The following is a 72,089-nucleotide window of genomic DNA, read 5'->3' as shown; positions in this document are numbered from 1 at the left end:
GTCAGCTTCTCGCCAGAGCTTTACGAATGGGATGATACGACTCATATTGGGGAGGCAGGCCACCGTTCCTGGCAAGGACGGAGGAGGGGTGTATATAGACTTAGACTATAAATCATACTTCATCCCTTCGTTCAATAACCACGCCTCCATATGCAATACTTTCAATAGCTGCAGCACTACACAGAGAACATATAGCCAAGTGGAAATCAATCTGGGATTTCTTCGGGCCAGGATTTAGCTTGTTGCCAAATGTACTCTTCTCATCACGGAATCTAGGAATTTCTGCTCCAGGTGGGGACAAGAATCTCAAAAGAATCATATAATCCTGCCAGAGTAGTGAGCTATCTTTGCATGCCAAAGAGCAGATTTCAAAACCTCAGTGAGGAACAGATCACAGGAGAGGCCAACCGCAGGAGGTATACTAATCAATTACAGATATCCATAGTCTACATCTAAATCATTTGTTCAACTCTACTAACCCCTAATAAATATATCTAAAATTCGGATTCTCCACATCAGTCAAATCGTCAAACGCATGCACCAACATCTCGTCCTTAGCCTCCCTAATGCCCGCTTCTACTAAACGATCCCTCCTCACGTTTCTCCTCTTGAGCTCCCATCTCAAAAACATAATTACCAAGACCAACAGCACGTAGCAACCCATATGCACTGCAAAGGCAATAAAATAGCGCGGTGCATTCCATGACAGAAAAACCTGTGGCCCGATAGCGTTTCCAGTCGCCCATGCAACAAAGTTCATGGCAACGACAACAGTTTTCTTCGTCTGCCCGGCGATATTGCGCGAGATCATGGACATGGCAAGGGTTTGTGCGGCCCAGAAGGAGAGTACAATGTAGTAGGATATCAGGAGGCCGACTTGAGTGCCCTTGTTTTTGTTTTCGACGGTCATAAGGACGATAGTGCCAATGAAGGAGCTACACGAGAAATAGTCAGAACATCTTATTTAGGGAATGGTATAAATGATGGGCTGCGGAATAGAGGTCGGCAGTTTTTGGGGGTGGGCTTACGGAATCACATATAGTCCCATGACTATCAGGTTCTGACCCGTCTTCTTCACCAACCAGGTTGAGCTAAGGAGGATGATAATGATCACGACTCCAAGGACCATCGCGAGTAACTGCGTCTGCAGTACAGTAAAGTGGAAGCCTGAGATGATGATGTTTGCGAATGCCCCGAGGCCGGAGGTCGGGAGTGTGGTACAGATTGCAATACCACAATAGCACCAGGATTGGGGGTCAAGAAGAGCTTCTTTGATTTGCTCAGGGCGGAACGTTTTGTTCTGGATACCGGTTTGGTTGGTTCGAACGCGTTCAATCATCAGAGTTTTGTCTTTTTTTGTGAAGCATTTGGCTCGCATAGGGCTGTCTAAGTTACCGGTCAGTTTATGTGACCATGAAGAATTGCAGTTGTAAAACAGTACATACCAGGAAGCCACCATAAGACGAAGCAGCCCCAGAGAACAGAGAAGCATCCGTAGGTTAGGAAGATGGCTTGCCAGCTTTTCAATGGTCCATGATGAATAAGAGAAAAGCAGTATGCCAGAAGACCACCAACGATCTGCTGTCCACCATTCATCATATACCAATACGTAACGATCTGGGCCTGCTCCTCCCGCTTATACCACATTGAGCTCAGTACGAGAAAAGAGGGCTGACACACGGCCTCAAAGATACCGAGAAGCGTACGAACAGCCACAAAGCTGGCGAAGCTGCGGCAGACAGCATGTAGAGCGAGAGTTATGCTCCAGAGGACGATGTTTAGGCCGAGGTATTTAGCGATCGGAACGCGTTGGATAAGCCAATTTGTTGGGTATTCTACAATGAGGACGGCAATGTAGATACAAGTCGTAAGCCAGGAGTACTGTCATCTAGTTAGCAAGCATGAAATCCACTCCAACAGTTTAACAAGAGGACTGGTCGAATGGCTGGGGATCAGATCTCGTACCTGCTGGCCAACAAGATGGGCATCCGTTTTGATTCCCATAATGGAAGCAAAGGACAATGTGCCTTTATCCAGCGCTTGGAGGAAATAGGTAAATATCATGATAGGAAGGACTCTCTTATCGATCAATCTCTTCAGCCTCTTGTTCTCCGCCTCGCTGATATCGATTCTTGCGGCATTGACGTACTTTGCAAGCTCTTTGTCCACACGGTCGTAGTTCATGTAATCCTTCTCCAACCCCTCTGCAGACATGACCCTCTCTATTTGAGAGATGTCCGTCGCGTCCTTGCCCTTGCTATCCTCGACATCAACAACTTGTGGTGCCTCAGATGGTTCAACCACATCGTGTCTATGCTCTTCAGCTTTGGTGGTTGCCATCACGGGAACGTTCACTTGGAGATCAAATAAAAACAACGAAGAACGATACAGCGAAGGGAAAAGTAGAGACAAACTCCCAGAGAGGAGTTATATAAATGAACGGCCATAGTCTTTAAAATGTATTCGAGAGGATATCTACCGGGGTCCATGAATAAACTAGGTTTATTTCTCCAGCCAGTCTTTGCGGAGCACCCCCACAAGAGTTGTGAGTCCAAAGCTCGGAGAGTATAGCCGAAAGCTCCGGGAGTGTTGAAATACGCCACGTTGCAAAATTGTACGCTAGATGAACTTTAGCCCCGTGCGCGCACACCTAATGAGCTTTTAATATAAAATTCTTTAAAATTATCGCGATTAATATATTAAAGCTACACTTTATTTATATAATATTGCAACTATACCCTATCCTTGGTATATTTAAGATTGTGCAAATCTAAGTATTAGAAATGGCTAATAATACGCAACCATCTTAAAGTACGTAGAGATATATCCAGGGTAGATCAACAATATATCTAGGATATAATCTAGGTACCCTTACCTACCTACTTATCGCGGGTAGTTCTTTTATACTACTGCTAATAGAAGAAACTTAGTCCTTAATTAAAGACTTAGAATAATTATAGGAGGACTTTTTTTATAAAGGGTAATAGGTGTAGGAGGAATATATATATATAAATATTAAAGATGGTAATTAGGTGTCGGGATACTTTAACACGGTGCAATAGACGTAATATACGTGCAGTGCAGTGTGTAGCTAGATTCTTAAGGTTCTATTCTATAGTGTAGTGTTTAACAATATGTACGCGTCTCGCGTAGTTTACGTGCTCTATGTACGTGACATGTAAAATAAATGACTACCAGCCGTGCTATCTCCTTTATCTATTCCTATATTCCAACACTAGCAACTCTTTAAATGCCAGAAAACCAATAGAACCTCTTTCGCAATAGTAAAGATATCAAGCTAAGGAGAGGAAGAAGAAGAATTATTAGGTAGCAGGTATCGCGAGTGCCGCCAAGGCGCTAGTGTTAAGCGAGCTAATAGCGATTTTCTATCCCGGGGATGGAAAATCCTAATTGGCTAGTTAGACTTAGGGTCCGTAGAATATAGCAAGTGGCGTGCCCCAGTACTGTTATAACGCTAAGCCAAATCTAAGTTCGTTTGTTTAACCCACTCCACAGTCTACAGTTCTAAGTAATTGGTATTAATTAACTTCTTAAGAGCCGTAGATGCCTTACTCTTAGTTATTAAGTTAGCAGGATTGCTATCGCTATTAATCCACTTAACTTCCGTAATTTCTTTACGCTTATATAACTAACGAAAACATATAACGTCTATTATAAAACGTTTCTTTTATATAGTGCCTAGCTTAATAAGACATTTATAAAGTAATTTTAAGTCGGTATAAAGTATAAGTGGGAGTTTAATCTATAGGAGTTGTTTAACGGTTAACTTAATTACAGCGCTAATATTAAATCTATAGGCCATTATATAGAGTTCTAAGGCTAGTACGCTTCTAGTAACTCTTTTACACTTAATTAATAACTAGTAGATAATATTAGCCTTATATAATATGTTCTCTAATATTAGTATATATTCTATTTATAATAAGAGGTCCTTATTATTAGCGAATAAGGCGTTAGTAAAAGCGAATAGGCGTAATATATTAATGTCTAGTTTAATAAATATAAGGCCTCTTATTAGGTTATTAATTTACAATTATAGTTATTTATTAAGTGCTGTAATACCTTCCTTTTTAGGGTTAATTACCTAGGCGGTAAAGAAGAGATTAAAGGAAGCTTCTGGTTAATATATAAAGGCAATATATATACCTCTTACATGTTACGCAATATATTATTCCTTTATAGTTAGTGCATTACAGACTATACCTCTTAAGCTTATAGTTATAGTTACTTTGCTAGGGTAGACCGTATTTAGGTTCTTATACTAGCGTTCTTAGGTTATTATAATATTACCTTCCTAAAAGAGTTAAATAATATATCCGTTAAACTTAAGTAGCTATTTAACTATAAGTTGCTTGCGCTCTTTTACAAAAAAGTAAACCTTTTTTAGCTGCTATTGCTCCGCGTCTATAAAGGTAGTATTAGCTAGGAAGAGAGTATTATTAGTTTAAAGGCTAATAATACTAAAGTAGTTAGGAGTGTTACTCTATAAGAGGTAAAGGTTATATATTAATAAGTTTATATTTAATTCCTTAATATAATAATTATAGTAGGTTATAAATTAGTAATTACCTACTTCTAGGACACTGTATAAAGGCTTAATTACCTTTAGGATTAAGTTCTTCCTAATACCTAATTAGCTTCCTAGTTCGTAAGGTGGTCGGATATAAAAGTCTTAATTTAGCTTTATAAGAGACTGGACATACGCCTAGGAGATATCTCATAGGTATAACTATATACCATTACCTTATAGTATCGCTACGATGTATAAAATAAGGCGTTAGCTAACTCGTTAAATAGTAGGTAACTAGGTTAGTATAATGCCTTTTTTAAGATCGTTATACGCTTAGACAACGAGTCTTAATTTCTTAAAGGCTTTATTAGTACCGGGGTTCTTAATCTTATCTATAAATCGTAAGTTAAAGATTCTAGTTCCTGCGGGTACGTCCTAAGGGTTAATTATCTTAAATACGCCCTTTTTAATTAGTTTTATAATTTCCTTTTAACGGGATGTTTTAAATTGCTTATAGTTGCTGTCCTCTTATAAGAATATAGTAATATCAGCAGTATTAGTGTAAGGGGGATGCTTACGGGGTCTTCCTCTTCCTTAGTAGGGTGGTTATGCTTCTTTAGTTTTAGTAAGGGACGGTTTCTATAGTAGGTTAAATGTTATTAATTTGGATATTATTAACTTAGGTGCTATTAGCTTAAATATCTTCGGCCTAAATATATTTAGGGTCTATTAAGTATAGCTTAATAATAGTGCTACGGAACTTTATAGGGCCGCTAAGTAGGTTAACTGTTACGGACGCTTTAAGTACGATGTTACGACTACTAGGAGAGGAGTCGGAAGAAGCTAGTTGGTTAATCCAGGTACGGTCTAGAATGGAGCCGGTAGAACCATGTAACGAGGGATAGTAGCTAAGGTTATATAACATGCTACGTATTAAACGGAAGGAACAAGAGGAACTTACGTATCTTATGTATAAGACATATATTACGTACAAGAAGAATTTTATAGGAGTTTGGTCGTGTATTTAAGGACCCTTAGTCCCTACCTAGACAGTTCCTTCCTTGTAGTAATTCTTAGAATATAATTAGAGTTAATTTATTAGGCAACCACTCCACTAGTTATTATTACGTTATTAACTTTAATTTGTATTACCTATATACCTAGCCTATTAACAAGCCTATTGTAGTACTTACTACAAGGTTCCGTTATATAATTACTACCTAGTTATAGCATTAAATATAGAAAGTTAAATAATATGCTACTAAAAGTAGCTACCACAACGCCATTAACGGCGGCAACTACTTTAAGGTTAGGAGGCGACACTAGTATAGTAGATACTAACTTATAGCAACCTGTGATAGTTAGACAATTATAAGAAATAGTTAACCAATTAACGGAAAATAATGCGGTACTTAAAAATAGGATTAACGGAATAGGCGTAGTAAAGGTTAAGTTACTATTAATTAAAAGATTCTTAGGGGAGAGATTAAAGCTTAAAGGATTCCTTATATAGATACACTTTAAGGTCGCGCAAGAGGGAGTAAAGCTGGTAATACCTATGGATCAAATAGCGTACGTAGGATTATTTTTAATAGGAAGAGCACTTAAATGGTTTAAGCCTTACCTTATAGAGATATAAGTAAACAAAATAATAACTACAAACTAAGAGGTACGGTTTATATTCTTAAGCTAAAATGGATTTATAGAGTAACTTACGTAAATATTTAGAGACCTAGAGGCGACGACTATAGCGGAAAGAAAACTCTAAGATATTATATAACAAACCTTAGTAATTAAGTATATAACGCAGTTTTAAACGCTAGTAATATAAGTTAAGTAGAATAATAAGGCGCTTATAGCATAGTATAAACAGGGACTTAAGGCTAAAGTCTAGGACGTAATTATTCTAATAGAAGATGCGGATACCCTAAGGGAACTAATAGATTAAGCGATAAAGATTAATAATAGGATCTACTAAAGGGAGCAGACTAAGAGAGGTTAGGANAGAGTTNTATAGTTATATAAGNNNTAGAGTACGNANNNACTAAAGNTAAGTTAGAAACTATAGTATGGCGTAGAGCTAATAGACCTAAGCGGTATTAAAGAAACCTATAAGAGATAGAGTAAGAAACTATAAAAACCTAGAGGTTAAGGATCTAGTAATTATAGGACTAAGGAGTAGAGGCTAAACTAGGGATCTTAGCAGTAGAAGACGTTTAGGTGGACTTTATAGCAAAGTTAATGGTTTAAAGATAGAGCTTATATAAATTGTAGGAAATAAGGTTACTTTATAAGGGATTATAAAGATAGTTAAGGATACTATATAATAAAGGGAACTAGACTAATAGTAGAAGGTATATACGTATAGAGGGATAATAGTATACTACGAGGGACAAAAAAATGTTTAATTAGAAGTTTTACGTTTTATTATAATAACGTATACTAAATTTATAAAGACGCTAAGTATAGCGTAAGCTATTAGCTATAGGAGCTAAAATTTATAAAGTATAAAGGAACTAACGAACTAGTTTGTAGATTGGATATTAAGGACGATAAATTTAATATAGGTGAAATATTCTATAATAATAAGGCGATAAAGGCAGCTTACTAAAAGTATGTAGACCTTAGAGATATTATATAAGAGGTAAAGGATGATTTTTGTTACGAACGCTTTAAGTACAATGTTACGACTACTTAGAGAAGAGTTAGAAGAAGCTAGTTAGTTAATATAAGCACGGTCTAGGATAGAACCTATAGAACCATATAACGAGGAATAGTAAGCAGAGTTACGTAATATAATCTGTATAATCTATATAATCTACGAGATCTATAATAGAGCGAATAGAGCAGACAGAGCAGACAGAGTAATAACTTTCTTAAGAGTACGGTTGTGTATTTAAGGACCCTCAGTCTCTACCTAGATAGTTCTTTCCTTGTAGTAATTCTTAGAATATAATTAGAGTTAATCTATTAGGCAACCACTCTACCAGTTATTATTATATTGTTAACTACTATCTTTGCATTTCCTATACACCTAGCCTATTAACAGAACCTATTGTAGTTACTATTACCAGGTTCCGTTATATAATTACTACCCGGTTACGATATTAAATATAGAAAGTTAAATAATATACCACCAAAAGTAGCCACTACAACGCCATTAACGGCGGTAACTACTTTAAGGTTAGGCGGTGACACTAGTATAGCGGATACTGACTCGCAACAACCTATAACGGTAGAACAATTATAAGAAATAGTTAACTAGTTAATAGAAAATAATATAGTACTTAAAAATAAGATTAACGGGATAGGCGTAGTAAAGGTTAAGTTACTATCGATCGAAAGATTCTTAGGAGAGAGATTAAAGCTTAAAGGATTTCTTACGCAAATGCACTTTAAGGTAGTATAGGAGGGAGTAAAGCTAGTAATACCTATGGATTGAATAGCGTATACAGGACTGTTCTTAATAGGAAGGGTACTTAAATAGTTTAAGCCTTACCTTATAGAAATATAGGTAAATGGAATAACAACTACAAACTAAGAGGTATGGTTTATATTCTTAAGCTAAGATGGATTTATAGAACAACTTATATAAACGTTTAGAGACCTAGAGGCAACGACTATAGCGGAAAGAAAACTCTAAGACATTATATAGCGAACCTTAGCAATTAAGTATATAATATAGTTCTAAACACTAGCAATATAAGTCAAGTGGAATAATAGGGCGCTTATAGCATAATATAAGCAAGGACTTAAGGCTAAAGTCTAGGACGTAATTATTCTAATAGAAGATGCGGATACCCTAAGGGAACTAATAGATTAAGTAATAAAGATCAATAATAGGATCTACTAAAGGGAATAGACTAAGAGAGGTTAGGATAGAGTTCTATAGTTATATAAGGCGTAGAGTACGTAATAACTAAAGCTAAGTTAGAAACTATAGTATAGCGCAGAGCTAATAGACCTAAGTAGTATAAAAGAAGCCGATAAGAGATGGAGTAAGAAACTATAAAAACCTAAAGGTTAAGGATTTAGCGATTATAGGACTAAGGAGTAGAGGCTAAACCAGGGATCTTAGTAGCAGAAGACGTTTGAGCGGACTCTATAGTAAAATTAATAGTTTAGAGACAGAGCTTATATAAATTGCGGAAAATAAGGTTACTTTATAAGGGATTATAAAGATAGTTAGAGTTACTATATAATAAAGGGAACTAGGCTAACGGTAGAAGATATATATATATAGAGGAATAATAGTATACTATAAGAAACAAAGGAATATCTAATTAGAAGTTTTACGTTTTATTATAATAACGCATACTAAATTTATAAAGACGCTAAGTATAGCGCAAGCTATTGGCTATAGGAGCTAAGTTTATTAAAATGTTAAGGAACTAACAAACTAGCTCGTAGATTGGACATTAAGGGTAATAAATTTAATAAAGGCGAAGCATTTCGTGATAATAAGGCAATAAAGGCGGTTTACTAGGAACACGCGGCTATTAGAGATGTTATACTAGAGGTAGAGGATAATTCCACTATAGAATAGGGAATATTAGTAGGGATCGAAACCCCACTAAATACGATATCTATCGCTTTACGAGACGTAAGAGAAGTAGGATAGCAAACTACTTCGGCACTTAATAAAGGCGGAAAGCTAAAGGCTTAAGATTCTTATAATAAGATAAGAGATAACTAAGACTCTTAAGACGAGATAAGGTAAGCTTAAGGACCTATAACGGATAATAACCAATAGAGCAGAGTAATAGCTTAGTTTAGTAATATATAAATAAGCTTAGGACGAAGTTTTCTAAAGGCATAAAACTCTTAAGATAAGATAAGTAAGATTTAAGACTCTTAAGATAAAATGAGAACACTAAGCAAGCCTAGTTAGACTAAGGCTGGAGCTAAGCTTAAGTTAGAAGTAAGCTCGGGATTAAAGAATCTAAGGGACTAAAAATTCGGAGTATGAATTAGAACACCTATAAGTAAGAAGTAAGGAGCTTTTTTATAGATTAGAGAATCTATAGCGCAAATAGTAATTAGACTAGGAGATAGATATATAGACCTAAAAGACTTACTAGGAGAACGTAGTATTCGGCCTAAAGATTAAAAAGTTAATATTAAGACTAAGAAGTAAAAAGACTTTAAGGATTAGTCTATAAAACGTAAACTAAAAGAAACTATAGAAGAGTTTAGGTAAAGAATTATCGTATAGCAAGAATAGAAACTAGATAAGAGATTTAGCGTATTAGGACGTATAAAGGATAGAGTACTAGTATAAAGAATTACTAATAAGCTAAGAATAGGCATACTAAGAGCTAAGTGGCTTACCGAACTAGAAGACGAAAAGGATTTAGAAATCCCTACTAGGTTCGAAGAACGACATATAAAGGGCTATTACGACGCAGTAATAAGAAGATACTTCCTTATAGATAAGCTGTATATACTTTAATAGCTATACTAAAAGTGGTATAGACAGCGATATAATGATAAGTAGGAAGATTTCTATATATAGTTGGACAAAAAAGTTATCTAAAACCACCTAATTACGGAAAAGGTAATGAATTATATTAGGGGAGCCTTAATTATAATATTAAAGGATCTAGAGGAATAATTAGAGGACTAAAGAAGCGAGAGACGTATCTTAGTACCTATAAATAAAGCCGTAACGTTTAGATTAGTACGATAGAGGTTTAAACTTAAGGACAAAGACGAGCTAAGAGTTAACCTAAAGCACCTAGTATACTATACGCTATTATGGATTGCATATATAGATAATATATACAAAATATATAAGAATCTAAAGGAAAAGAATCGGAAATACTCTATAAGGATATACTGGATAATAGATAAATAATAGTATAGGAATGCCAAGTATATATACGGCTGGCATTCAGCAGAAGTCTAAGAGGAAGGAAGTTTAATACTTTAACTAGGAAGGTTCTTTACGGAAGAATGCTTAGATGGACGATAATAGTAGGAATATTTAGAGAACACCTATCTATAGTATATTGAAGACAAAAAGCGAACTAGGTATTGGCTAAAGAGTAAGCTAAGCGCGATAGGATTAAGCAGCTAATAGTTAGGAAAAGTAGAGGCCTATAGGACTAAAGGGAGCTAGTAGTAGAGCCTTAGACCCTTAAAGGAATTTAAGGATAATACCTAAATTTACGAGTTAAATAGTAAGATTAATAGTTTAAAGTATTAATAGATAGTGGAGTAATAAGGAACTATATCTTGCTAGTAGCAGTTAAAAGAATAGGGTTACTATATAGATAGAAGGAACGTTTTTACCTATTAGTAATAATTTTAGGAGATCTGATAGCCTATAGAGGAGGCATTATTAACCTTAAAATAGGACCTATTTAGATAACCATTAAAAGGAAATAAATTAAGATGTCTTTTAATATCCTACCACTAGAAAGGGATAAGGCAGTATTAGGGATACCTTAGTTATAGAAATACAATCTAAGGATTAATTAGATTACTAGTTAGGTTAATACTAGAGATACTTAACGCCGCAAAATATAATAATAAGCTAAGTTGGTATAGTACTGGGTTAGAGTAATATACGAAGAGACTAAGTAAGGCTTAAGTTATGTACTAAAGAGATACTATAAGTATAGTAAGAAACTATAGTTACCGGAAAGTAAAAAGCTATTAGAATATATAGTATAGGATTATAAAATAGAATTAAAACCAGGAATAAGCTTAAGGTTCTTTCCAATCTATAAGCTTACCGAAGAAGAAGGTAGAGTATTAAAAGAGTTTATCTAAGAAAACCTACAAAAGGGATATATTAGACTATCGCAGTTATTAGTAGGTTATCCAGTACTATTTATACTAAAGAAAAATAGTAAACTAAGGCTATGTATTAACTATAGATAGTTAAACAGCATTACTTAAAAGGATAGGTATTCTTTACCCTTAATTAGCGAAATTTAAGATAGGATTAGTAATGCGCAAATCTTTACGAAGATAGATCTAAGATGGGTATACCATTAGATTAGGATTAAGGAAGGCAATAAATAAAAGGCAGCCTTTAGGTTAAAGGAAGAACTATATAAACTATTAGTTATATAATTTAGGCTTATAAACGCACCAGCAACGTTCTAGAAGTATATTAATAATATATTAAGAGAACACTTGGATGAATTTGTTATGGTATACCTTAATAATATTATTATCTACTTAATAACTAAGGAAGAATACGGGGAATACGTTAAATAGGTTTTAAAAAGACTATAAGAAGAATAGATACTAGTAGCAATTAAAAAATGCGAATTCTTTACTAGAAAACCCGATTTTATTAAATTTATTATTAAACTAGGCTAACTTAGTCTAGATCTAAAAAAGATTAAGGCTATAGTAAATTGGTAAGAACCGGAGAATGTTACGCAATTAAGATTGTTTTTAAGGTTTTGTAATTACTGCAGAAGGTTTATAGTATAATAGTTAAAAGATATTAAACCATTTACGCGATTAACAAAAAAAGAAGAACTATAGATATAGGGAAAGGAATAATAGGAGCTATTTAAGAAGGTTAAAGAATTGTTCACCTAGGAGCCAGTTCTTAAGATTTATTAACTAGGACTAAAAACGGTTATAGAAATAGATGTATTAGACTATGTATTAGGGGCGTACTTTATATAAAGGTATTAAGATGGATAGCACCTAGTAGTATATTATAGTTGGAAAATAATACTACTAGAACTAAACTATAACATCTATAATAAGGAGTTGTTAGGTATAGTTACAGTACTAAAGAAATAGAGAGCATTCTTATAAGGTATAGAGAAACTATTTATAGTTAAAACGGATTATAAAAACCTAATAGGATTCCTAATAACAAAGGAACTTAATTAAAGATAGGTTAAATGGGTAGAGATGCTTACAGAATACTATTTTAAGATTTAGTATACTAAGGGTATAGAAAATGTATAAGTAGATGCTTTAAGTAGAAAGACTAAACTATAAAATAATAAAAAGCTATTAGGGGCTTTATTGCGAAAGGATATAGATAGATTAATTAGGTATAATTATCTAAAGATTACAGTAATATAAGAAGAAAAGACCTATGAATTACTAGAAAGTGATTAGATATAAAAGATTCTAGATGTATAAATAGAGGATCTAGACTCGGAATAGTACGAAAATTAAGAAGCGATATACGTACTAAGATCTATTATAAAGGAGTTTGTTAAGTTATTTTATAAAGGACTAACTTAAGAATACAACGGAGCTATAGGCTTAGTGTTAAGACTTTAAGAGGAGTATATTATTAATAGAATTTAGAGACAGCTAGGTAAGTTATAAAAGAATATTTAGATTGCTAAAGGAATAAACTAATAAGGTATAAGCTATATAGAGAGCTATAACCTATTAAAATACTAAAGAGACTATAGGAGGTTATATTATAGGACTTTATTATTAAGTTACTAAAGTTAAGAGATCCTATTACCGGATAAGATTATAACGTAATCTTAGTAATAGTAGATAAGCTTATAAAGTGGGGATACTTTATAGTATATTTAGAAGAAATATTAGCGGAAGATATTACTAAAATCTATATTAAAGAAGTATTTATAAGACATAGAGTACTAAGTAAAATTATATCGGATAGAGATCTAAGATTCGTAGTAGTATTCTAGGAAGTATTCTTAGTAGAATAAGGAGTTTAAGTAGTAACTTCTACCGTATATTATTTATAGATAGACGGTTAAACGGAAAGATTAAATTAGACACTAGAATAGTATCTAAGGTATTATATTAATTATATATAGAATAATTGGGTATCGCTATTACTAGTTATATAGTTTATATCAGTGTGTCCAACAGTTAGCTTAGCTGCGAGCTTGAGAAAAATAGCTGACTGACTGCGTCAATTGGATCGCTCGCTGTCCGCTCGCTGTTGGATAACGTAAGCTGACTGTCAAGCTGTCAGCTAGCTGTCCCAATTAGGAAATTTGTATAGACTTTATGGTGTTTCATTTCGGATTTTTAGCAGCACCTCTCTATATATAAATATCAACATTGCCTGATAAAAATTCAGCCCTAATTCACTTAATATAGTATCCAAATATAGCCAAATTCGTCCCGTACTCGCAGAGGCTTAAAAGGTAGGTAGAACGGTTAGTGGTAAGGACTTCGGAGGCTCTATTTCTATGTTAGATTTGGTTAAATACGAAGCTTTATTAAGTCTACCTTACCAAGCTGGCTTTTCTGCCTCTGTAGTTGGCTTATAGCCAGTAAGATTAACATTTAAGCTCGTTAACCAGGGTGTAGTTAAAGCTCCATTGGAGTTAATGCAGTCGATTAAACTGCTTAATAAAAGGCCTTTAATTAACCACCACTTCTGATATTAATCTACTTTAATCGTATCGGTTGAGAGTCTATTACGCTTATTAGTAACAATCTTTTTAGCTTAACTAAAGGCTTGTTCGCATATAGAGCTTATTACCAGTATAGAGAACATATTAAGAGTAATCTTAGTAAGCGTTAGATAAAGGATTTAACCAATTTTAAGCCACCAGTTAAGAGGATTAGGAATAACGTCGTTCTGCTTATTGCCGTCATTAGAACGGATCTTAATAAACTTAAGGCCTACGTTATAGTAGCGGTCAAGCTTACTAGCAAGCTTAATACGCTTTTAATTGCGCTTTAAAGAAGTAAGGCTCTCATCTACGACTAAGGACTGTGCATATTTATTAGCTAAATCGTCGTTAGATTTATAAGGAATTTTTCTACGTTGTAGCTTAACTAGTTCCTTATCTTCCTTATCTACTTGCTTATTGATATAGTCATTAAATAGAGTCTCCATGCACCGCTTGGCGTGCTTCCATTACTAGGGCTACCGTTTCCACTTATCGTGAAAGTAGGCGCGTTTAAGAGACGGATGAAGGATTACTGCGGTAAAATAGTAAGGGCTCTCGGCCTTTATTTTATTAAAATATTTGTTAATCTTTTCAATAGCTATATTAACGCCTAATTTAAGGAAGGAGTTGCATTCGTTCTTAAGGCTTAGCTAAGTTCGCTAGAGGATTTAATAGAGGAGCTCTATATTAGTGATTAACTCCCATAGAGCGCTATACGAGCCTTTAATACTAGGACTGTTGGCGTCGCCTTCTATACGCTTGGTAGCTAATATAAAAGGCTTTAGGATCTTAATAAGCTGCTCTGCCTGCTATTAATCTTCGTTAGTAAGCGCATCCTAAGATAGATTATAGCTATTGTTAGCGGGCTTCCTCTAAGCTAGTAGATATTTGTTAATCGCTTTGCGAAGAAGTAATGCATAGTAGAGTATAAAGTAGGTTGAATTCCACCAAACGCCTCCGTCCTTAATAAGCAGAAGCTCTGCTTAATTAAAAAGATCGTCCTTAATATAGGCCTTAGTCTAGTTCTTAGCAAAGTCCTTACGGCGTCTTGTTAATCGCATAATATATTTAACGATATTATAAAGCTTGCCTACAAAGCCTCTCTGCCGCATAAGATTAAATTTAATATAGTTACTCGCGCCAATTATCGAGCGTTTGAGCTTGCTTACGCCTTTGCCGTATATTAAAGCCTTAACGATAAGGTTGATGATATAGCCAACGTACCAAAGCCGCTCCTTTTTAGCCACTAAGAGGCTTTATAAGAGGTAGTCGTAGAGCTCATTATTATTACTAGCGTTATTGGTTATTAAGGAGCCAAGCTTATAATTAAATTGATACTTTTAAATCACTGATACTAGGGCCATTACTATATTCTTAGTAGAGTGTAATCCTCGTAGTTACGGAAGGCCTAAAAGCACCAATTAAAGCCTTCTACCTTTGTTAATAAAATGAGCCACTATACCAAGCAGTGACATTCCGTTTGTAAATGTCCAGATATCGTAGGTAAGATTAATTTTACTAAGTGCGGTAAGGAGGAGGTCTTTAATATTAACGCGTCGCTATTTAAATGCGGTTTTAATCTAATCGCTTAGTGATATAGGCGCCTTTATAAGATAGTCTTGGATCTAAGGACGGTTAAATATTAGTAGAGCGCGCGTAGAAGGACTTATAGCTTAACGAAAGGTAATATTTTATAGAATTATCTAATTAACATAGGCTTAAACGTAGCTAGCTGCCCAGAACGGCTAGCGTTTATAACTACTAGTGGAAGCAGAAGCAGAAGCTTCTGCGGCTAGTAGTTATATTCTACCACTGTAACTTTTAGGGTTAATAGTAAGGTCGTGCTTTAATTTTAAATGGCCGTTAATATAATCGTTGCCGTTAATTATAAGTAGAGCACCTGGTCTTTAAGCTAGATGGCAAAGCTTACACAGCCAGAGCCTCTTTTTGCCTAAAGGACCGTCCTAAAAAAGGTCTGCCTTATGCTTCCATATTGGTAATATAGGAGCTTTACTTAATAGCAACCGCTTATTGGTAACTCGGTATCCATATTTGCCAGTAAACTTACCGTATATTATTAGGTAGAGATTACCCCAGTTAATAAGAAAGATATAGCCGTAGTTCTGGTTAGCTGGAGGAGGCTCTCGCGATACAGAATCATCTTAATCGCCCGATTCGGTATCATCGTTAATTAGAAGAGGGGAGGAAGCAGTTAATCCACAAACCCTACGCGGTGCTGGAGTTAAGTAACGCGTTAATTATGGATTTAATAAAGAAGTAGAGGAAGAAGTAGAGGAAGAAGCAGAGGAAGAAGTAGAGGAAGAAGCTCTACTGCCTGGTTAACGCGTGAAATGTAATGTACGTTGCATTTTATATAGGTGGTATAGGAGAACGGGCTCACGGCGCGTAATGGAGATATTGGGGAAAATGCTTTATTTACTATAGCTAAGCGAGAGATTCCCATGGGTTTCTCATTGCTTGGCGTATAATCTCAGTCGAAGATTTAAATATCCTCAACTTCTACCAAAAGCTTTAACTTACCACTAAATCTTACCACTAAGGCAGCGAGCTGTTAGCTAGCTGCAGTCTTATAGCTAACTAACTGTTACGACTCTATAAGCTCGCTGACTGCTTACGTTATCAGCCTCTTGGCAGCGACGCTGGCAGCGACGCTGACTCTTAGACACACTGGTGCTATTATGGAAGAATGGGTTTATAGTTTATATAGCGTCTTTACTTAAATAAGACATTCTATAGCTAATTTTGCTAGCTTTAGTATGGTATTAGTTATAATTTATTAAAAGTTTAAGACGGAGCTTAGTTATAAAGGGACGTAGGTTATTTTAATTTTTATTAAATATTAGAGGGTTAAGGAGCTTTTTAGATTTCGTAGTAGGCACTAGGTTTGTTATAGGTACGGGTTAAGCTACCGTTACTAGTTTAGGGTTTATATTTAATGGGTTAAATTCGCATATAGTTATTTTAATTTCGTTTATAGGTGTTACTATTAGGGTCTCTAATGCGAGTACTTTAGCGTTATAGAGTTCTTTATATATTGCTTTAATTAATTACTAATACTAAGCTTCTAGTATAGTTTATTACTGGGCTAAGGCATCTATAAAGGACTGTTATATTATAGTTATTTGTTCCCTAACTAGGGCTATAATAGTTATTATGGCGGATTCGAGTTTATTTACTATTTTAAGGGTATTAGTATTAATATAACGTAATATAAGGGCGCGGAGAGACTTTAGGGAAGATTTAAAGAAATAATATAAATTCTATCTAAATCTAAGGGTATATAGCTCTTGCTAAGAATAAAACGTTACATAAAGAAGAGAAGGGAATAATAAGAGAATTATATAATTATATAGTTAGGGGCTTAGTGGTCGATGCGTGCGTATATGCGCACGCGGTCTTCGACAAACTTTAGTAATTTAATTGATCTAGCAGAATTCATTAAAGCGTTAGAATTCGTCTGTCAAGTGTTTCACCGAGATATTCCTATTATAACTGGGCTAGTCCCGTTACACGAAACTTATTAATAATAATAAATTCAATTTACCGCCCGTCCTGGTCCCCCTAGTGGGTCCACGCAGGTTAATACCTTCTATAGGAAAAACTCTAACTTAGAGAAAACCCCACCTTAGGCCGCGCTGGAGAGATAGCAGCGTTCCGACATCGGAGCGCCGGCGGCTCGCCTTCTACCTGCCTTTAAGTCTGCATATTAAGCCAACTGGCCGCGCTTCGCGGATAATCTTACTCTACCCCCTTCTTTCCTTATCCTTTTACCCTTATTCTTTTACTAGTCCTCTAGGCTTTAAAAGGGCTAGTATTTACTTATATCCTTTATATCCATTACCTTTACTACCTAAAACTGGGGTAACGTACCTAACTATACTAGCCATTTTGCTGCCACTTAGGCGCTTTTTTTATTATTTAAAACATCCTAAAGGCGTTTAGAGGCGCATTTTGCTATAAAGTCCGCCCTTTAGTAGTATGGACACTAAAATAGTATATAGTGGACTATTTACCTTATCTAGCTACATTCGCACTATAGGAAAACCGCTAGTACACTAACGGATACAAGCTATATATTAAGCCCTATTACCTCTATATAAAAAAGAAATAGTACTATAGCCTTTACTTTTATTAGGCCTTTATATAATAGGATTATAGGTTTCCCCTATAGGGTCTTCCATGTGGTTTTTATGCAGTCTTTAGCCTTTACCTGCTACTATTATCGCCATTCTAAATCTGCCCATTTCGCGATAAAGGTAGTTACCTGCCTTTAGTGCTGGTAACCTCCTATGCAGTAGCGGCGCTCCGCCTATACTCTGCCGGCGTTCCGCTGGCCGCATTTATAGGGGTTTATTACAGCTTCCCGCTCTATATAGTCCTTTTAGTGCGTAAGGAAGCCTTATATCTCATTTTTACGGTCCTTTACGCGTTCCCTAAGCGCTTTTAGTAGTACTAGTAGCCGTTTTGTTTTTTACTAGTACTTTACTAATATATTTTAGATACTATTAAGTGCCTCTACTAATTCCTTTTCTACCCTATTAGAGGCCGTCTTGGCAGCTCTTTAAAGGGCTGTTATTTTAATATAGAGTTAGATTGGGGGAATAGCCGCTTCCTTCTCTATTACAGCTATTAGTGTTCGCTAGTATGCCCCTATAACCCTATAGAGACACTAGTTCTAGACTTTCTATAGTAGTTTAAGCAAGCTTTTCGCTAGCGTTCCGCTGTCGTCCTGTACTCCCTATACTTGGGCGCTATATAGCATTGCTAGTCGGACGGTGGCTATATATAGGAGGCGTAAGCGGCGCATTAATAGGCCCTATATAGACGCGGTGATCCTTAACATCGCTTTAAAGGCTGCTAAGCCCTTACTTACGGCCTTTTTAACCTATTCTTTCTATTAGAGCTTAGGGTCTACCTAGATCCCTAGGACTCGCATGCTAGTTTTCTAGGGGGCTGTCTCGCAGCTAGCGATACGCACGGTAGACGTAAGGTCTGCGGTAGTATAGCACCGTCGCCTTATAAAGTGTATAAGCTAGTACTTCTTAGGGGCGAACGCCGCCCCGTGTTAATTTGCCTATATAGCGCAGTAGTTATAGGCGGCCTCTAATTGTCGACAGTTCTCTGCCGCGGAGTCCCCCTAGGTAATGAGGTTTGTGTCGTCTATAAAGCTAAACCCTAGCGTACCGCTATTAGGGCGCTAGAATTCCTCTAACAGCTCTAATATAAAAAAGAGGAATAAGATTAGTAATAAGGGTGACCCCTAGGGGATGCCTATCTGTGTCTAAATCTAGTTACTCTTGTATTTTATAAACTTAATATAGGTTTTACGTGCTGTTAGAAAGCTTTATACGAAGTCCATAAGCCACTTTAAAAAGCCTTTTCTTTTTAGAATGTAGAGGAGCCTTTTATAGGAGACGTTATTAAATAACCCTACTAAGTCTAGGCTTAGCATTAACACTATATACCCGCGGCGCGTTCGCCACGCCGTCTATACGCAAGAGCTAAGCAGTCCTACCGCTAATAGTGTAGATTATTTACGCCTTGCTCCTATCTAGTTCTAAGGGAGTAGCCTATACTCCTCTATAGCCTTAGATATAATATTAGCTACATACTTTTCTAGGACTTTTACTAGCGTGTTTTTAAGGGTAATTAGTCTATAGCTGCCTAGAAGAGAGTAGTCTTGTTTTCCTTCTTTACGTAACACTATAGTTATGGATTTTTTAAGGCTTTCTAGTATTATTCCGCTAGTAAAGTAATAACTAGCTACTTCTGCTAAATCTTTTATAATAACTAGGGCAGCCACTTTAAGGCAGGTAGTTATATAGTAGAGTTTAACATACCTGCTTATCTAGGCCTCTGCCCTAGTTTTCTAGTATTTATCCTAGTTACCTAGGCCTAAAGGCCTAGGGGGCTTTCCATAAGTAGTTAGCTGCCACTACCAATTAACGGGGGGTTTTACTATTCTTTTGGGTATCTTATAATAGGGTTATCCCAAGAACTAGACCGCCCCCTAGCGGTCTATATAAGAATCTCCTCTTAGAGTTAGTATGCTTTTATATAGCTTAGGAGCCTTCCATAGCCTCTAGTTTTACGCCTTTCTTTATTATTTCCGCTGGTATAGGTATAAGCTGCCGCTTCTAGGGGTCGTAACTCCCTTCTTACGTGCCTATTAGCGTAATCCTATAAGGGCGTTGTGGCTATATCCTGTAATATAGAAGCCTTAGGTACCTTCTACAGTTAAAGCCTAAACTAAAAGCCTCCCCTACCTAAGTAACTCCTATTTACTCCTTAAGTATACCTTACCGGCATACCGCCCTAGGGGCGAACGGTTCTATCTATTAGTATATTAATACGCGCATTCGTTCTCTTAAGCTACGTAGTAGTCTCTCTAGCTAGGATATAATCCTATCTACTTACTAGGTGCACTAAGGGTTAGGGCTTAGCTAAGGGGTAAGGTCCTTAGAGCTAGCAGTAGCTACTACGCACTACGCCCTATAGGAGGCTAGTAGTAATATAGGGGCGTAATACCTTATACTGCTGCTAGTTCCTGTTTCGCGTTGCCTATAAGAGTCTCCTTATAATAGGCCGACCGTATCTTATAGAAGAGGGGCCGTAGAAATACTAGGTCCTATACTAGATAACCTACTCTCCCTTCTCCTACTAACTAAGCTTATGTCCCCCCCTTTTATAAGCTGGCCTATATCTCTAACTATTAAGTCCTTATTTAACTGGCCTATATTTCCCCTATAGCCTCCCCTATATATATATATTAGGTTATAAGCACCACGCCTATTAAGACCCTCCTATAAGTCGCCTTATGCATATACGCATTAGGTTGCGTACATTACGCCTATTAAGACCCTCTAGTGAGTCGCCTGTGAGTTAACTGTAAGTTAAACGCCATGGGGCCGTTAAAGCTGGCCTGTGTTTCCGCTGCCTAGAGCTTTACCCGTGTTTCCACCTCGTTAAGCCGTTTGGTCGCCGTCGCGTCGCTGTCGCGTCGCCATTGCGTCGCTGTCGCTGTACTAGGTCGCGCGCACTATGCCTATTAAGACCCTCTTCTGAGTCACCTGAGTGTACTAGATACCAGATAGGCCCTTATAGAAGGGCCTTAACGAGTTCTCTAGGCAGGGCCTTAATAAGTTCTTCGCGGTGGCCTTAGGGCCTTAATAAGTTTCGTATAAAGTATTTATAACGCGTTAACCTTAACAAGTTCTTATAAAAGGAGGATCCCTACGCCCTTGTCGCGCATACTTCGCGATCTTAGAGCTAGTGTAAGCCTAAGGGTGTCCTATTATACGCCTAGGACGCGTTTATATTAACTAGCTAGATAAGGCCAGTTTTGGGCCTAGCTGTAAGCCAGGTAGTTATATATTGGGCGGTTTTTATATCCTAGTTTCCCTTGCTAGGCCTCCCTAAATGGTAGAATAAGAGCTTTAAGCGGAGGCAGTAAGGCTTCTGGTGTTATTAAAGGCGATGCTTTATATATGTTGCGGGCCCATCACCATAGAGTTGAACAACAGCGCTGCACGCGCTGTGATGGCTCTCTACCATCGCCTCTGCACTTGGCCATTAATAGGAATAGGATTCCAGATGATGTTTCCACCCGCGGCGACGTAGACGCGTGCAGTAGGGCTTCGCGGGCTCGTAATGTAATTAGCTACGTAACTTAGTTACCCCTTATTTTATAGCTTAATCGGTTCTAGCGCCTCCCGTACTATCTTAACTAACCTATTTATATTTCTTCTTAGTAGTCGTACTACTGCTAATATAAGGTCCGTAATATACGTAAGTTAAAGGACTATAGGCGGCTACTATAAGGAACACTAGAAGTAGGCTAATAAAGAGAAGTTAGCTCGGCCTTTAGAAAACCTAAAGTCCTAGTAGTATACCTCTCTTAATTATAACTCGGGCCTAATATAGAGGGAGAGAAGAAACGCATTATAGTATATATTACGATAAATATACCCTAAGGCGAAGTCCGCCTATATACTTTATATAATAATAGATACTAAATTAACCTTATTAATTAAGATATTGTCTATAGGTTTAGCCTACCTATACGCTATACGCTATGTTTACGTAAACCTATTATACGTTTTCTTAATAGCAACTAGATAATAATCTAGGATACTTATAATCTAACGGTTACCACTAGCGACTCCTAGGATACCCCTTATACTATTAGCCCGTAGACCTTTTAAGGTGGCTTATTTAATAGTTATAATATAGTTTTTAGATAGGATTAGCTTATAGAAGCAGATCTATTAATTAGCTTCCGTTTTAGATAGTTTATCTAGGGTACTTTAGACCCTAAACGCCTTTAAATAGTTATCCTTAACGCTCTCCTAGTAGATATTAAGGCTAGCGAAATTGTCTATTTGCTATAGCTAGAAAACTCCTTTTTTATACCGGTTATAAATATAATAGAGGACCTATTATTACTAGTAGTGAGTACCTATATAGACCCTCTAGATATAGAGATACCGGTTATAAATATAGTAGAGGATCTGCCGTTACTAGTAGCGAGTACCTATAAAGACCCTCCGGTACTAGCGTAGATTACCTATATATAAGGGGGAGGTAATTAAAACCCTAAAACTATTAAGTATACTATAGTAGAGCTATATATACTCTTAATACAAGTATACCTATAAAATATATATCGGCCGCACCCTTTTCTCCACTAGCTTTTAGAAGTACACTACTATATAATAGTCGCTTTAACCTCTATAACCCCTAGCTTACTAGATATATATAAGGAGGAAATTAATATCTTCTCTAATAAGCTAGCAAGCATACTACCGTAGAACTCTAAGTAGAACTATATAATTGACTTAGAAGAAGGCAAGACACCACTATAAATACCCCTCTATAACCTCTTATAAAAAGAGTTATAGATCTTATAAGAGTACCTAGACAGTGCTCTTAAAAAGGGCTAAATTAGGCCCAGTAAGTCGCCTACTAGAGCGCCTATCCTCTTTATACTAAAAGCAGATAGTATAATATAACTATACGTTAACTATAGACGCCTAAATAAGATTATAATTAAGAATTGGTACCCCCTACCGCTAGTCGGCAAACTCTTTAATAGGCTTAATTATATAAAGATATTTATAATGCGTACTATAGAATTTATATTAAAAAGGGAGATAAATAGAAGACCGTATTTAAGACACGCTATAGTTACTTTAAGTACCTAGTAATGCCCTTTAGTCTTACTAATACCCCTATAATGTTTTAGAGCTATATTTATAAAGCTTTAAGAACTATAGTGGATACTATATTTATAATTTACCTAAATAATATTCTTATTTACTTAAATAACAAGGATAAATACGTTAAGTATATTAAACAGGTACTGCGACAGCTTTACGCTTAGGGCCTATACGCCAAACTATTAAAATATTTTTTTATACTAAGAATATTAAGTTTCTGGGCTTTATTATTACCTTTAGGGGTATTGTAATAGACCCTAACCGCGTAAAAGCTATTAAGGAATGGCCTAAGCCTAAGTCCTATAGGGATATTTAGGTCTTCCTTAGCTTCGCTAACTTCTATAGGCGATTTATTTAAAACTATTTAGATACCGCATACCCCCTACACGCATATTGTGTATAGGTATATTACAACCCAATATTAGATAGGGAGAAGAAGTAAAAGCGTAAGTTAAAAGGGCCTATTAAATGGTATTAACCTTAGTCCTGGCCTAATAATGCTTAGTAGGCGTTCTATAAGCTACGCGCTATATTTATATATCACGTGTCTATACATTGCTTGGCTGAAAACCCTGCAACTTAGGTATTTAACCAGATGTTTAGCACGGTTAATAACATCATCGCTTGCAACTGCACTTAATAGGTTATTCTTTTTATTATAGATTACTTGCGATTAGTGTTTATAGTAGCGATAATTATTAAGGCCTATAACCGACTTTCTAGCTAATAGCACCCGTTTAAAAACTCCTCGCTTAACCGCCCTATCATCTACCTCCTTATCTATAACCATCCCATCTACCGAATATACTATAGTTTTATCTTTAGAAGAAGAAAGAGCTAGGAAATAAGATAAAAGGGCCTAATAACTCTATAACCTAGAGATCCGAAAGAGAGAGTAGGAGGAATAGGTATAGATCTAAAAGACGGAATAGGAAGAGGAGTTTTACTAGGTAAGGCTAGCCGCTCTAAAGCAGCCTGCTCTACTAGAGTATACCTCTACTACTAAGGCAAATAAACTAGGTGAGTCCTATAACCTACTAGAAGGCTTAGGCACGCTTAAGCTCGACCTCCCTAGCCTAGCTAGAAGAGACCTCTATAATATATAGAAAGGATCCTTCCGCCTAAAGAACCTAGCCCATCTATAGGTACACTCTAGCCGCCTAGACCTTTTTAATGTAGCTACTATTAAAAATAAAAAGCTTGTTTTAAAGAGACCTATTACTAGCCGTAAGGTCTACGAGAATAAAGAGGTCTGGTTTACTGGATTTACGAACTATATAGTAATTATAAGCACTCTCTATATATGCCTAACCAACCTCTATATAAGAATGTTGCTCTAAATAAATAAGATCCGCGACTACTCTATAACCTATAACTGGACCTCTATTTTAAACCTCGCGCTTAACTACTATAGGTATATTATAAATTGTAATTAGCTTAAGCCTAGTAACTGGGATATACCTACCTAGTTTAAGGCCCTATACTGCCGGGCAGCTAATATAAAGGCATAGAGCTAGGGACTTGAAGTCCGTAGTATAGCATTAAAAAGATCGCGAAAGAATACCTCCCCTTTCCTCCCCTCTAGTAAGCCCTGTTATAGCTAGAATAACTAGTAGGCTTATAGAGAAGATCTATGTTATTACCGCTATGTATGCTCTAAATGCGATAAAAACTACCTATTAAAGTCGTGCCCTAGGTAGCTTACCGCCGTGAGTAGTTAAACCTAGGATTTAATAGTAGATAAAGACATCTTCCTAGATTTAACTATCTAGATGGACCTGCTATAGACGCTAAGGCTCTAAGGCAGGCCTAATTTAGTACCTTTTTTTAAAACTTACTTATAAACGACTTTCCTAGCTAACTTACTATTACCTTTAAGACCTCTTGCTTAGAGCACGCTCCTTTATAGGTACCCTAGAAATCTCCTAGCAATTTTATAAGGCATCCTTACCTATAGGGCGGAGATAGGTCCCTTATTATCTATACTACCTAATATCTACAAAAACTACCTCTCTTTACACGATAACGAAGACCTTATCTCTAAAAAGATCGTTACTAACCTAGCCCTAGGCCGTATACAGGCCACTAACTCTGTAGTTACCTCACCCCTAGGCCTAGTGCCTAAGGTAGATAGCGGCTTCCGCCGTATTTACAACCTCTCTTTACCTAAGGGCTTCTTAGTTAATAACTCTATTAACCTAGCCTAGGTAGTACTACACTATATCTAGATAGAGACTATACTAGTATACGTAATTATAGCTAGTAGAGGCTGCTACCTAGTTAAACGAGATATTAAAAATGCCTTCCGGATAGTGCCCGTTTTAGTATAGTTGCGTTACCTACTTGGCTTTATCTAAAAGGGAGTTATATATATTAAATACTGTCTACCATTTGGCTTATAAATAGCCCTATTCCTTTTTAACTTATTCACTAAAGGTTTTTACTAGATCCTAGTATAACAGATTAACTCCGCTATTAAGCACTACCTTAATAATTTTATATTTGTGGTTAAGTGTCCAACTATACTGCTGTTACTAAGGGAGGTATACCTCTTAGTTACTAACTAGCTAGGGGTACCCCGAAATAATATAAAGAATATTAAAGGTATAGAGGCAGAAGTATTAGGTTATACTATTAATACTATAGCGATGAAGATAAAACTCTTACTAGCTAAGTAATAGAAAGCTATTAATTAGGTAACTAAAGCCCTCTAAAAGGGCTAGCTATTATTACAGTAAGCCTAATAACTGGCGGGCCGCCTAGTATAGTATGCAAGAGTTATCCGCTTTAGGCGCTTATACTCTTACTTCTTATAGGACTTTATAATAAAATGGCCTACTAGGTTATTAAAAAATATGCCTTAGCGCCTCCCCCTAGAGCTAAAAGAAGACCTTAACCTCTAGCTTAAGGTTCTTATATTAAGTAACAGTATACTATTTTTTAATAATAAAGAGAGGCCGTAGTTTCACTTATTTACTAACGCCTTATTACTTAAAGGCTATAGAGGCTTTTACTTTAGTAGAGAGAACGGCTACTAGCCTAATTACGCGGCTTCCCTACCCTAGGCCTAGGCCTTTAGCTATTATCCCCTACTAGACTAGGTAGATAACTATATTAACCTAAAAGAGATATATGCTATTGCGAAGGTATTTAAAAAGTAGTCATTAGTTTGGCGGTATAGGTCTCTCTATATTTATACAAATAATATAATTACTTATAGCGGTATCTAAAATAATATTATAAAAGGTTCTGGAAACTAATTACTCTAAGAGATACTTATATCCTTAATAACAAATAATATTACTATAATAACTATATAGGTCTCCAGCGCTAATAATGGGCTTACTAATACTCTCTCGCGATTTAACCGCGAGAAATTATTATTACTGTGCCCTAAGTAATAAATAAATAACGGCTTTTTACCGGATAAATAATAGCTTCTTACCAAATAAAGGATGGCTTCTTGCCGGATAAATAAAGGCTTCTTACTAGAAAAATAATATCTCTTCTCTAGGTGGCTACTAACTCTTATAGTTAACCTAGAGTTATTTAATTAACCCCCCCCAACCTTTTAGAGTGAGATTAATAGGTTTTATTACTTTTTACTACTTATATAGCATAGCTTGGCAGCTAATATAAGGAAAGGCTACTCCTCTACTATTAAGAGCTAGGAGGCCTTCTTAGCCCTAAACGGTTTATTACTGTATTTAGCTAAGAGGATAAACTTAGGGGAGTAGATTGCCTAACAAGCGTTTAGTATAGCCGCCCCTTTAATAGGCAGGATTAAGCCAGAAATCCTCTCTAACTATATCTCTGTAATCCGATCTTATTATATAAACCTAGGTTACTTAATCGCCGCCTTTAAAGACTATACTATTAAAAGGGCCTTAATGGGGGCTATGTTACTATTTCTATTTACTAAGAAGACTAAACTACTAATTATAAAGGATATCTTAGATAAGATTGTTACCTCTAGACCCTATAAGGCGGATATAAATATAGACGCGGCATTTATAATAGCGTTTGCGGGTTTCCTATATATAGGAGAGATTATATACCTAAATAAGAAAGCTAAGGACTTTAGCACTATAAGGGCCCTCCGTAATGATATTAGGATCGCCCCTAACGGCTATTTAATAGTCTTTTACCTAAAACGGAGCAAGACAGATAAAACCTATAGTGGCGTTAATATCCAGATCGCCGCTATGCTAGGAGATTATCTATACCCTATAGCCGCAATAATACGGTTATTTAACCGTAACCCCCGGCCTCTATTAGATCTATTATTTAGCGTTAATAATAAAGTATTTTCGGCGCTAGTAGTGCGTAAAATTCTATTAACCCGCCTGGCTACTAGTAGCATTCTACCTAATAGCTACTCTAACTACTCCTTCTGTAGGGGTGTAGCGCAGTATATATATAATTATGGCTTTACAGAGTTATAAACGGCGTAGTTAGGTTAATGGACATTAAATGCAGTAAAACTTTACTATAATACCTCGGAAACCAAATAACTTTAATTAAACTTAAACTTTTAGCGGAGCATGCCTATACTAGCTAGGGAAGCCTAATATAGGGACTCTATACTTTCTGTTACGGGACTACCCTATAATACCTTATATATGCTACCTACCGCATTCTACCGCAATCTGCCGTATTCTGCTATATTCTGCCTACTACCGCAAGATTATCCTATATTCGCAACACCCGCAATATTAGTAATATCCATAACCTCTACTAAGTTCTATTAAGTCTGCCAAATTCTACTAAATTCTGCCAAGTTTACCGAATTCCGCAAAATTCTGCTAAATCTGCCGAATTCTGCTAAATTCTGCTAAGTTTGCTAAATTCTACTAGGACCGTGGTAACTTGTTAACTAAGCGACTAAGTTAATAATATATACCCATTCTCCTTGCTTCTTTACCTTTTTTCCTTATATAATATTTTAATTTTATTACACAGTTTATACTACGGAAATTGCTCCCGTTTTAACTTAATTCTTTATAGGTAGTAGGCGCTTTGCTAGTGGGCACTGGGTAGGATTTAGGCCAAATCTCCGAAGTTTAGGCCTAAAAAGCCTTATAAACGCTAGGATATTGCCTAGATCCCGCCCTATAGGCCTACACCCCCTATAATTAATATATTTGAAATAGACTATAACCTATTTATGCCATGCGAGAGATAGATGTCATGTGTCTATACATTGCTTGGCCGAAAACCCTATAACTTAGGTATTTAACTAGATATTTAACACAGTTAATAACATTATTGCTTATAACTGCACTTAATAGGTTATTCTTTTTACCTACCTACCCCCCTTATAATGTATATTAGATTAGTTACTTATAGTCCTGTTTAGGTCTAGCGGTGGGCTATCCCATTAGGGGTACCGGGTAGGATTTAGGCTAGATCTCCGAAGTTTAGGCCTAAAAAGCCTTATAAACGCTAGGATATCGCCTAGATCCCGCCCTATAGGCCTATACCCCCTATAATTGATATATTTAAAATGGACTATAACCTATTCATGTTGTGCGAGAGATAGATAGGCTCTACTACTTCGCCACTTTACCCTAATCTACTCTTAATAGTAATTACTAACGCTTCTAACTATACCTATAGCGGTATACTTCTATAGCCTAAGGCAGGGAAATTAACTCTACTAGCATTTAATTGCTTATTATAGTTAAAAGCTTACTAGCCTAAAAGTATAGTATAATACGCATAATAAAGAACTACTTACTATAGTGTAATACTTTAAGACGTGGCGCTATTACCTTAAATACGCCGCGTATATAACGCGCGTGCTCTACGATTATAATAATCTTAGGTACTTTATAACTATTAAAAGCTTATTTACTTACTAGGCCTAGTATACTAAGGAACTAGCTAAGTTTAATTTTAAGATTAAATATAAGCTAGGTAAGGTAAATTCTACTAATATACTATCCTAGCGCCTAGATTATACTAAAGACTTTAAAGATAGTAGTAAGAGGATAATCCTTAATGCTATACTGCCTATATTATAGTAAAAGTTATAGGTTATAGGCCTTATAGGCGGCCCTAGTGCTACTATCTAAACTAGTAAGTAGTATACGTGCAGTATATAAGCGACCCTTATAAACTTGGCGCCGGCGGATTAGAGCGTCCTACTATTCTCTTTAAAACTACTTTAACTAACCTAATAGCGCTTAACCCTAGGGAAGACCCCTTAGCCTAGGCTATAGTCCCCTATAACAACCTAGTAAGTTACCTACGCATTATATATTACTTCGCTAGCACTAACTTTACGCAGAGTCTCGTGCCACGGCAAGAGGTAGTAGTAGCTACTTTAGCCAAAATGGCGTTTACAAAATAACCCCCCAAGTCACTAGTTAATTTTATTTGTAGAGTATAAAAAAGAGACGCCTTTATACGCTCTATATATAATTAGTTAACTTAGGAATAAGTTCCTCCTAGTAATAAGGACTATACCCTTAATAATTAAGGACTCTTAAGGTAAAATAATAAGGTCTAGGTGCCGAATTATATACTACTATAATAGGAGATCCTTAAGCAAAATTATGACGGTTTTATAGGCGGCCACTATGGTTTTAACTATACTTTTAAGGTAATTGCGCGAAAGTATACTTAGAACGGCCTTACCTAGGACCTCTGTAAATACCTAGATAATTATAATACTTACTAACGCTCTAAATTGCGCCGCTATAAACCCTATAGTAAGCTATAGCCTCTCTAGGTCCCTACCTAAGCCTAGCGGCATTATTTACTTAACTTTATTATAGATCTCTTAGAGTTTAAGACTCCTAATAGCGTAGAGTATAACTCTGTCCTTATCCTTATAGACTATTTTATAAAGCTAGTGCGCTACTATCTAGTATATAAGATAATTAATACTACATAACTTGCAGAACTCTTATTTAGAGTCTTTATATAAATAGGGCCTCTAGATAATATTGTCTCTAATAGGGGTAGTATATTTATAAATAAGTACTAGAAAACTATATACTACTATCTCCGCGTTTAATACAAACTTAGTACTATATTTTATTTATAGATAGATAGTTAGACGGAGCGTTAGAACTAGGAGCTTAAGGTATACCTATATATATTTATAAACTAGGAACAGTCTAATTAGGCCTCCCTACTTTAAAAAACAGCCTTTACTTATAACTTTAAGGTTTATACTATAATAAAGCGTTCCCCTATTAAGCTCGCCTATAGCTAGCTATTAAATGTCTTAAATGGAGTCCTAGATGGCGTTTAAGACGCCTAGTAAGGTAGGGAGGGGTTTAAGTTAATAAATATTAAACTTATAGAGATGTATTTATAATGCCTACGCCTTATATATAAGATAGCGGCGGCGTTAATAATATACGCCTAATAGCTTTAGGTAAAATACTATAATCGTCACTACCTGGCTAAGCATTTCGCCGTTAGTAAATGAGTCCTGCTCTCCTTTAAGAATATCCACACAAAACGTCCCTATAAAAAGCTTAACTACAAGTTTATAGGACCGTTTTAGATCCTAAAGCGCGTAGGGCAGTAAGCATATAAGCTAGAGCTCCTACTTACTATAGTATAGCTTCACCTAGTCTTCTATATCTCCTTACTAGAGCCTTATAGGTTACGCCCTAGGTTTTAACCCCTAGTAGTAAAAGAGCTTAAGAAAGGTAGCTAGGAAGTAGAAGTAATTACTGCCTACTAGAATTATACTAGACAACTATAGTACCTTATTAAATAGCTAGGATGGCTAAATAAGTATAATAAATAGAAATACGAGACAGAACTTAAGAATTGTTAATAACTACTAGATAAGTACCGTAAGTAGGATACCCTAGCCTTATAGCTAAAGCGTAGGCAAAAAGTAAGCGCCGCTATTAAAATATAACCTATATTAAAGCGGAGTAGAGGATATCCTAAGGGATTAAAGAATAAGTAATAATTGCTATAAGAATTGCGGCGTATATATAGGGTAAAGTTTTAATTTATTAATATCCTATATAAGCCACACTTTAACGTAACTTAGTAATGCTAGTGACTTATAGGCGAGGCTACAGCGTATACCGGCAATAAAGCTTAATTTAAAAAGCACCCTTTCTAGACCTAGTCCGTTACTCTATACTAGCTAAGTAGATTACTTATATATTAAAGAATAGGCCTATTTATAACTGGGGTCTATTTAACTAAGGTTTATAACCTGCTAGTAACCTACTAGTGGTAACTTATACTAATAACTCACACTATTCTATATATATGCTATATAGATAACGCGTAAGGCTAAAGTATAGGTTAGTAGCGGATTTAACGGGTATATAGCCTTGCTATCCTAAACCTAGCTATATATAAGTAACCTATAACCTACCCGCGAAGTATATACGGCGCTACGCCGGTATAGGGTAAGGCTAAAGTAGGGTTAGCGGCGGGTTTAATAGGTATATAGCCTTACTGTCTATAAATCTGGCTGTATATAAATAACCTATAACTAGCCTATAAGGTACTAGCGATTTACCTATATAAGTAAGCTTTTGGAATATTTCTAGACTACTAAATTTAGGTAATAGTATTAAGCTCCACTAGCTCTACCTATTAAATAGACTAATTAGGATTTTCTATACCGGGTATAAAAAATCGCTACTAGCTTAGTTAAATATAGGGGAGTCTTAGTAAGGTAAATCTAACTAATTAGACAACTTTAACCGTTAGTTAAAGTTCCTTAACATCTTCGCGCCACGTATATATACTACCCGTCTCTCTATACGCAAAATTAAAACACTCTTTCCCCTTTAAATTTTTTCCTTACTAAGGTTTTTTATAGGGTTTTATTAAGGCTTAAGTATATAAAGGATTGGAAACGACCCTTTTTAAAAGGGAGAGCATTATTAGGTAAAACCTAAGTAGATAGTTATATAGCTATAAGGTATAGGCAACCCTAGGGCAACCTAAGGGTGACTTGCCCGTAAGGTACGTGCGCTGCACGTATCTAGGGAAAACCCTTCCTACCTCGCACACAGACTCCTCCTTTTCCCTTAAGGATTCGTCTCTGTCTATACAATTATTGGACTCCCTATCTATATCCTTACCTTATACGTATATACTAAATCTTAAGAGATAAGTCTTTTTAATTAACTAATAGATACCCTAACCATATTTAATAGCCTAAGGGTAAATATAGGAGTAATATATTAATAATATAGGGGATTATAAGAAAGGATTATAGACTATATCTTAGTAGTTAAAGACAATGGTAAACTAAGGCTCTGTATATTAAATCCTATACTAAAAAGGTTCTATAGAACTATACTAGAATACTAAATTACCTATAATACTTATAATTAATTATAGACTGGTATAAAGGCTTAGAAGTAAAGTTATATAAAAATCCTTAGGTTAACCTAGGTAGTTACTTGTATGCTTTTAATAGGCTTCTAATAGGTCTCTTAGTAATCCTTATATCTTTTCTCCAGTTATATTTTTCCTTATTAAAGTTGTTTAGGAGTTTAAAGTAGGGGTTAGATAGATAGATAATATATAGTAGTATACCAATATCTCTCTAATATCTCTCTAAACCCCTTCTAGGATAAGCCCTTATAATCTCCCTACTATAAGGTAATAGCAATTGGGGGCTAATTATAAGAAGGGGAGGGGGGCAATATAAGGGATATTATTGCGGATACCTTAGGCTGCCCTTAGGACAACCCCTGGACGCCCCTTAGATAGTCGCTGGTTACGTGCTAAAGGCATATACCCGTAATATATAGTCTCTACAATTTTAGAGGCCTTACCTCCTTAAGGATTTATCTCTCTTACTAATTTATCCTATTCTATAATCGTGTCCTTATAACCCCCTATTTACGAAGTCCCCTTATAATATATTAACCTAGAAGTACTAAAAATTATCTATAGCAACCCTTTCTCTATAGAAGCGGAGTTTTTTTATAGCCGGCCTTCTCTTTGCTAGTGCTGGCAACTAGTTCGTTATATATAACTTCTTAATCTTCGATCTATATATATCATAGGATAGCATATAAAGGAAGGCTCTCGTTATTATTATTAAAGGTAGTTAGCTTAAACTTGTCCTTGCTCACAAAGTCTAGGAGGCACATTTTAATATATATATATACTTAACAGTAATATAAAGTTTATTAAACTAAAAATGTTTCTTAGAAGTGGTGGAAGTTATAGACCTTATTACGCGCAACGCAAAGAAAGACAAAAGCTATCTATTGGAGAAATCATAACTGCTGCCTATGGAGGTAGTATATTATAGGCAATGCATTTTTAGGCAGCGTGCGGCATATAACTGGTACCCTAAGTTAGGGTCCTGCTATGCTATACTGCTTTTAGCTATATCTTACGAACCGTAAATATAACCATAATTTGTTAATTAAGCTCAATATAATAAAATTAATGTAGCCACGTAAACATAGTAGTAAGTAGATTAAAACTCACGGGAAAATATCTATTAGTATTAATCTATATCTAGTAGACTTTATATATAAAATTATTAAGTAATTAGCTATAAAGAATAAAGTAGAGTTAAGAAGGTTAAACTATACCTAAAGTATAAAGTAGTATTACACAGTAAGTAGAGGGAATATAGGGTTTATATAAGATGAAGATAAAGCGGATAGCTTGTACTCTTTATGCCGAGAAGATTTTTACTCCTAGACCAGATTTGATATTATTGCGTGGAAAATTGGTCGTGATGTCTCGCGATACAGGGTGTCTCGCGACGCAGGGATAAAACTAGTCCCATGTTTATACCTTAGTATCCTTTTACTACACTACAAGACCTTTAAGTCTCTGCATATATTCATAAGGGCTGTCAAAATATTCAATATTTATCACTCTTTATAAATGAATATATCGCTAAGAAGCAATGAATAAAAATATCATCGAGACCACGGCGGTACCTTACTTTTAAGCATGTGCGGATCGAGACTTTTATATCAGGTTGCAGCTTCTTCTGCATTGTTTCTAAATCTTGATCATTGCTAATAGTCTAAAGCAATTCCTTCAGGATTTACTAGAACTTGCTACAAGCTAACTGTTATTGAAGATCATTAGCGGCCTGCTAGTCGCCTAAATAATCTGCACGTCTAACCGAGCCAGTAATGGTAATAACTATATAATTATAATCAGCCCCATAATTCCGATCATTATATAATCAATGAAATTGATTCTAAGTTGGTTATATAGTTATATTAATTACCTTTTTTTTGCACCGACCTACACGTGGTAACTCATATGTGACAACATACTTGCTCTAAGCCTCTACCCAATACTCTACCTCTCGCTCTACTTATTTCCGTTATTTCCGTTATTTCCGTGGCTGATTATATATTTATATCAATGTAACATAATCAGCAGGTGCGGTTATGTTCCTGATGGTACAACATAATCATAACTAACCGGTTATTGCCATCACTGGGCCAAGCATTTCTAAATCCTTTCGCAAATCACACATGTGGCGAGAGGATCTAAGCTTACCTCATACCGATAGGCGAAGGATCAGATCCTTTCAGTCAGCGTGCATGAGCTTACTCGATCTTCTTTCGTTCCTCCGAGTTCTGCAATTTCAAATTTCTGTCTTTCGCCGCGAAGGTGGGTAATCCAGAGCAAAAGCTGATGTGCCAAGGAGGCTGGGCGAACAGCGGTCATCGCCAACCAGAGTCACGCACAGCCTTGCGATCAATATTTGTTGAAACGCGGGAATCGCCGGCCGATCAAATCGCCTAGCCTCAGATTCTGGCGGAGCCTGCTAGCCGCTGGTCGAGTACGATAATATCTTTGCTCAGCCCTGAATGTGGCAGGCGATGATTATGCGGGGAAACCGAGGTGGCTGTCGTTTTCGCCGGCGAGGCGAAGCGAAGCGAAGCGGCAGATAGTGGAAGCTTGGAGATAAACTAAGAATAGCTTTTTGCGTGGGGATCGAAAAGCTTAGAGGCTGTCGGCGAATGGCGGTGCTGCCGATGCCTCCATCAAATTGTTGTTTCAGTTTCGTCTGATATCAAAACGGATGATCAGACAAGGAGGATTCTTGCTTGCAGCTGTTGCGGTTGGGCTGGATGGCAGTTGAATGGTGCCCAGAGTCGGATAGAGTATGCGAATCCGTACTGACAGCAACGTCCAGACCAAATTGCGGTACACGCGACAGGGCAAGGTGTTGGTGGCGGTTACGATGAGCAGTACAAGTTTCACTACCGCGGCATCGCGGAGGGGTTTCATGACAAGTTGGTGGCGCTGCGGCAGCGTGACGACTGACGGCTTGGCACGGCGCTTCTTTCAAGCTTTGCGAGCGAAATGCAGGTGATCTGAGATCGATACGAGGCCGATAATCAGATGTTCCGAATCTGGGAGGGCATCTGGCTGCTCCTCGAAAAAGCAGGGCAGCGAGGACATTACCGCATCATGCGAATGTGCGGCTGAGGATCGCCTTTCGTTGCCTGGAGAGCCATCTCCGATTTCAGCTAGAGAGCATGAATGACTCTTCGGCCTCATGGCGGGTGATTTCGCTCATATGATGGGCGTGACTTATCTAAACTCATCCAAATAAAATAAATTGGAGAAAACATGGCTCCAGCACTCCTTATCATCGACCTACAAAACGATTTTGTTTCTCCATCTGGAGTCCTGAAAGATAAACACATCCCAATCGCTGAGCTTCTCTCCCACCTCGGCTCTGCCTGTGCTGTCTTCAAAGCTCACCGATGGCCCATCGTTGCCATTCGCTCCGAGTATCTCGACGCCCAGATCAACTCGGACTCGCAGAACCCAGTTCGCTACCTGTCACGTCCACCGGGTGATAAATACCGCGACGTGCCTACGAATGACAAGCATCTATCCGGCACCCACACCGGAAAACGCAAGTTCTGCGCTCCGGGCTCTGAGGGCGCAGCGTTTCCTGCAGCTGTCCAAGAGCTGGTGACGGAGTACAGCGATACGACCATCACAAAAAAATGGTTCTCCGCTTTCACAGATACCGAGCTGCATGCATGGCTGCAAGATAATAAAGTAAAAAATGGCCCTCTGTACTTCGCGGGCGTCACAGCGAATAACTGCGTCCTGGCTTCGCTTACAGACGCCTTTTTCTACGGATATCAAGTACGCGTAATCCGCGAGTGCGTGGCAGCCACAAATCCCAAACTGTCTCAAGACGCCTTCAAGAAAATCGAGCGCTATTACGGTAATGTGCTCAGCATACAGACGTTCCTCTCCAGTGCCGACGCTTCTGCGAGCACGGCAGAGCCGGCTGATCCTCGCCGCACCCTCTACTGGGTCAACGGCTCGATCCCAAGCTGGCGTGTGATGCTGTGTCTGGCCCGCAAGAAGCTCCCGTACACGCGGAAGCGCTTGCATGTCATGTCTACGCCAAAGGAAACGCGCTCCGCCGAGTTTGCAGCCATAAACCCCCGCTCCAAGACCCCAGTGTTGATTGATGAAGACGGAACCGTTGTTATCGAGTCCATGGCTATCCTACAGTACCTGGAGACGTACTATCCATCGCCTGAGCCCTTAATGCCACAGCCCGTAGAGAAGGAAAGTTATAAAACGACCTTGCAGCGCTTTCACGAGTCCGAGAACCTGCATAATGTTTTTGAAGACATCGGGCTCTTGTACCTGCCGAACTGGAATGAATCACCGAACAGAGAGAGAATAGTAGATGCATACCGCAATACGATAGCTGAGCTGGCGTTTTGGGAGGGATATCTTGTAACGAGCGAGTTCGTGGCTGGCAAAGTGTTCTCGTTAGCGGATTGTGCTCTCTATCCGTGCTTAGCATATCTGGTTCACCGGGGCTTGGATTTGGATACAGAAGGATTTGCTATGCTGAAGGCCTATCATGAAAGGATGAGAGAGATGAGTTGTGCGGTGGAAGCATTGCCGCTCAAGTACGAAACCGTTGGGAGGAACTTGTTCTTGAGGATATATGAGATTGCGGAAGGAGCACTGAAAGAGTGATCCGAACCATATAACATGAAAATAATAAAACCATGACACATGAGATTCTAAAGAAGACTTTCCGAGATCGGAAAGAGTATAACTACGGTAACTGAATGTCTTACGAAAGGTGGTTGTTTTGGAGATACACCCTGATAGGCTGATGGTTGGAGGCTCAAGGACAGCGTAAGCTCCAAGCCATGTTACCGTAGAACTAAATGATCAATATGCATGCGACAACTTCTCCTAATAGATTTTAGAGACATCATGGAATATACGGAACGCCACAGCAAGTGGTAACCGGGATGATAAATAATGAATTAGTAAAAGTCTACTAGAGTCAGACCGCGATCGGGTCTTCAGACTCCGAGGCTTAGTGTTTCGGTGATTTCATTTGTCCCGACTGCTGGCCTGAAAACCGCTGCGTCTTCTGGTCTAACTACTTCATTCCAACCTTCTGTTATGTGTTATGATTGGGAAGCCGAGAAGCGCGCAGATGATCATGCGGTTGGACGAGTGTACACACGGCCTGTTTCACTTGTCTCTTTTGCATATCCCCCGCGACGGCACTCAGGTTATGGCTTGCGACTTAAGGTTCTTGGGTCTTTGTTCCATTGGCCTCTCCGCAGAGGGGAGAGCAGTGCACGGAATGCTGATCTGAGTCGCGAACGGTCTTGGCTAGCCTGGGCAAGCCATTATGTAACCGAGCTGGTTTGCTGGAGGCCTGGCAGATAGATCGATTGTTGTGCGTGTATTCAATGCGTGTGAAGATCTCCCTTGAGGCTATAATGCGTCCGGGTTATATGCCGAAGTCAATTGTTCGACAATCTTTGTCTCTCTTCGGAACAGCAGATTACCGATATTTTATCCCAGACGCGCGAATTCCCACAACATTAATCGTTTTGCACGAGTCGCGTTGCATCGCTTAAAGTTGAGGTTTGGGTAGGCTGAAATGAAGTTTCAATATCTAAAACTATTCACAGTAGCCTGCACTCATGCGAAAGAAGAGGGCCTTAAGCATAGCCAGGCAGCTATGAGCGCACAACGGGCATCTGCTTCAGACCTGTGGAATGTGCTTTCCACGTACAATTGTGCCGAAGGATTCTGGACTTGCAGTGCATTAATTGAACTGCGTGCAGTTTTGCAGCACGAAGCAGTGATGGTGCTAGTCCGTTCTTCGCATTTTCTCTTTTAGAACTAGAGAATGCAAGAGACGAGTAGCTGCCGCAATATCCCTGCCACGAGTTTGGCGGGGAGCGATGAAGGCTGAGGACCTTCCCACTTAGGTTTCAGACCAGCCAGCGCGCACGGCCGCCTAGGGGGTTTCTCCCAGCAAATGAAGTCTGTAGAGCAGAAGGAGAGTAGCGTAGCGCAGGCAAGGAGGTTCGCAATTGCACAGATAACAAAGTGCTCCAAACGGGAAAATGGTGGGCACAGGCGAGCTGTTAGCATGGTCAAGGTCAAGGCAGGCCATGGTCGCGCGGCAAGCAATAGCACACGACGATTCGACAGGGCCTATGGCCGCGTCGCGAAGGCCGTGGAGCGGAAGACGCGAGCAAGCTGGCGGCTGCTGTTCCCAGCCCAACGGCCAAGGCTTGCGCAGTCGGAGTGTGCAGGGTCCCATCGAGCGGTTGATCTACCTCACTGGGAGCGTGGAGGCACATGGCGAGCGGACTGTCGGGCAACTTTATTGGAATTGATTGGTGGTGAGAGACTATTGGGACGGGAACTCCGCATCTTGGGAACCCGCTAGCTGCGAAGGACTAGCCAGGCCGTTTGGTCACCCATGCCCACCATCTCGGTTGCGGAACGGCCGTACCGAACTAGAGAAGGCGAAGCCTTGCCGACGGGATTCCACCTGTGTGGTAAGTCCATGGGAGAGCTGCTGGTGCCCTGTACATGTAGGTACGGAGGCTGCATGCATGCGTATGTGTGCGAGTGCATGCACAGTTCTTGTATCACAGCAGCCTCGTCAACTCAAAGGACGGCAAAGGCACAGTAGAGAGCAGGTTGCTTCCAACCGAAAAGTCCAAGCTCACAAGCCGGTGAGGATGGAGCCTTGGAGCTTAGCCTTGTGACGTGCGACTTGCAGTAGCGACCATTATGCCGCTCGCGCGGTAAGCACCATAATACGCCGTGAATCCTTCTCATCTCGCGGGGCTCCTCTTACATGCCGGTTGGCCTCGATGCCTTTTGGTAGCCCGTTGCAAGTCGCAATTGTGCCCCAACGCCTGGGAAGGCTGAGGCATGCAGGGATGCACCAAAGCTTTTGCGAGATTGGAGAATGCTGGAGTGCACAGGGTCCCTAATGGTCTTTGCTGGGACCTTGGCAGCCGCTTGTTACTGGAGTGGTGGGGCGGTGGAGATTGCGACGTGCTATTTATGGGACCCCTGCGTCGAATGCGAAGGGAGGCGGGGGGTGGAAGTGGCGGTAGCGAAGGGATGCCAGTGTGAGGGAGAGAGGGAGTACGCATGTCGCGCGGACAGACTGCACCCCGTATTACGCCTCGGCTCTCACCAACCAGCAGCTGCCTTCCCGCAAGCGTCAATTTCGCCGGGCCAACCCGGCGCGCTGCTCAGGTTTCAGCGCGCGTAGGTTTTCTAACTTCAGGTCACAGACCAGCGCAACGACTCCCCGCAACGGCAAACGGGTGTATCAGAACCAGCAACGCAATGGCTGACTCGAATGCGATGGCATGACAGAGACAAATTGCCAAGGGCTCTCTTCGCGGGCATGGGCTGGAGGGGAAGACGCTCGTTCTGCGTCTGTCGCGTTCGGGCCAATGGCCGCCCGATCGGCCATCAAGAGCCATCGTCGTGCGCTCGACATGCAGCGGGCAAATTTGACAACCGGTGCTAGCAGAGTCCGGCGTGCAGAACTGCCAGGCAGAGACCCGGGCCAGGGGCAACGCCGAACCTTGACGCTTCTGGCGAAGGCCAGGAGAGCGAGAGCGAGAGCGCGCAGAGTGGCATGTCGCGCGGGCATCGCGCACAGTGTGGTGGGCAAAGTGTGGGCATGTGGAAGGCAAGTTGCTCATCGTCCCAAGATGGATGACAGCATGAGGGAGGGTGGGTGGGTGGACTCGTTTCGACAGCACGCACGGCAGCAAATGGCTAATCCTTCGGCGGTAAGCGGCAGAGGGTGAGAAGGCTGAGGGCTGAGTGTGCATCGGAGGGTTCAAGGTGTGGCCCGAAAATAGCGTGCTCCCGTCCAAGCCACTCTCCTCTTAGAACAAACTGGAGCGGGAACGGTCCGCAGCCTGGCCTGACTTCAACCAGGACTGCCTGGGAGCATGGGGGGGGCTTGCTGGGAAGCATGTTGGGTGCGCTCGGGACCAACCCCCAATTTTGGAGCTTATCCCCTCTGGACTGCCTGCCCGTGCGGCTGCTGGAACTGTTCGGTTGCAAGCCCTCAAGCCATGCCCGTCCTTTCAAGCTTCAACGTCTGATCGAAAACTGCTGTCATGAGAGCCTCCTGTGCACTGCCATTGGCGTTCCTGGTCGTCCACTGAAGGGCAGGACCAGTCAAACCTTGCAGCAGCAGCTGCACCTCATCGTTCCCAACAGCCTCCTAGCTCTCGATTAGCACTAATATCATCGATGTCTGCTCGGTCCAGCACAGCCTTTAGGTATTTTCAGACCTCATCGTCCCGGCCTCTCGCTCCCAGCCTCTAGACTGTTGGCGCAGCATCTTGTACTGCAGTAGCTATCGTCAGAAATCCCGATTTGGAACGGCTTCACCACCCTATTTGGCTCGAGATCCTTTTGTACTGGATCTCCCCCGGTCCATGGTGCTTCTTCATTCCATCCGCTCTCTGCGCTTCTCCACGCTATTTCTCCATGAAGGGTCCGAACGCTCTCAGAGAGAAATGAGATTTGGCCCACTCTTCGACCAGATTGGGTTTCACCCCCCGACTGCTATTCCGTGGAACCGATTGTAGTCGCAGTCTACTCCCATTCGAGGCGGTCCACCACCAGAAATAACAGACTCTCCATTGTCCACTTGGATATATACCCTTTCGTCGCGATCAAGCCATGTCGGATCCCATTGAAACGAGCGGCCGCCCATTGGCATCCAACCTTCCACCTTCCTCTGAAGGCACACCTCAGCATTCCTTGACTCGTCGTAAACGACGTCGCAGTTCTCAGTCCTCTAACGATCTCATCGGAGGGACAAAACCTTCCTTACGTCGTCGTCTAGGAGCCACAAAGGAGGCGTCTGGCCCCCACACCCGATCCTCCCGTGACGACATGCAACGGTCGCCCAGCCCTACGGAAATGCAGCAAGAGGTTAACTATACGAGGACCGGTCGGATCAGTAAGGCTAAGAAAGGCCTCAAAGTTCATCACTGCGAATGTGGGAGGGTAAGTTAACTCTTTTTATCTTCACTTGTTTTTGCCTCAGCCTTGCCGAATCTGGCTGGTGTCGCATGGCCAGCTGAATACGACCGTGTAATTCAACGCTACTGTCGCTCCATATGACTTGTTACGGTGTAGCTTCTTTTTAGCTTCTCCACACGTTGCAGTCATCTCAGCTTCTTTTCTCCTCGTTGTGTTTATTCGCAGTGTTTCGTGGCGTTATGGCTGACAGTTTCTTAGTCGTACACACGAGCAGAACATTTAAGGTAAGTAAACGACCTACTTCAATCATTTGTGAATATCGAGCTAATGCGTTCCCCCAGGCGTCATCAGAAGAACCACAACCAGGATGCGCTGGTATGCGATTATCCAGAGTGTGGCAAGACATTCTTCAGACCGGATCTTCTACAGCGGCATCAAGAGAGACAGTAAGCGTTTCAAAAAATCAATTTTCAGTGGTTTAGTACTCACATGAAAATAGCGATGGGACTGGGAAAGACGAGTCCCGCAGGAGTTCAGTATACAGTCAAGGCTCAGGTGCTGAACCGGAACCGCCAGTTACAGCTACCGTGCCAACGATGTCCACGGCCGAGATTATGGTCTCAATCCCTCAAACCATCGATACACCTCTCTTTCCACCGGTCTCTGCCTCTCCAATGCCAGAACCAACCTCAGATCCAAGGTATAAGCCAGCTCAATCTCGTACTCCTAAGACTCCGTCAACTTTTGGTACTTTTCTTCGTCCAAATTCCAAGTGAGTTTCAGTCTGAAGCAAAAAGAAATCATCAGCCTTCGGCCTTGAAACTTTTTTCTTTACATCTATATGCTGTTTTCGTATTCTTCTATTGCGTAATTGAACAGTAGCTAATAACAGGGCGTAGGTTAATAAAGCAACGGCACTATAGTCTTTCTGCTTCTCGCCAGACTTCAGCTGCCATCCCTATCGGAACCACCGACTCATTCGCCTCATATCCCATAAATTTCACGGACCCTTTTAGCCCATCACCAAATTATTCTTCCTCCAGTGGGTATGCGTCTCCAGGACCAGGGCATGACTTTATAAACATGTTCCCCACTCCGCTCTTCGGACCGGGCTCCAACCGCACTCGCACATCATCTAACGCTTCATTTATCGAGCCCTGGTCATATCCATCGACACGCTCTCCTACATCCGCAACGTCAACACTTCCGTTCTCTTACACCAACGGCGAAAAGAGTCCAGCCACCCACTCAATTGGACTTGCGATTAGCATGGCCACTTCGTACCCGACGTCCAACATTCCGATGCCTGCCCCTCCAGATCCAATGTCTAGTTACATGATGTTTCCGAACCCATTGAAAACGGTTCAACAGCGAGACGAGGAGGAGCGGGTTATTTTGTTCCCGGAACAATCTTTCGGTATGGGCACCGATACTTACCAATATGCTCAATATCTTGACAATTACTGGAGACTATTTCACCCCTCATTCCCAATCATACACAAACCTACATTCCGCGGCGCAACCGAATCTCCGATGCTGAAAGCAGCAATACTTGCCATTGGTGCGCAGTATACCGATGATGCAGCTGCTAAAGCAAAGTCACGATCCTTGTATGATCGGTGCTTAAAATTGCTAGATCAGGTATGAATTTGTGCTATGAATACTCTTTGTCAAGTGCTAATTTTCCTGCTCAGCGGGACTTGGATATTGCGCAGACACCGCGCCTATGTGATTTCCAAAGTTTGTTCCTTCTCGAAGTTCTTTCGCAATACCGAGCGCGGCGAGTGGCTCAAAAACCCGCAAAAAGGTTCGAAGAGATGTACCAAAATGTCTAAGACCCACCTCATAATCACTTAAACAACTCTACTGACTTCTCCCAGCTCTCTCGTGAGACGCAGCTTGTCTCGGCGAATGCTGTCGAAAGTCTGTCTAGTCTTGCTCAAGCTTTGGATACCAATCAACATCACCAATGGTGCCAATGGATCGATTTGTCCAGTAAACAGCGCCTCCTCCTTTGCTGCTATATTCTCGAGACTCAGCAAGCAACTCTTATAGCTCGCGCTCCACAACCTTCCATCATATCTCACGTTTCTGGCTTCAATCTCCCGCTCCCCGCTTCATCAGTCCTGTGGGACGCGGCAAGTGCTGTAGACTGGGTTTTGGAGCTCCAACAGCAGCCTCAACAGCCGAGTTACGTGTGTGAGGTGCCTGCAGAGCTAAGCATGTCCAGCTCTCTCCCTCAGCTTGACGTTTTCCAGTCTTCGCTTGTTCTTGCTGTCCACTACAACTACTTCCATAATCCGACGCCATATCTCCATGCTCCCTCGTATCCCGCACTTAACCATGTCCTTGATCAGTCACCACTCACACAATATCATATCCTCACTGCCCAACTCCTCCAACATATACCTCTCCGCGCACTTCTAGCTGTCTCTGGGGAATCCTGGATTCTATCGGAGAAAGTTCCATCGATCGCAGCATTTACGGGACTTAAGACAACACTTAGGACGTGGCTAAACGAGTTGTGGACACCTGATATGGAAAGCCAGGGATTGAAGCCAGTAAAGGCAGCGCTGCAAACAGCAATAAGCCTCTTGCACCATACAATGACAGCTCCACGGCAAACGCTGCTGCTAGAACCGGGTGCGGAGATGAGTCTGTACTATGCAGCACTCGTCCTTTGGGCCGTTACACTCGCAGCAACCGCGCGGCAAAACGAAGCACAATCCAAAGCCCAACCAACCCGCCATCCTCAACATCGCTCTCCCACTCAAACCAAGCGTCCCTCCCAGGCTCAAGTACCGCTCCTTTCTCAGGCTTCCAACGTCCCTGGACCGATAACGCTTGCCTCCCAACCTTCATCCCAGACTTCTAACCCTGGCCATCCGAGCGCTATTGGCCTCCTTCCATCTGCACTTACCTCGCCAGTACTGCCTTCAAACACTACCAGCATGCTATACTCGGAAATCCTACCTACTTCCCTCAATTTCCTCCGTATTGCTGCGGTCGAGACAGATTTCCTAGGCATGGCCGCACAATTGCCACAGAATTTGGCACAATGGCAGCATGGTGTCGGTGCATTGATGCGGTGGGTGAGAGTGAGACTCCGAAGTAGAGCTGTTGATGGCAGGGACAGTGTTGTCAGCACTTTATCTGTCGGAGCAGTAAGAGGGGAAGGGCTCGGCGAGTTGCTGGACAGTGTCGTGGGAGCTTTGGAAAAGATACTAGGAAGAGGGTGGGAGGGTTGGGGTATCTAATACCTTCCTCCCACGTTCTATATTCTTTTTTCGTAGCAGGCGCCAGCATTTTCTGGTCGCTGCTCTAATAGGGTTTGCTTCCCGCTTTTTTTGGGTTAATTTCGGCTTCTCACTCATGAATTTTCTCACGGTCTATTATATCCCCGGCATTCCATTCTTACTAAGCTAGCTAGTTGTCAGGCTTGAGGTACTGTTCTAGTGTATTAGCACTACAGCAGCTTTCTTTTTTTTTAGCTTATGCCTCTTCAACTGCTTGCTTTTTTTGGAATTTTTCAGGACTCTTCTCAACACGGGTTTTCTCCACGGATTGGATACGACAAAACGGGCACTTGGGCATAGTGAAAGGCATTAGGGCAAGCCATCACGGCTGGAAACCACTCACGACTGGCGTTGGATTTGTATACCCCGTTTTCCGATTTCCTTACTTCTCTTCATACACGAAACACAGCGATGTTTTTTTGTGCGTTTGGATTTTAGGGTGCTTTCTGGGATCACGCATGTCACGCGTTATGTACTTCCAAAACTTCTGATTTTGCGATCGCGCGTTTCGCAAAATGTTAGCTATAGAGCGCTCAAGGAGCCTTTCTCGATACGAGTAGTGTCATAAGTAAATCAGACTTGTTCGGCGATGTGACCCTCTTACTCTTTTGTTCTTGAAGTTTTCTGTGTCGTCGCCATTTTGTTGCTTTTATATTGCGGTCCTTGCTCACCAAAGCTAGAGTATTCAAGGACTTAATTAATCTTAATATCCAACACGGATTATCTGCAGGGTCGTACTTAGCAAAGTGGGATCCTAATCCACTCATAATGATGGCCTACTATAGTGAACGAGAATCTACATCCGCTCTCAACTCTACCAACCCAGCGCTAGAAGGCGCGAAAGGGTCTGACTCCAGCCCACCTCCAGAACCACCGAAAGCCGCCCCAGGCACACTTAGCACCTCGCTTTTCAAAACACCACCGTGCAGAGCCTCCACTCCACATGCACTGTCTCTCGGTCATTGAGAGAAAGACCAATTTTATTGGATTTATTATTAAACTAGGACATATTAGTATAAACCTAAAAAAAAGTTAAAAGCTATAGTAAATTAGTAAGAACTAGAGAACGTTACGCAGTTAAAATTATTCCTAGGGTTTTATAATTACTATAGGAAGTTTATAGCACAGTAGTTAAAAAACAGTAAAATATTTATACGGTTAATAAAGAAAGAGGAACTATAGGTATAGGATAGTAAATAAAAGAAGCTATTTAAAGAACTTAAGGAGTTGTTTACCTAGGAACTAATCCTTAAAATCTACTAACTAAAGCTAGAAACAGTTATAAAAACAGATGCATTAGACTTTATACTAGGAGTATACTTACTAAAATATTTAATACTATTAGGCTCTTAGCCGGGGCATCTAAAGAGGAAAAATCCCTTTAGAATACTTATCCACTAAACCTATAATAAAATAGCCCTTTTAGCGCCGCGCTATATTATTTATAGCGGATAAGACGATATTTAGTAAGCTAAAAGTAGTTAGCGGTTATATAATAGGGGCTTAAATTTAGAGGATAACGCGTTTCTACAGCTCTGCCCTTTATTAAGCTATTATAAGCCCGCCACCCTAAGCTACGCCTAGCCGGCTATAGGGCCTATAGTTATTCCGCTTTTAAAGTAGCTTTTATAGGTCCTAATCCCCTATATATAGCCAATGCCCATAATAATTAATTAGTATATTAACATTACCCATCCTATATTTGGCTCGCCTTCTCTATTATAATAAGGGTATAGCTAAAGCGGGTTGGTCACCCTCCCTACTAGCGTAGGCAAATTACTACCAACTTAAGTGTAAATTTTATTCGTCGGGAATACCGCTAATTAAGCTGCTGGTAAAGGTGGGCTACGTTACGTGGAATGTCATTGCTTATGTTATAGAAAGTGTGGGTTAATAATTAAACCCGACTCCATATCAAGAATCCATTTATCTATACTGTACGTTAACAGCTAGTAGGCGTTTATCTTAGTCTTGATTATACACACTATCGAGGCGTAAAGAGCGTATAGATAGCTACTAGCGGGTCGAAGGTATGGGGGCTAGCAGCCTAGGAGTATTGCTAAATAAGCTATAGAGGTGAATCTGAGATTTATAATGGTACGTAAACGGCGCCATCCTTACATCGCAGCTTCCCGAGATTATTGATGAAATTGTGTCCACATATTGAAGGGTTACAATTGGCTGTAAAGCTGAATCTCAATTTGTTTACAGATAATTATCTAGCCGTCGTACGAAGGTTCTGATACCTCTGTAATGTCTCCGTAATTCTACAATCTCCAAGTTTCTCTACCACATATGACTGTTCAAGGAACGGAGTTAGAGGTCTCTTGATCGAAGAGTAACCTCTCGGAAGATGGTTCTGACGACCTTGTCTTGCGGTCTTGTAGGGCGATGCAGGCTGGAAGATGAAGGAGATGACCCCTTCGCGATCGGACAAAGAACGTGTACAGAATGCCAGCGAAAAAGACGACCATACAGCTCATGAGAACTGGCCAACGAAATTGTTCCGGCCAGAAGAAGATGATGGTCGACGCGTACGAGCATATCTCGAAGAGATTCTGCCATAACGCTTCGAGCGATGAGAAGGATCCTCTGCGCTCGGCTTCCACCTCCTTATAAAGAAACATGTCAGTTGATTATTGCAGTCTCTCGTGGAGCTGGCATATTGTGGACTTACCTCTTGCACGATAATCTGAGCACATAAATCGAATCTACGAAGCCTAACTTGGCTGAGGATAGTTCCCACAACCAAACCTGAAGCGGCTACGATAGGGTCTGGTGCTCCCTAGAAGATACCTGCTGCACCGGCAAGGCACAAGATCTGACAGTTGATAAACCATATACCGGCCCGAATTGGGCCAACCCCAGACATGACTGAAGGAGCAGTCCATGTAGATGCTATCTCAGAAATCACCGAAAGGGTCCGCGCGATGCCAATGTGAAAGGAATTGTAGCCGCTGGCAAGGAGGTAGGTGACCATCTGACCAGCAAAGTTGAGGACGGTGAAGTAGGGCAAAGCTCTAGAGAATGACGGGAGAAAAGCTTGGTGGCGAAAGTAGGTATATAAGTCCCGTAAGTATCCCCGCATGGCGTCTATAGTGTCTCCAGTTGGTAATACGTCTGGTTTGTTTTGTCTTATGCTGTTCGCTACAAGATAACGTCTTTGACTGCTGAAGGGCCAATACGACTTCGTAAACCTGGCATTGTAATTTAGCCGATAATGCAGGTAGCAGCCACACGGCCTTTTATATACCCTTGCGATGGCAAAATACTCCACCACAACTGATGCCAAGTTCATGCCCAAGTTCAAAAGTATTGCTACCTCAGCTGATGCCCCGTCAATTATTGATATAAAGAAGGGCCCAGCAAGCTTGCAAATCAAGCCGATCCGGCGCATCTGCGCATTGAGGTCTAACTTTACAATTAGAGGATGCGAAGGGATATAGAACAGCAGACGGAATAGGGAGGGCGTACCTCAAAGCACAGGCTTATTCCGCTCGGCAATTACTACGACCTATAATGAGTCAGAATTGTTCGTAGGGTTACGGATTGGGCAAATCTCACCCAGTCCTTCTCTACAGACACCAAATTCATAACAGAGGCAAGCTTCTCAATGCATGCCAAGACAGTAAGCATGGTAAAGAGCCCCCATTGCAAGCCCCGAGGTATTGACCATCCACTGGCAAGGAACCAAAACGCAACGCAGGATGCTGCAACGGCCAATCGCTGCGAGACTATAGAGGGCATTGCCAACTGGTTAGATACTGAGCTCTTGCCATGCCTTCACACGCTTCCAGACTTACCAATTGACTGCCTCACAACCGTGAGCCGGTTGCCGGTATCGATATATCGACCAACAGCGGGTGATTAAAAAAATTGCCGAAACACCGCGAGTTAAGGCATAGACGGACATTGGCAAAAGAGTGTCTGGGAAGATGGTGGCAAGATACAAGACGGCGCCGAACTCGAAGACACGGGAGTTCCATGTCGACAATGTGTGAGATATAAAGTCTCTTTTTTATTCTGCGAGATACACGGTCGCAGGGTCCGCCGCAAGCCTAGAGCGGCGGACCGGCAGGGGCAGCAAGCAATGGGGTTTCTTCAGGATCGGGCGCGGACGAGGCCATGATAAAGGGGATGGTGGGTTGCGAAGTTAAGATGTTTCAGTATTGCACGGCGAGGGAAGACAGCTTTTGTTTGAGCTCGGGCCGACCTCTGGCCAAGTCCCCATCAACACCGAGCAGCCGCCAAACTCTCACTGGTCTACCATACTTCTTCAGCAACTCCAAACGTTGATTCATGTTCAGTCTTATCATATCCCGTCGCCAACCCGCAATACCTATGCCATGTTACAGACTTCTGTTCAGACCCACTAGCAAGCTCCGCCCGCGTTGGCGCCGTCGCGTCCAGCGCGTTCGGGACATGGATGCGTGCTCTCAGGTGAATTCCCCATCGTCGTGAGCTCCTAGTACAAGTGAATCATCCTATCTCAAGCTGAGCAGGAGACTGTGCAGGTTCAAGGCCTCAACAGCGCACTTTGCGCGGTCCTTCGAGGCATCCTTGACGTCATTCAATAAATCCATTTAGGAGCCCCCGCATTTGACGCTACGTTGACTTATTAGACAGGGTCCTGATCGGAAGCATCCCCTCCGAAGAAAAGAAGCATACGGTACTTTGAATTTCAATCTTCCGAGCATGCAGCTTGGTTGCCTCTGACAAAACAAGGGCGGCTTCATCCGTGGATCTATCAATCTTCCTACAGAGAGCTTGCACGCAGCGCTTCCAGCCCTACACACACTGTTCAGAAACGCTGGCATCAAGACTGTGATATGGTATTGCAGTAAGTTTCCTTCCCGCCAGCAAATGGTGTGCTCGCGGCCATCACTTGTTGAAGCTAAACTAATTGCATTAACAGCTACATCTCGTGGTCGCGGGAATCGAGCCGCCGCGTGGTTTGGCGACTACCTAAAGCAGCAAAAGAACTCAGAGATTCAAACCCTTGCTATTTCTGAAGGCATTCTTGGGTGGGTTACCACTGGGAGCGAGTACACTAGGATTCAGCGGATGCTGCAAACCATTGCGAGCACTGATCGACTGAACTCAACAGACTTGTACTGCAATGTACGATTGTCCATATAATTGCTGTGAGGATAACAATCCGTTTCTGTACCAATTCGTGCCATCGCCGCTATTCATACCGAATCCAATGCAGACAGCGTTTGTGGAATGAAGTCAAATGTATTCCTCATCCAACAGCTTCCATACCACACTCTTCTTCACCTTGCATCCACCTGTGGCAGACGGAGTACATCCGCTTTCTAATGCCGCTGCAATTTTATCCATCTTCTCTTCCGAAGTAGCATACTGTATGAGCATTTTATATGCGGTAGAGCACTTCACCCCGTCAGAACTGCAGTCTTCGGGTTTGCTAGTATTGCACGGCTGCTTCTCTGATTGTGTTGAAAGCGATACTTGAGTGATATCGGCAGCTGGGTTCTCCGCAAGCAGGGTAAGGAGTTTACAGGGAGCTCTCGCATTGTCGGGATTTTGAGATGGCGATGAGGCTTTTGTGCAGGAACCAGCGCAAATTTTGGTCGGAGATGCTTCCGAGTTTCTACTGCTTGATTCTAACGGACCAGGAGAAATTTTACTTGAGCACTCTTCGCTCTCATATGTCTTCATCGGGGCTGATTCTCCCTCTTTAGTGCTGACATTCCGAGCTTCGGACTTCGCCCCTGTCTGTAGCGCGCAGGTTGACTTCACTTTCTGCGCCCTCTTCTTTGACATCAATTCTAACATGAGCTGATGGCGCTCCCCGTCATTCAAGCATCCATCCTCCTTCACCCAAGCATCAATGGCGTTGTCGGCGTATCCTATTCTTCTGAGCAGGTCTCTCAGCTTGGCATTCTCGCGCGCGACTCGCTGAGCCGCAAGTTGGACTTCTTTCGTGGCCTGAACCCCGTGCTCGCGTGTCTCTGCCACTCTGCGCTCGAGGTCAAAAACGTACTCTTTATGGCGAGCACGATGTCGGCGCTTGTTGTCTCTCACTCGGGCAGCACGTTCGCTGTTCATCTCCTGGCAAGACAGAACGGGGGCTGGTTTCCTGCCCATGATGGAGGCGTAGTAGGTATACAGAACAAAAACCTAATTGATGTCTGGGGTGAGGTGGGTGGGAGCGATTCAGAGTGGCTATTGCTGTAGTTGTGGCGCAAGGCAACTTTTGCGGGACCCGGGCATTGCATTTAAGTTATGAGCAACAGACCCACCCCCACATGGTAGACTCCAGTCCAGACTCTAGGGCCAAGCGTTGGAGTCTGAAGGTCGGAGAGTGTAGCCGAAAGCTCCGGGAGTGTTCAAATACGCCACGTCGCAAAATCTTATACTTGATGAACTTTAGCCCCGTGCGCGCACACCTAATGAGCTTTTAATATAAAATTCTTTAAAATTATCGCGATTAATATATTAAAGCTATACATTATTATATAATATTACAACTATACCCTATCTTTGGCGTATTTAAGATCGTGCAAATCTTAGTATTAAAAATGGCTAATAATACGTAAGTATCCCGAAGTGCGTAAAGATGTATCTAGGATAGATTAATAATATATCCAGGATATAATCCAGATACCCTTACGTACCTGCCTATCTTAGGTAGTTTTTCTATACTACTGCTAATAGAAGAAACTTAGCCTTTAATTAAAGACTTAAAATAATTACGGGAGGACTTCTTTTATAAAGGGCAATGGGTATAGGAGGAATGTATATATATAAACATTAAAGATAGTAATTAGGATATATCTGGCTTATATCGGGAGTACTACCAAGATATTTAATCCCAAATGCCCATGCTATAACGATCTGCCAATGCCTCTTCTTTAATAATAGTAGTAAGTAGAATTATATAACGCGAGCTATATATAATATATAAACTAATTATCTCTATAATATAGCTAGGCTTAATATTAATTACATAAACTGGATCGCTTATAGTAGAAAGACTTATATTTAGTTAAGAGATATTAAAATATTCTGTGTCCTCTAAGCACGGGATTAGATATATTATAGATTTATCTGGCCTATAGCTAAATAATAAGAATATTACAAAGATATACGAAAATGTAAGACACTATATCCTAGATAGATCCTATATATAACTTGGTTCTAATATAGATAGATACAATACTTATGTATATTAAAGAACAAAATAAGTATAATATGCCCTCTTCTTAGCCTCTAAAAATGTTTTAGAAGACAGATACCCTATTTAGGCGTATTTTATTGCGAATATTTAGACCCTTAACTATAAAACTTTTATTATAAGCAAATTACAGTGGAGGACTAGGAAAAAATACGTAAATTATAAGAAAAAGTATAATATATCTATAATATTATGCTACTATATCTAAGTTATAATATAAATGTCGCGAACTCTTATATATTTCCTTGGCAATTTAATAGAATTAAATTAAGATAATATTAAACAAAGAGACACGAATACGTAAGACATTTATTTATATTATCTATTTTTATTAATATATATATAGGCTTTATAATAGTATTTGTTATACATTTTAGTACTAGATTACCTGTATAGAGTAGAGTGCTAGTTATAAGCTATATCTTTATATTATAAAGTACACGGTTAGTATTTAATAGATTTTAAATATATTACTACTATAACTAAGCTATAACTAGTCACTTATAGATAGACCTATGGTAAGTATATACTGTACTAAGGGAAGTTAAACACAGAACTATAAAAAACACTATTAAAAGTCTCTTTCTTTAGTTTTAAGATACTTATTAAAATATTTAAGAGATTTACTTAACTAAGGCTATTAGGGTACCCTAGAAACCTATATAGCGGTAAAGTATAGGAAGAAAAGATTAGATAATTACGGTAAGTTATTATAATATATATATAACTATAATATAACACTAATATATCTAGGTTATAACCACGCCTAAGGGCCTGGAAAATAGGTACTAGCCCTATATAATATAGAGTTTAATTATATATAGCCAGATAATATTAAGGATTGCCCTTATGTTATTTTAACTTCTTACGGTAAATATACGCATCCTCTAGCGCCTCCGTCAAAGGTTCCAATATAGCTTATTAAAGAACTTTAATAATAAATCTAGCGACAGTTGGGGCCAGGGCTTACTCTAAGTATGTTATATCTAAGCTATATTAATGCTCTATCCTTACTCTATTAGGCTCTTTTATATACAGCCCTTTAATAAAAGAGTTTTATAAAAAATATAATATTACTAGCCTTTTAAGCCTTTATTAAAGCCTAGCAAATCTTAATAAGATTTAATATATAATTAAAAAGCAATAGCTTTTATTATTTCCATAAGGTTAAGATATATAAGGGGTAATATTTAAAAAGCATCTGTATTATAAAACTGGTCCTAGATATATATAAGATATATTCTATAAAAATGGTAAGCTAATAATTATATGCTTTTAAAAAGGCCAGGTAGAAATACTATTAACGTTAAAAATGTTTAAAATTAATATATCGTTTAAATAAGTCGGTACAGCTAGGCTAGATAAGGTTATAATTGCTATAAATGTCCCTAGAATTAATAAAGGTATTATATAACCTAGTTATATTATAGTTATATCTTTATTCTAATAAGGCTATAGTTATTATACTAATAAGAGTTTTTATAAACTAAGCCATGGGCCAATTCGTAGAGATATATTAACAACTTTTCTATACTATATTCCGCTTATATAAGAATTGCGGCTATCTAATTTATTAAAGTTATATCTATAAACGTGGATTTTATATAGCTCTTATAGATATAGATAGGGCGTAGGTAAAAGGTATTTTATAATGCGTATGTGTTAAAGATATTACTAAAATATATTAGGGCTTGGCCTTTACCTAGTAGATATTAACCCCTCGCAGACCTAGCAGGGCTATATAAAGTCTATAATTATATATTACCAAATCCACATTCTTTACGGTATTTATTGGGTTATTAGAGCCGGAAATATAGGCTAAGATAGTATTAGGCAATACATGGCTTCGATTATGGAGGCTATAAGCCGTAAGTAATACTACGAAATTTTAGACGCAATTAAAGGTATAGAGATATTATATCCCTAATTAATCTATACTATATCCATATTCTAATATTTATGGTTATAGAAAAGTATAGTAATAACCATAAAATCATAAACTGGTGTTAATATAAGCGATATATATATATTGCATCTGGAATAAATCTATATTATAGTAAAATGGACAGCAATATATTCTCTACAATTATAAAGAATATAAACGCCGTTAAATGCTCCCATTTTCGAGCGAATAATCTTAGGCGTTAATTAAGCCTTTTAGCTGCTATTTTAATGTTAGTATATCTTATATATCCGTAATATAATAATAATAATAATAATAATTCATTGCTTAACGTCCGATTCGGATCCCTATTAGGCCTATGCGGACTACTCCTTATTTATATATGGGGAGAAAACTCTATTTAAGAAAAATAAGAAAACCCTGTAATCCATCTCCTCGCCTTTTGGGACTCGCCTGCTTAGCGCCTACGAGTCGCCTATGGTGCTTTACTACCTTACTGTTTAACCTTCTTAGGAACCACTGCTGCCGTAACAAGCCTATAGACGCGCTAGTATTATAAACTATTACTCTACTACTATAGAGTTACTAGGGGGCACCTGCTACTTACCCCCTTACCTTTTATTACTATTTCCCTTACAACCTAGAACTAATTTAGCATATTTTAACTAATAAGCTACTAGGTAACCGCCTTAAGGCCTTTTTATGTTAAGAGCAGTGTATTATAGTTCTCTATACTAGCTGCTAAGAGCATTATTTCTTAATTGGTGCGTAGGGGGCATAGCAGTATTACGTGTTTTAGTGTCTGTCTTAGCTAGCTATATTTACATCTTAGGCTACCTACTAGGACACCTACCTAGTAAAGCCAATCTTTTAGTCCTATTATTCCTATTCTTAAAAATATTGCTATTATATTTTCTACCTTTATTAGGCCTTCTTGGAGCCCTTAGGTATTTACCCCCTATAGCATTAACTATACTATAGCTTAGGTTTATCTTACCTAAGTCAGCCTCTGTACCTTTAACTCCCATTTACCTCTCTAGCGTTGGTCCAACCAGTATTATATTACGGTAGATAGTTTCCTAGCATTCTTACGTGTTTTACTTTAGCTCCTTTCTCTATCTTACTATTATTTTTACTAACCTCTTATACGTCTCCCTTTCTCCTCTATATAGGCCTAGGCCTTAAAGCGGCACTATTTTTCTTTTACTTTCTTTACCTATTTCTCTAATATCTCTTCCCTACTTTAGGGTTGTTGGTTTATTCTCCTACAGGGCACCCTAGGGTCCCTCTATAGTTTACTTAGGCGTGTCTTAATATACTTTATAATATTAGAGTTGCGTTTATTTTACGTTCTTTATATTATAGCAGCTTTAATATATAACTATAGGGGGGGAATATTGGATTCCTTTTTAAGTAGTACTGTAGCCATTTACTTGTACCCGCCTGTAATACTCTAGAGGCAGGCTGTTTAGACCTTTTAAAGTAGTTTAAGAAGTAATTTAGGGGGGCCCTTCTTAGTTTCTTTAATGGCCTAAATACTAGATCTATATGTCATGGTTAGCTAAACAACTGCTATATATAGTAGGCGTGACCTCTAGAAGTATAGACCCTATATAGAATTAACAATCCTAGATAAAGCGATAAACTATACTTAGCCTTTATAGGCTGCTTACGCCGCATATACGCTCTACCGGAGCTTACTATCTACCTATACTCTTAATACCCTTAGGCCCTGAACTAGTTAACCCCTAAAGCCTTAGATGCGAATTATATACTAGAGATCTGTAAATTGGTTGCGTTTTCTTATAAAATGGATTAGCTAGTATTTCTCTAGTAAGAATTAGACTTTATAACGTTTTGCCTATTCTATATAAGTATTATAGGCTTTCTCTAGTATTCTACAATTCTCTGCGGCTGTTGGCCCGTATATAATTAGGTTTATATTATTAACGAAGCCTATCCCCTAGGTTACCCCTTCCTTAAAGGAGTTAAGCAGGTTACTTATAAAGAAAAGGAAAAGTATAGGTAAGAGGGGTAATCCTTATAGTATTTCTATTGCAACTGTAATAGAGGGGCTCTAGTATCTGCTAAAGACTAGTGATATTTCTTTCTAGCCTATAAACCCTTAGATAAATTATATAATCCATTCTAGGAAGCCCTTTGCCCTAAGGATATACAGGAGACGCTTATAGGGTATATTATTATAGGCAGTACTAATATCTAGGCTAAGCATTAATACTATAAAGTTCTTTCGCATCGCCCATACAGATTTAATGGTGGCAGTAAGTAGCGTAAGTGCTAATAGTATTAAGCGGTTCTTTCTTGCCCCTATTTAGCTTTGCGGTAGTAGGGCGTATTCCTCTACTGTGTCTACTATGCGTTCCGCTATTACCCTTTTTAAGATCTTACTAAGGGTGTTTTCTAAAACAATAGGGCGGTAGCTTCCTGGGATTAAGTAATCTACTTTGCCTTTTTTTTATAGGACAACCGTTATTATAGATCTTCCAAGTTGCGGGTAATAGCCTATAACAAAGTATGCTCTGGCTATATCTATAAGCCAAGGTGCTATAAGTGGCCTATAGGTTTTTAGGGCCTTATTTAGAATCCCATCTGGTCCTAGTACTGTATTATTTAAAAGGCGGCTAATAGTTCTAGCTATTTCCTCTATTATTATATCGCTATTAACCCGCAGGCAAGTCATCGGTGTTTCGCCCGTAATATCACTAAGGTCTGCTAGAGCTAGTTAGGGGAAGAACCTTTCTATAAGGATCTTTGCCTTCTTATTATTGTTATTTATAGCCTATAATTCTCCTACTTTTTATAGGGGTGGTAGGTGTAGGTCTTTTGCTAGGCGCCCTGCCTTTTTCTTTGCCTATTTTGCTATAGCCTAAAGGCCCTTATTATAGGGGAGGCTCGGGTTAAAAGTATGCTTATTTATAAACTGTTTCCAGTTATTCCTTACTTCTTTTTTTAGGATATTCTTTAGCTGGTTTCTTATGTCTTTATATTGTCTCTTATCTTTAGGGTTATAGCTACTTATATATTTCCTTTTTGCTTATTATTAGCTAGTAACTAAAACTGCGCATTATATAGACTATACATATCGCGTATAGGGGCCTAGTTTTAAGATCGGGCAGTACTCTTTCAGCCTATTTTTAATTACTGCCTAGATCCTTTCTAGTCTTTAGTTGATTTTCTTAGGGGTGGCCAATAAGCCTTGCTTGTTTAGTATTAGGTAAATTTCTTCTAGGTCTTAGAGTTGTTATTTAACCGCATTAAGGAAACTATCTATCTTAAGCTTCCTTATTACGTATCTTTTTCTATTTAGTTGCGCTTTAGTATTTAGGTCTAGCTATATTTAGATAGGGATATAGTTTAGGGTAAGTGCCTATTCTTCTTTAGGGTTGTATCTTTTAAGTCTCTAGTATAGGCCTTTGTCTATAAATATGAGGTTAATTATACTTTTAGCGGTGCCTCATTACCATATAATTGCTTCTAGGGGGGTAACTAGCTTAAGGCCCTAGATATCTATAGCTCTTAGTAGGCACTCTAACTGTTAATCTACAGTAATATAGATACCCCCCTACCACGGGTGGTGGAGGTTTATATCTCCTAGTAGGATAGACTCTATACCTTTAGTTTTTAGTAAGCTTATTATTAATATAATATTCTCTGTTTATGGGACCCCTTTAACCCTAGGGTTATACACATTAATAATTTATACTAGTCCCCTATATATTTGGATTGTTATAACTATAATATCTAGGTTAACTGCCTGCCATAACTATAAGGATAGGCTAATAGCCTTACTAATTATAAAGTATACGCGTATAGCTGCTTTTGGTTTGTATAGGAGCTAGAATCCTTAGGGGCAGTATATTAATTATATAAAGGTATTATAATACGGTTCTTATATAGTAAGGATATAGTATTTCTCTAGGTCTAGACTATCTAGTAGGGGCCTTATAAGGCGGTGGTTTATATTGCCGCAGTTATACTATATAATGGATAGGTAGTGGACCCCTGGCGAGGGTCCTTTAACTCTCCTTTATTCCTCGCTTTTTCTATTTCTATTTTCTTTAGGATATTTAGAGCTTCTATCTCTTGTATCTATACCCTAGTTACTACTTATTTTATATAGAGCTTTCTATTCCCGTGTCTTATATTTCTATTAGCGCTTCTATATCTAAATCTGTTATTATTACCAGTTCTTCCTCTATTCTTACTGGTTGGCTATATACCCTTTATAGGTCAGCTACGAATATTATATTTGCCGCATTAAGTCTAATTCTTAATTATCCTAGTCTTAAGCCTACTATTGCTATCTATAGGGGTCTTCCTACGGGGCGTCCTCTCCCTTATATCCCCTGTGGCCCTTATGTCCCTAATTAGTCTAGTAATATCGCGCGGCGTTGCTTCTGGCCCGTTAAGGCTTGGGATAGCTAGCCTAGCCCTCTAGTATTAAAGGTAGGAAACGCTAGAAAGGCGCCTGCGTCCCCCTAGCTTATTGCCTATTGTTTCTATTTATATAACCTAGCGTGCAGTTATTCCCGTAGCTATTAAGCCCTTACCTTCTATCTCCTGTATTTAATGCAGTCTTCTCTCTCCTACGCCTTATATATACTTTAGTGGCAGTTCACGCATTTTATTTAGTCTTAATTTAAGCAATATCTTATATTATAGGGGCCTATATAGTAGCCGCAGCATACCTATACTGCGTATATAGATTAGGTATGTCCCTATTATATATAGCGATAGCATTATTCTAGGCGTAGTCTGTGGTTATAGAGCCTTATATTATATATAAGGCCATTTATAATTATTTCTTTTTAGATAAGGAGTTTTTATATTCCTAGTATATATGTGCTAACAATAAGGGAGCCATACGTTCGTCCGGCGTCTCCCTAGCGAGTCTTTAGCGACCCTTATATCCTCTTATTATTCTCATTATATGCTTAGTTTATATTTTTCTATTAAAGCTATTAGATTTAGGTAATTTCGAGTCCTAGTATAAGGCGTTCCGTTTATCTTACTATCTCTTATATAATTACTATGTTATCCACCTAGCGTCCCTTTTCTACCTTAAGGCTTATAGGAACCACTAGGACTTTAACTAAGTAATCCTTACGGAGTACTTTTATACTAATACGTTCTCTTAGCCTATCCCCTGCCCTTATAGCTTATTCCTTTACCTATTAGTCCTTTAGGGTAACTTTAATATCTTTACTCTTAAGGTATTGGACTATAATAGCATTATAAACCTCTTTATATATCTCTATAAGAACTTCTATTTCTAATTATCCCTTAAGCCCCTCTACTTATTTTATATTTGGTTATATTATAATTATATACCCAGTTATTAACTTAAGGGGGGTGGGTTCCCTATGCTGTAAAAGCGCAACTATAGCGGCCTAGGTACGGTTCGCCGGTAAGGGGGGGTTATACTTATTTTTAATTTTACTTAGCCGTTAGAGGATTTAATTAAGGGTTTGCTAGAGGGGCGCCTAAGGTTCACTAAACTAGCGGAGCTATTCTACTAGCTATATTAGTTCGTTATAGCTAACGGTTACTCCCCTACAATTCTAGATACTAGACGCGTCTAATAGGCTTTATATTTTATTAGATGCCTTCTTAATAAAGGTATTTCCGCTTTATAGTGTGGTATTCGCCCGTCTTTATTATAGAGGGCTATTACTGGGCGTAGTTCTAGCGGTCGCGCACGAGTGCGAGCCACCGTCGTTCGACGTGTGCCTCCCCTGCGATGCATGCATCTTAGGGGGATTCTCTAGGTGTTTTTTAGGGTTCTTTTGGTTAGTTTTGGTCTTTTTGGGCCGGGTGTAGCAAGAGCTCCTTTAAGAAGTAATATATATACTAAGATCTATTATAAAGGAGTTTATTAAGTTATTTTATAAAGGACTAACTTAAGGACATAACGGAGCTACTATATCCGTAATATAGTATTATAATAACAATTATAGTGGATAAAGAATTAATGTTTTTAATTTTAAAGCGTAGAAGGCGTATTATCAGCATGGGATTTTATATATATCGCGAACTATATCTATTACCGAAAGAATAGCTTTAGCAGAGAAGCGTAAATATATGGATTTATTATGGCTCTAATGTAAATATATTGCTAATATAATCTGCTATAGTTCTATAAGTTTTAAAAGAGCTAGAAAAATTAAGAAAACAGGCCTATACTGGCAAAGGAAAAGCTAATGCTATATCTATAAGTATTAAAGAGGATAAAGATTTTAATTTTAATAATATTATATTAGATATATTATCTTCCAGAACTAGTATACGCCCATGGTTATAATTACAAAGTTCGCAAGGCGCATAATTAAAATCTCGCTTATAATCTCTTGCCTCTATTTACTCCGGTATATTATATTTTAGATCTTACTAAATTCTATAAAGCTAATATTTTTTAGTATCCTCTATTACAATATTAAATAATAGGTAGGTTTCGCTCTCTCCTAGGCCTATTTCACTGTTGGGTAGGATTATTTAGATATATCCTTAATATATCTAGCTTATAAGCTAACTGTATCTAGGACATAAGAGTAGCTTATAGTCCTTACTTTATATAACTATTACTTAATAAGCTTAATTCTTATAATAGTTAACGCTATAGTAATCCCAATTAAATATTCGTAAGTAAGAAGCCTGGGTTTTATATATAGAAGCTAAAGTAAAAGCAATTAAACTATAAAATTAGAAGATAAAATTGGAGCTTAGAAAATTAAAATAAGAACTTAGTTAATACAAATTTTTATATTTACGAGTATAAAGGGTAGAGGTTATATTAAGGTAATTACCTAAATAGAGTAATATTATAATATCTAAGAGAAAGCCTAACCTAAATTCTCCGCGCTATGCCTATGCTCCGCGCAATATTCTATAGCCTATATATAATGCTTTATAGTATCTACGATATAACCAGGATATAACTAGTATGTATTTAAGATATATAAACGCCTTAACCTATTTAACCCACACGGCGTAGTCCTCCTTAGTATTAAATAACTCCCTATTATTAAAGTCATCTACAACCTCTGGTAGCGTTATATTAGGTAAAACGAAGTTCTATTTATAATTAGATTATAGATATATTAGTAATATAATTAAAAACTATAAGTATACCTTGTTAAACCAGATATATATACCCCAGTTAAATAAGCATGCTATTTACGTTAGATCTAAGATATAATAGAAATATAACTAGCAAACTTACTCTTGCTACTGGTCCTATACAAAGAATATTTCTGATTTTTAGGCTTGCTAATAACCTTAAATATTATAACGCGATTAGGCTATATTAAAGTTAGATTATAGTTATATAGTAATTATAACTGCCTAAACTTATTTTACCCTTAAAGGTTAATAGAATTTTAGAACGGAATATAATGCGTATTTACTTAATTAGCTCCTCTATATAATCCGGTTAGATCTATAATATAATAAGATTATAAATAATAACATACCTAGATTTGCTAAAGTTACTTTGCGTTTTCTATAACCTTTGGCCGTTAAGGGTATATTTTTAGCTAGGGGGGCTAAAATATATTAGTAATATATCCTAGATAGAAGAACATTAGTTTAAACTATTATAATATATTCCAGCCTTTTTTACTGCTTTATTAATAGGGTATATGACCTATAGTTCCTTCTTTGTATAAATAGCTCTATAAAGTGTCTTTTAAGCCGCTAAGATAAGTTAGATTTAGGATATAATATAGATATATAGATAAATATACTATCTAAATTATCCAATTCTAGTTCTTTTTAACCTCTAGGCTTTACACTCCTAATTATATAGCCTCCACCTTTTTTTATTTTAAGGTTAGAAGGAGGTTATAATGTGGATATATCTGGGATCTTACTGGAAAATGCGACTTAATATGCTTAATTAATCCTCTATGACTATTTGCAAATTTTTTTTCCCAAACACAAATAGTATGCTCGGCATTTAGATTCTATTATAGTTAGATCTAGGATATAATAAAGATATATAGCACTTATAACTTACAGTCTTTCTAATAGTATAATCCTATTTATAGAAAATCTCCTCTGGTAGAATATAGACGAGGAAATGTTTGCTATAGGGCTATATTTAGGTTATATCTTGGATATAAGCTAGATATATGTTAGATATTACCTTAATATAAAAGAACGGAATTCACCCTAGGCGCTTATTAAGTCTAAGGTACTATGCCTTAGTGTTATGGCACTGGCAGAACTTGGCAGAACTTGACTAGCAGAACTTAGCAGAACTTTGAGGTCATGTGACTAGAGGACCGTATAAAAGAACCCTACTTTAACCGGCGCTGCTCTTTTTCTCCTTTCCTTTCTCTAGCTTTAGATCCTTGTTTATAGACTACTAATTGTATAGGCTTGCGCGTCTCTCTTATTGTGCTTGTGCCTCGATTAACTGAGTCGCTAACATTATCTAAAGCTTATCTTACCCTTTCTTCCTAAGAAGGAACTTAAATATATCTATAAGGCCACGAAAAGGACAAGGATATAGAATAGGACCCTAAGGACATTACTAGGACTATAAGGATAGGACAGAACCCCCAGAATACGAAAGGAACATAAAAAGAACCCTAAGAACCGGACGCGTATAGACTAGAACCCCTAAAGAAATTACCCGGAATTACCTAATACCTATACCACCATACTAAGAAATACAGCAGCCAGTAAAGTAGCTGTAGGACCCTTAAATACCTTAGATAAAGAAATAATAACTGTCTTAACCCCCTAGGCGGAGCTTGCGGCAGCTAATGCCGAAATTAAACGGCTACGAGAACTGCTGGAAACTAGGGACACCCCTGCCTCTAGCGATGACCTATTAGACAGACTTGCTACGGTCCTTAAGGCCCTAGCCCAAAGCACTATATTATCACAATCTGCGAAGGTCGCGGACCCCCTATTGCTTACAGACGGAACCAACCCTACATTTAACAATTAGAAGCTTTAACTACAAGACAAGCTCGAAGTCAATGCGGACCACTTCCCCACTACTCGAGCTAAAATGGCCTACATCTTCGGCCGTACCGGCGGGGACGCACAGACGCATCTACGTCCGCGATACGCCGCAGACTCCGCAGACCCCTTTGTCTCTAAAGAAGAAATAATTAATCACTTATCTTCCGTTTATAAGGACCCCTTTAAGATATAGAACGCCCGCCTTAATTATAAAAGCCTAAATATGAAAACAACGGAGACCTTTTTAACCTTCTAAACCCGCTTTCTGCACCTAGCTGGCTAAGCCTAAATTCCCCATAAAGACCTACTGCTAGACCTCTTTAATAAACTTACCCTAGACCTATAGCGCGCCGTACTGCTAGTTTTTACTACTATATAGACGCTAAAGGTACTTACGGACCACTGTCTAGCCATTAACTAAGGCCTCTGTTAAATTAAGGCATGTGCTAAGCGGTATAAAGCTAGGAACTCTTTAAACCAGACTATAAGCACTATAAGAACAGCTAATAGTACCCCTATACGGACCGTAACTCCTATAGCACTAACTATTCAGCCTACCGTCAACCTAGTAGCTAGTCGTATAGCTAGTCCTACCGCGGGCCCGGTACATACTTGGCCTACTTACAGTAACCCCTATAGATAAGCCCTTAGTAATTAAGGAGCTTGCTTTTTATGCGGCTAAAAAGACCACTTTGTAAGGAACTGCCTAACAGCGGCGAAGATAAATAAGGTCCTGTTAATTTAGGAGGATAGTATAGAGTTGGAAAAAGAGGAACCCTAGAGGAAGACTCCTCTCTAGGGTTAAAAGGAATTGATATGTCACATGTTGATCTGGGTTGGCTAGTTAGTGAAAGAAGCTGCACTATCCCTTGTACTTTATTCCGTAATAGATATTAAGTTTTAACCTCTGCTTTAGCTGACTCTGGAGCAAATGCCTTTGCCTTAATAGACACTTAGTATGCTGTAAAGCTGGCTGAATTTCTAAATGTACCCCTTGAAGAACTGCCTAAATCTATTCCTATTCGCGGGTATAACGGATAGATAGGGCCACCTATTACGATTATCTTACGGATCTACCTCCGCGTTAACGGACGAAGGTAGTATAACGTCCCCTTTCTAATTACGGACCTTAGAAGCCATGATATAATCTTAGGAAGAAAATAGCTAGCCTATTTAGGCTTATAGCTTGACGTACGGAATAGACAGCTTCTCTGGCCTAAAACTATGCCCCTAACGCCTTCCTTTATAAGAGAAATCAGTATTATAATAGAAAACCTTATACGGCCGTAGATAAACCCTATTTACTAGGCCGATACAATGCGTAGGGACCAGGCTTTTAAGAAGGATATATAGCTTAATCCGCAAAGGATCTGTATACTACGCCGCCCCTAGGTTACCTATACTACGCTACCCGCATAAGAGACCTAGGAAGTTAGTAGTGATCTACCTAAGTCCCCTAGGGAGAACTTAGGCCCTACGAAGCTATAAAGGATAGCTAGGAATATTGGACGATATACTAAACTAATAGATTGGAAGGATAACTTATGGAAAATGGAATGTGAGCTAAGGAAGATTATAAACTCTATACTGCAAAATATGGCCCGACGAAAGTCCGTAAAGAAACCTACGGACCTTCCCCCGGTTAATATCTGCTATATTAGCGCCGTAGGATTCTACCGGAACTTGGTTTAACCTAATACCGTTGCCTTTACTACCAGCTTATATAAAATTGATTAAATAATTAAGGAAAAGGAAAGCGAGTTTAGCGGACAGGAAAGCGAGCTTATAGATAAGGAGCTGGTCAAACAGAAACTGCCTCATCAACACTAGAAATTTAAGGATGTATTCTCTAAGGCAGCATCCGATATGCTTTCGCCTTACCGACCGTACGACTATAAGATCGAGATTGAGCTAGACAAGGAGGACACCTTTAGCTATAGCCCCCTCCGTCAGCAGTCTGCTGCCGAATTATAGGCTATAAAGTAGTACCTCATCGATAACCTGGATAAGGGCTTTATTAAGCCTAGCTAAGCCCCTTTTAACTTACCTATTCTCTTTGCTAAGAAGCCAAATAGAGGATTTTGTTTCTATATTAACTACTATAAACTTAATAATATAACCCGCAAGGACCGCTATCTACTGCCCTTACTTAACGAGACTTTAGCCCAAATAAGTAGAGCTAAGATCTTTACAAAGCTTAATATTCGTTAGGCTTTTTACCGGATTAGAATGGACCCTAGATTAGAGAATTTTACTATATTTTAGACCTATTACGGAATATATAAATACAAAGTGCTTCCTTTTAGGCTGACTAACGGACTGGCTATATATTAGCGGTATATAAATAATATACTATTTAACTACCTTAATAACTTCTGCATAGCCTACCTAGATAATATTATAATCTACTCTAAGAATAAATTGGAGTATTAGGAGCATATTTATAAAGTCCTATAACGGCTCTGGGAAGCTAGCCTTTAGGCCAACATTAAGAAGTTAGAATTTAGTGTCAAGCGTATAAAGTACCTAGGTTTTATTATTAGTATAGACGGAATTAAGGCCAACTTAGAAAAAACGGCCGCAATTGACTAGTGGACACCCCTATAGACCATAAAAGGGGTATAATTATTTTTAGGTTTCTGTAACTTCTACCGACGCTTTATTAAGAATTATAGTAGGATTGCCCGGCCTCTTAACCGCCTTACTAGGAAAGACCAGCCCTTCTACTTTAACGCTATATGTATGCAGGCCTTTACTAAGCTTAAAAAACGACTGGTATCGGCTCCCCTACTTGCCTATTTTAACCTAGAATGGCCCTTAATGTTAGAAACTGATGCCTTAGACGGCGCAATAGCCGGTGTTTTTTCCTAGAAGTAACTAGACGGAGAATAGCACCCTATTGTATACTATTTAAAGACTATAATAGATGCTGAACTAAACTACTATATCCATGATAAAGAAATGCTAGCTATTATCTCTAGCTTCTAGCACTGGCGTGCATAGCTAGAAGGGACCCCTAAGTCTATTAAGGTAGTTTTGGATTATAAGGCCTTAGAATACTTTATAATAACTAAGGCCCTTACGGCCTAGCAGGTACGCTAGGTGGATATCCTATCTTAGTTTCACTTCTTGATTATATATAGACTAGGCGCTATAAACTATGCGGATACTCTTATAAGGCGCAAACAAGACCTAGGTAACTAGATGGCTGCGAAGATCTTATTACGGACCTAGATACTACTATAACTAAAGCACCTTAACCCCTAAATATAGGCAGAACTGGGTATAGACTCCTTAGGCGCTAAGATGTATCCTATTAACCCTTTAGGACTTAACTTAATTAACGAATTGCTGTAGATAAACTGTACGGCCCCTTCTCTATAGGAGTACTGTAAAAAGGCAAAGAATGTTACTAGCCTATAGTCCCTTGAAAATGGATTACTTAAGTATTAGGAACGGCTAGTAGTAGTAAAGGAATAGAACTTACGGACTTGGCTTATTACTAAAGCACATGCCTAGGTTTTTATAGCCTACCCTAGAAAGAATAAGACCCGCATAATTATTAGTAACCGATATTACTGGCCCGGAATGGTTATAGATATTAACCGCTATATACGGAACTGCAACGACTGCCGTAGGTTTATAATTCCGCGAGATAAGACCCCAGGACTATTAAAGCCACTCCCGATACTAGAACGCCCCTAGCAGCATATCTCTATAGACTTTTATAAGCTGCCTACAGACCGCGACGGATATAATATGGTTATAATCCTAGTTAACCGCTTTGGCAAGCGTTTATTCTTAATCCCCTGTTATAAGAATATCAACGCTAAAGAGGCGGCCCAACTATATATCTATTACGTCTACCGAATTTACGGACTACTAGATACTATTATATTGGACCGCGGACCGTAGTTTATATCGGCTTTCTAAAACAAGTTTACCTAAATCCTAGGAATTAGGCTAAAGCTTTCTATGGCATACTACCCCTAAACAGATAGTTAGACGGAGATTATAAATCAATACTTAGACCAGAGACTCCGGCCCTTTATTAACTACTTCTAAGATAACTGGGGCGAACTACTACCTCTAATAGACTACGCCCAGGCGACCCTACCCTATAACTTTATGGGATTTGCACCTATCTAATTAGAAATGGGGTATCTACCCTAAATAAGCTTTAACTAGGATAGGCTAGAAGAACCATAAACTATACGCGAGAAACTGTCTTATAAGGAAGCCTAGCAGTACGCTAAGCGCTTAGAGGAAGCCTAGACGGTAGCCCGTATAAACCTAGAAAAGGCCTAGAAATTAATAAAATAGTAGGCAAATAAGCATAGGCGCGAGCCTAACTTTACCATAGGTAATATGGTTTGGGTTATAATAAAGAACTAGAAGATGGAACGGCCTAGCTATAAGCTCAATTATTAGATAGTAGGACCGTATAAGGTTTTTAAGAAAATAGGCAATTTATATAAAGTAGAGCTCCTAGATTTAATTAAGGTTTACCCTATCTTTTTACCGGATAAGCTACGGAAGGCTATAAACGACTTATTACCTAAATAAAAGAACAAACCCCCCTTGCCGATTTAAGTTAGTGGCGATAATAAATGGGAAATTAAAGAGATACTAGCCTATAAGCTAGTAAGGAAAACGCTAAAGTACCGCGTTAGTTGGAAAGGCTATAACCTAGATTCTACCTGGTACCCTATATAGAACTTTATTAGTAGCCCCTATAAGCTTTAAGAATTCTATAGCTGTTACCCTAATAAACCGGGACCGCTAAAGTACCTAGACAAATGAATGGAATGCTAGTATAATGAAGATAATAAGCTACCGAAAGAGTATAAAGATAGGAACGCCTTATAGGCATAATACGGATATACAAAGCCTGAGGGCAGGCTTTTGCGGAGGGGGGGGTAATGTTACGGCACTGGTAGAACTTGGCAGAACTTGACTGGCAGAACTTGGCAGAACTTTGAGGTTATGTAACTAGAGGACCGTATAAAAGAACCCTACTTTAACCGGCGCTGCTCTTCTTTTTCTTTCCTTTCTTTAGCTTTAGATCCTCGTTTATAGACTACTAATTGTATAGGCTTGCGCGTCTCTCTTGTCGTGCTTGTGCCTTAATTGACTAAGTTGCTAACACTTAGTGTATTAAGCGGGGGCACTAGAAATGCGCCTCTTTATAGTATTTGGCTGAAGAGTAGTATTATAAGTACTAGAACCCTTACCCTTACTACTATTTAAGTCTGGATTAGAATATAGCCTAGAAGCTACTACCCTATTCGCCGGAGTGCTATATATAGCTATTATAGTGGCGTCCGGATCTTATATAGAGTCGCTAGGGCTACTAAGGACTTTATTAATAATCTATTAAGGTTAGATTTATCGGCAAAATATGGTACCCTTTCAATGGCCTCAATGGCTGGTGGTTGACGCAATTGGCGCGCAGTTAAGGTTATTTGGCAACTCGACCGACTAGCCTATGTCGTGTTTTTTTGACACGCAGCCTGCGCGCAGCCTGCGCGCAACCTGCGCGCAACCTGCCAGTAATCTGCGCATTTGGCAACCATAATTATATTTACCTCTTTTATACTAATAGCATATTTTAAATAAATAAAAGCTATTTTAAAGCTATTTATAAGGCTAGCAAAATAAATAATATTATTTTAGATAATTTAATATAATATAGCGATGGTTCTCTTCTACCTATCTACCTATTGACTTACCTACCTGCCTATCTACCTACCTGCCTGCATCGCCTACCTGTCTGCATTGCCTACCTGTCTACATTGCCTACCTGTCTGCATCGCCTACCTGTTTGCATCTGCCTACCTGTCTATATCTGCCTACCCGTCAGCATCTGCCTACCTGTCTGCATCTGCTTACCTATCTGCATCTGCTTACCTGTCTGTATCTGCCTACCTGTCTACATCTGCCTACCCGTCAGCATCTCCCTGTTTGTGCCTACCTGTCTGTGCTACCTTGATTCGATTAATCGATCGAATCGTTTATAGTGTTCGCTGGGCTAGTCGTTGTCGTCGTGGCTCTGGCGACAGTCGTTCTGGTTCTAGCGACGGTTCGTCTTGGCTCTGGCGACAGTCGTCTGGTTCTGGCGACGGTCGTCTGGTTCTGGTAACGGTCGTCTGGCTTCTGGTAACGGTCGTTCTGGTTCTTGGCGACGGTCGTCTGGCTCTGGCGACGGTCGTCTGGTTTTGGCGACAGTTCGTCTGACTCTGGAGACGGTCGTCTGGTTCTGGCGACGGTCGTCTGGCTCTAGCGACGGTCGTTGGCTCTGGCGACGGTCGTCTGGTTCTGTAACGGTCGTCTGGTTCTGGCGACGGTGTCTGTTCTAGCGACAGTTGTCTGGCTCTGGCGATAGTCGTCTGGCTCTGACGACGGTCGTCTGGTTCTGGCGACGGTCGTCTGGCTCTGGCGACGGTCGTCTGGTTCTAGTAACGGTCGTCTGGTTCTGGCGACGGTGTTTTAGTTCTAGCGATAGTCATCTAGTTCTAGCAACGGTCTCTGCTGGCTGCCGTTCTAGTGCCTCCCTAGGTAGGAGGATGTAAGGAAGAAGGAAGGGTAAAAAATAAGGCGGCTACATAGGCAGAGACACGTGTAGACGCTATCGGGAATATAGCGGGGACCCGATGCAGAGCTTCGTGTAGAGCTCCGTACGCAGAGCTTCGCGCAGAGCCTTGTGCAGAGCCTCTGTACGTAGAGCTTCGTATAGAGCTTCGTATAGAGCTTCGTGTAGAGCTTCGTGTAGAGCCTCCGTATGCAGAGCTTCGCGCAGAGCCTCGTGCAGGGCTTCGTGTAGAGCCTCCGTACGCAGAGCTTCGCGCAGAGCCTCGTGCAGAGCTTCGTGCAGAGCTTCGTGCAGACCTCCGTACGCAGAGCCTCGCGCAGAGCCTCGTGCAGAGCCTCTGTACGTAGAGCTTCGTGCAGAGCTTCGTGCAGAGCCTCCGTACGCAGAGCTTCGTGCAGAGCTTCGTGCAGAGCTTCGTGCAGAGCTTCGTGCAGAGCTTCGTGCAGAGCCTCCGTACGCAGAGCTTCGCGCAGAGCCTCGTGCAGAGCCTCTGTACGTAGAGCTTCGTGTAGAGCTTCGTGTAGAGCTTCGTGTAGAGCTTCGTGTAGAGCCTTGTGCAGAGCCTCTAAGTAATAAAACTGTGTAAAAATTCATTTGCGTAATTAGCATATAACTTTACCTTAATTGCATGTTAAGGAATATACAGTTAGCTTTTAAAGTTGTTAAATAGGTTAACTGCGTGTTAAGAAATATACAGTTAGCTATTAAGTAGGTCAACTGCGTGTCAAGGAATATATAGTTAGCTTTTAAAGTTGTTAAATAGGTCAACTGCGTGTTATTTGACTTTTAGATGTGTCAAATTGGTCAATTGCGTGTCAAGTTGGTCAATTGCGTGTCGAGTTAGTCAAATTGCATGTCAATTACGCGAAACGCGAAAACCAAAGTCTACTTGAATCTCATCCTGCGAATATTTTCCCGATGTTATCCCTTGCAACGTTGCTTCGTGTCCTATTCTTATCGATAAGCTCCAGCCAATTAGATCGTTAGGATCTTAGAGCCGTGATGAGGGATATAAAGCTCTGACAAAGGGCTTGAAGGCGGCTGCCAAGGCTCCGAAGATGGTTCTTTTACTACGAGTTGGAGGAACGACGGGTTTAGTAGGTTAGACGATATATTAGGATTAACGCACGATTAGAAGGCATAGTGGTTAATTAATCTATATTATCTGCGAAACCTTTTGATTCTGGTGTTCCCGCACGGACCACCTGCAGTAGGACACCAACGTTGCAAGGGATAGATATAACGTGGTTTTGTCTAAAATATAACTTATATCTTTTACAACCTCTATCTTAGTAAAAGCATTTACCTTCCTATTTTGCAGAAAATTCTCAGTCTATATCCTAATTAGATCCTTCTTATAACTACTAGAAGTTACTTTACCTTATTACGAAATTGCGTATTTAGACTATTAAGTGGTGTCTATTCTATGTTAGATTATGGATATAACCTAAATATATACCTGCGCTGCTTATATAGGAGTTATTACAGTCGTTCTTTAGAGGCTGAAAGGGATTTAGCGGCAACTAATATAGTTAGGTTAGATTATAATAATAATAGGGATAGAATATTAATAAATACCTCTCCTACTTTAGATTGCTGGTTCTCTAGGCTTTATAGCCATATTAGATCCTTAATAAAACCTTAATATAACCTTAATATAACCTCCTAAAACTTACCTTATCCATATTATTACCGAGCTCTTTTGAAATTATATTAGATGGTAGGAAGTATTTAATTAAAGCTTGTAAATGGCTGTAATGACGTTATAATCAAAATATAATTGCGTTATCGACTCTAAATATAATGCGATAAGAATTTAATTATGTACTAAGTGAAGCTGTGTCGGAGTTAAAATATCAACACTAGCCGAGGTTTTAGTGCCTTGGCGGGCACTAACGGAGCTTTCGGCAACACTGGCCGAGCTGTATGCTCCAAGCGTTGCCGCAATGACGGGCGACTGATAGGAAAAGTCTCATTGGACGATCCAACCAGCCGTGTCCCGGAGAATGCCGTCCCATCATGCATCCCCGACGATCCTTTTACCGAGGTGAGCAACCAATCAACTCCTTGCAGTTCCGTCCTCTCTCGAGGCTGGCACGGTGCTCTATTGATTCGTCTCCAACATATTTATATGCCCTTCATGACCTTGGTAATCAAAATTCAATCTGTTGACATCATCTTCCTGCTCTTCCTGCAGTCGCTATTTTATTTTCTAAATTACATCAACTCTCTCATCGCTTGCTCTTTAGTACATCCATGGCAGATCCTACCTCGCAACAGGCTTCAACTAAATCCGGTAACCAAGACCAAGATGTCGAGGCTTTGCGACAGTCAAACCATCCCAGTCCCCATGAAACGAAGGAAACGTCCGAAAACCTCCAATCCACCAGCCCCTCCAACACCCAAGACGACGATTTGACCTACTCAAACGCGCCAAAGCTTTCTCTGCTCCGCCTCTTTTGGTATTTCTTCTACAACTTCGGCCTTTTCGCTTGGGGTGGCCCGGTCGCTTAGATTGCTCTAATTAAAGAGCAGATCGTAATCAAAGAAAAATGGATCACGCTTGCACGGTTTTAACGCGTTTTTGCTGTTTACTAGATCCTTCCTGGACCAGAAGCAGCTGAGATTTGCATGTTCTTTGGTTGCTTAAGCGCTGGCAGAGTTGGAGGAATTGTTG

The 72,089-nt window shown here is 39.5% G+C and overlaps 8 protein-coding genes across 8 annotated transcripts in view; 4 read left to right on the top strand and 4 right to left on the bottom strand.

Moving 5' to 3' along the window:
* Positions 1-411: 411 nt before the first annotated feature.
* Positions 412-2,508, bottom strand: K441DRAFT_643318 (MFS allantoate transporter-like protein). Its single transcript, XM_067646716.1, has 4 exons — positions 1,966-2,508; positions 1,446-1,881; positions 1,029-1,386; positions 412-935 (listed from the first exon to the last, which is right to left on the bottom strand). The coding sequence occupies exons 1-4, from the start codon at positions 2,338-2,340 to the stop codon at positions 482-484; spliced, it is 1,623 nt and encodes a 540-aa protein (XP_067500009.1). The 5' UTR covers positions 2,341-2,508; the 3' UTR covers positions 412-481.
* Positions 2,509-35,677: 33,169 nt separating this feature from the next.
* K441DRAFT_666222 (Isochorismatase hydrolase) lies at positions 35,678-37,318 on the top strand. Its single transcript, XM_067649630.1, has one exon. It carries the CDS (start codon positions 35,718-35,720, stop codon positions 37,104-37,106), a length of 1,389 nt encoding a protein of 462 aa, XP_067500008.1. The 5' UTR covers positions 35,678-35,717; the 3' UTR covers positions 37,107-37,318.
* Positions 37,319-39,232: 1,914 nt separating this feature from the next.
* Positions 39,233-40,071, bottom strand: K441DRAFT_680389 (uncharacterized protein; the record flags this gene model as incomplete). Its single annotated transcript, XM_067651364.1, has 2 exons — positions 39,233-39,657; positions 39,768-40,071. 2 exons carry the CDS (start codon positions 40,069-40,071, stop codon positions 39,233-39,235), a joined length of 729 nt encoding a protein of 242 aa, XP_067500007.1.
* A 1,049-nt stretch (positions 40,072-41,120) lies between these two features.
* On the top strand, positions 41,121-44,683 carry K441DRAFT_579142 (uncharacterized protein; the record flags this gene model as incomplete). The annotated part of the gene is made up of 7 exons (XM_067644322.1): positions 41,121-41,450; positions 41,685-41,710; positions 41,768-41,872; positions 41,926-42,198; positions 42,350-43,067; positions 43,121-43,255; positions 43,307-44,683. 7 exons carry the CDS (start codon positions 41,121-41,123, stop codon positions 44,681-44,683), a joined length of 2,964 nt encoding a protein of 987 aa, XP_067500006.1.
* A 2,342-nt stretch (positions 44,684-47,025) lies between these two features.
* Positions 47,026-48,849, bottom strand: K441DRAFT_689486 (uncharacterized protein; the record flags this gene model as incomplete). Its single annotated transcript, XM_067652302.1, has 8 exons — positions 47,026-47,334; positions 47,400-47,485; positions 47,519-47,842; positions 47,874-47,919; positions 47,976-48,137; positions 48,269-48,456; positions 48,581-48,733; positions 48,795-48,849. The coding sequence occupies 8 exons, from the start codon at positions 48,847-48,849 to the stop codon at positions 47,026-47,028; spliced, it is 1,323 nt and encodes a 440-aa protein (XP_067500005.1).
* A 592-nt stretch (positions 48,850-49,441) lies between these two features.
* K441DRAFT_579651 (uncharacterized protein) lies at positions 49,442-49,861 on the top strand (the record flags this gene model as incomplete). Its single annotated transcript, XM_067644338.1, has 2 exons — positions 49,442-49,562; positions 49,638-49,861. Coding segments are annotated over 2 exons (345 nt in total), but the record flags the coding sequence as incomplete, so codon positions are not given.
* Positions 49,643-50,908, bottom strand: K441DRAFT_666216 (uncharacterized protein). The gene has a single exon (XM_067649629.1). It carries the CDS (start codon positions 50,831-50,833, stop codon positions 49,955-49,957), a length of 879 nt encoding a protein of 292 aa, XP_067500003.1. The 5' UTR covers positions 50,834-50,908; the 3' UTR covers positions 49,643-49,954.
* A 20,760-nt stretch (positions 50,909-71,668) lies between these two features.
* Positions 71,669-72,089, top strand: part of K441DRAFT_707767 (uncharacterized protein) — a gene marked incomplete at its 5' end in the record, with an annotated part of 1,743 nt that continues 1,322 nt past the window's right edge. The window contains 2 exons of the mRNA XM_067653740.1: positions 71,669-71,917; positions 72,011-72,089. The exon at positions 72,011-72,089 is cut by the window's right edge and continues 131 nt beyond it. Coding sequence (XP_067500002.1) covers positions 71,669-71,917; positions 72,011-72,089 — 328 coding nt within the window. The remainder of the gene's footprint in view (positions 71,918-72,010) is intronic.

Source organism: Cenococcum geophilum (genome assembly GCF_001692895.1).
Source record: "Cenococcum geophilum 1.58 unplaced genomic scaffold K441scaffold_47, whole genome shotgun sequence".
Classification (NCBI taxonomy): Eukaryota; Fungi; Ascomycota; class Dothideomycetes; order Gloniales; family Gloniaceae; genus Cenococcum; species Cenococcum geophilum.
Note: the sequence above shows the minus strand (reverse complement) of the source record. Positions and strands in the feature narration are given on the sequence as shown.

What these genes read in the sequence shown, in the direction of transcription:
- K441DRAFT_643318 (XM_067646716.1), bottom strand. Translation starts at nt 2,340, where the DNA reads ATGGCAACCACCAAAGCTGAAGAGCATAGACACGATGTGGTTGAACCA. An exon ending in CCCATCTTGTTGGCCAGCAG is followed by an intron (nt 1,882 to 1,965) that starts GTACGAGATCTG and finishes ACTAGATGACAG; the next exon opens with TACTCCTGGCTTACGACTTG. An exon ending in ATGGGACTATATGTGATTCC is followed by an intron (nt 936 to 1,028) that starts GTAAGCCCACCC and finishes TTTCTCGTGTAG; the next exon opens with CTCCTTCATTGGCACTATCG.
- K441DRAFT_666222 (XM_067649630.1), top strand. Translation starts at nt 35,718, where the DNA reads ATGGCTCCAGCACTCCTTATCATCGACCTACAAAACGATTTTGTTTCT.
- K441DRAFT_666216 (XM_067649629.1), bottom strand. Translation starts at nt 50,833, where the DNA reads ATGGGCAGGAAACCAGCCCCCGTTCTGTCTTGCCAGGAGATGAACAGC.